The sequence below is a fragment of the Salvelinus alpinus genome, chromosome 4 (genome assembly GCF_045679555.1).
Source record: "Salvelinus alpinus chromosome 4, SLU_Salpinus.1, whole genome shotgun sequence".
Taxonomy (NCBI): domain Eukaryota; kingdom Metazoa; phylum Chordata; class Actinopteri; order Salmoniformes; family Salmonidae; genus Salvelinus; species Salvelinus alpinus.
The window spans coordinates 30,321,786-30,393,874 of NC_092089.1; the positions used below are offsets into that span (position 1 = coordinate 30,321,786).

General features: G+C 42.3%; 2 protein-coding genes and 2 long non-coding RNA genes across 5 annotated transcripts; 2 read left to right on the forward strand and 2 right to left on the reverse strand.

Moving 5' to 3' along the window:
* Positions 1–7,258: 7,258 nt before the first annotated feature.
* LOC139572307 (sugar transporter SWEET1-like) lies at positions 7,259–16,257 on the reverse strand. Its single transcript, XM_071394992.1, has 6 exons — positions 16,060–16,257; positions 15,558–15,635; positions 15,317–15,440; positions 13,021–13,182; positions 10,042–10,161; positions 7,259–8,182 (listed from the first exon to the last, which is right to left on the reverse strand). Exons 1-6 carry the CDS (start codon positions 16,125–16,127, stop codon positions 8,075–8,077), a joined length of 660 nt encoding a protein of 219 aa, XP_071251093.1. The 5' UTR covers positions 16,128–16,257; the 3' UTR covers positions 7,259–8,074.
* Positions 16,258–31,337: 15,080 nt separating this feature from the next.
* LOC139572311 (B-type lectin plumieribetin-like) lies at positions 31,338–46,864 on the reverse strand. Of its 2 annotated transcripts, none has more exons than XM_071394996.1 (4): positions 46,764–46,864; positions 45,857–45,949; positions 45,410–45,503; positions 31,338–32,506 (listed from the first exon to the last, which is right to left on the reverse strand). In XM_071394996.1, exons 3-4 carry the CDS (start codon positions 45,497–45,499, stop codon positions 32,261–32,263), a joined length of 336 nt encoding a protein of 111 aa, XP_071251097.1. In that variant the 5' UTR covers positions 45,500–45,503; positions 45,857–45,949; positions 46,764–46,864; the 3' UTR covers positions 31,338–32,260. The 2 variants fall into 2 exon arrangements, with proteins under 2 accessions (XP_071251097.1, XP_071251099.1); XM_071394998.1 differs by having other exon boundaries at positions 45,834–45,949.
* A 168-nt stretch (positions 46,865–47,032) lies between these two features.
* Positions 47,033–48,032, forward strand: LOC139572316 (uncharacterized). The gene is made up of 2 exons (XR_011674379.1): positions 47,033–47,287; positions 47,543–48,032. It is a non-coding gene; the product is annotated as an uncharacterized lncRNA (long non-coding RNA).
* An 18,796-nt stretch (positions 48,033–66,828) lies between these two features.
* Positions 66,829–67,425, forward strand: LOC139572315 (uncharacterized). Its single transcript, XR_011674378.1, has 3 exons — positions 66,829–66,979; positions 67,132–67,224; positions 67,319–67,425. It is a non-coding gene; the product is annotated as an uncharacterized lncRNA (long non-coding RNA).
* The last annotated feature ends 4,664 nt before the right edge of the window (positions 67,426–72,089 follow it).

Sequence of the window (72,089 nt, forward strand, 5' to 3'; positions counted from 1 at the left end):
TCTATTCTACTGTATTTTAGTCATACTCCCCTAAAAGTAATGCTTTACCCATCTCATATGTATATACTGTATTCTATTCTACTGTATTTTAGTCATACTCCCTTAAAAGTAATGCTTTACTCATCTCATATGTATATACTGTATTCTATTCTACTGTATTTTAGTCATACTCCCTTAAAAGTAATGCTTTACTCATCTCATATGTATATACTGTATTCTATTCTACTGTATTTTAGTCATACTCCCTTAAAAGTAATGCTTTACTCATCTCATATGTATATACTGTATTATATTCTACTGTATTTTAGTCATACTCCCTTAAAAGTAATGCTTTACTCATCTCATATGTATATACTGTATTCTATTCTACTGTATTTTAGTCATACTCCCTTAAAAGTAATGCTTTACTCATCTCATATGTATATACTGTATTCTATTCTACTGTATTTTAGTCATACTCCCTTAAAAGTAATGCTCATCTCATATGTATATACTGTATTCTATTCTACTGTATTATAGTCATACTCCCTTAAAAGTAATGCTTTACCCATCTCATATGTATATACTGTATTCTATTCTACTGTATTTTAGTCATACTCCCTTAAAAGTAATGCTCATCTCATATGTATATACTGTATTCTATTCTACTGTATTTTAGTCATACTCCCTGAAAAGTAATGCTTTACCCATCTCATATGTATATACTGTATTCTATTCTACTGTATTTTAGTCAATGCCACTCATTCTAATATTTATATATTTCTTAATTCCATTCTTTTACTTTCAGATGTGTGTATTGTAGTGAATTGTTAGACACTACTTCACTGTTGGAGCTAGGAACACAAGCATTTCACTACACCCACAATAATATACACTCCCTCAAAATTGTCAGAATTAAATGAAGATAACTCAAGAAATCTGTCATTAATTTAGACGTTTTTGCAGAGATCTAATGGCCTAAACTCACCAAAGGCGACCGTGCGAGGCGTGTGTGTGATTTATTTTAGAATGTATTGTTTTGAATTATAATGACCCAACGGAAGCCAGTGCCTCGCTCAATAAGAACGTGTCTCTATTTCTGCCTTCTATCACTGGTGCTGTAGTCACACAAAACAACACATATTTTGTCATTATTCACTTTTTTTTAGCTCATTTGAATTGGAAGAGATAGCTAAGGGTTGAGGCTTTACCATACATGCTACATTAGACCAATTCATCCACTTATGGAAACACAACATTGCTATCAGCAAAGATGATCGGAGACATGGACTATCTTGCTAGAATAAAGTCACTGCTCTGCCCGTCCTTTCTGCCCGCCCACTTCTGGTGAGTTTTTCACTTTAGTTGAGCATTTTGACATCTAACTAAGATGTTTGGTGCAGTATTTCTCAAGTGAAGAAATGTGCATAAAAACGAGTCGTCTATCGTTGAATGACAACACATCGTTGAAGAATCCCTACTGTTGACCAATGATGAGGAAGGGGTGCAGACTTCGGCTCCAGATCTTCAGTTTGCCGAGAGAAAAAAATGTGTGCGCAAACAGCCAAAAAAAACCTTAGCGAAGACCAAAAGGAAGAAAGACATAATATATGAACAAACTGTTCCGCACAAGAAGCCTTCAGATCCCTCATCTCTTCCTCCCTCCCTCCCAGAGTAGAGCCCTAGTGTTTATACTGAGATGTCCTCTTCTATTTCCCGTTGAATCAAAACCAGACCATCTAGTAGTCACACCTGTAGGCTGCCTCTCACTCCCTGTGGCAAAGCTATGTCTGTCTCCCTGTGGCATAGCTATCTCTCTCTCCCTGTGGCATAGCTATCTCTCTCTCCCTGTGGCATAGCTATGTCTCTCTCCCTGTGGCATAGCTGTCTCTCTCTCCCTGTGGCATAGCTAGGTCTCTCTCCCTGTGGCATAGCTATCTCTCTCCCTGTGGCATAGCTATCTCTCTCTCCCTGTGGCATAGCTATCTCTCTCTCCCTGTGGCATAGCTATCTCTCTCTCCCTGTGGCATAGCTAGGTCTCTCTCCCTGTGGCATAGCTATCTCTCTCCCTGTGGCATAGCTAGGTCTCTCTCCCTGTGGCAAAGCTATGTCTGTCTCCCTGTGGCATAGCTATGTCTCTCTCCCTGTGACATAGCTAGGTCTCTCTCCCTGTGGCATAGCTATCTCTCTCCCTGTGGCATAGCTATCTCTCTCTCCCTGTGGCATAGCTATCTCTCTCTCCCTGTGGCATAGCTAGGTCTCTTTCCCTGTGGCATAGCTATCTCTCTCCCTGTGGCATAGCTAGGTCTCTCTCCCTGTGGCAAAGCTATGTCTGTCTCCCTGTGGCATAGCTATGTCTCTCTCCCTGTGACATAGCTAGGTCTCTCTCCCTGTGGCATAGCTATCTCTCTCTCCCTGTGGCATAGCTAGGTCTCTATCCCTGTGGCATAGCTATCTCTCTCCCTGTGGCATAGCTATCTCTCTCTCCCTGTGGCATAGCTATCTCTCTCCCTGTGGCATAGCTATCTCTCTCCCTGTGGCATAGCTATCTCTCTCTCCCTGTGGCATAGCTAGGTCTCTCTCCCTGTGGCATAGCTATCTCTCTCCCTGTGGCATAGCTAGGTCTCTCTCCCTGTGGCATAGCTATCTCTCTCCCTGTAGCATATATATCTCTCTCTCCCTGTAGCATATATATCTCTCTCTCCCTGTGGCATAGCTATCTCTCTCTCCCTGTGGCATAGGTACATCTTTGTCCCTGTGGCATAGCAATGTCTGTCTCCCTGTGGAAAAGCTATGTCTGTCTCCCTGTGGCATAGCTATGTCTCTCTCCCTGTGACATAGCTAGGTCTCTCTCCCTGTGGCATAGCTATCTCTCTCCCTGTGGCATAGCTATCTCTCTCTCCCTGTGGCATAGCTATCTCTCTCTCCCTGTGGCATAGCTAGGTCTCTTTCCCTGTGGCATAGCTATCTCTCTCCCTGTGGCATAGCTAGGTCTCTCTCCCTGTGGCAAAGCTATGTCTGTCTCCCTGTGGCATAGCTATGTCTCTCTCCCTGTGACATAGCTAGGTCTCTCTCCCTGTGGCATAGCTATCTCTCTCTCCCTGTGGCATAGCTAGGTCTCTATCCCTGTGGCATAGCTATCTCTCTCCCTGTGGCATAGCTATCTCTCTCTCCCTGTGGCATAGCTATCTCTCTCCCTGTGGCATAGCTATCTCTCTCCCTGTGGCATAGCTATCTCTCTCTCCCTGTGGCATAGCTAGGTCTCTCTCCCTGTGGCATAGCTATCTCTCTCCCTGTGGCATAGCTAGGTCTCTCTCCCTGTGGCATAGCTATCTCTCTCCCTGTAGCATATATATCTCTCTCTCCCTGTAGCATATATATCTCTCTCTCCCTGTGGCATAGCTATCTCTCTCTCCCTGTGGCATAGGTACATCTTTGTCCCTGTGGCATAGCAATGTCTCTCACCCTGTGGCATAGATATCTCTCTCTCCCTGTGGCATAGCTAGGTCTCTCTCCCTGTGTTATAGCTAGGTCTCTCTCCCTGTGGCATAGCTAGGTCTTTCCCCTGTGGCATAGCTAGGTCTCTCTCCCTGTGGCATAGCTAGGTGTCTGTCCCTGTGGCATAGCTATCTCTCTCTCCCTGTGGCATAGCTATGTCTCTCTCCCTGAGGCATAGCTATGTCTTTCCCCTGTGGCATAGCTAGGTCACTCTCCCTGTGGCATAGGTAGGTCTCTCTCCCTGTGGCATAGCTATGTCTCTCTCCCTGAGGCATAGCTAGGTCTCTCTCCCTGTGGCATAGCTAGGTCTCTCTCCCTGTGGCATAGCTAGGTCTCTGTCCCTGTGGCATAGCTATCTCCCTGTGGCATAGCTATCTCTCTCTCCCTGTGGCATAGCTATGTCTCTCTCCCTGTGGCATAGCTAGGTCTCTGTCCCTGTGGCATAGCTATCTCTCTCTCCCTGTGGCATAGCTATGTCTCTCTCCCTGTGGCATAGCTAGGTCTCTCTCCCTGTGGCATAGCTAGGTCTCTGTCCCTGTGGCATAGCTATCTCCCTGTGGCATAGCTATCTCTCTCTCCCTGTGGCATAGCTATGTCTCTCTCCCTGTGGCATAGCTAGGTCTCTGTCCCTGTGGCATAGCTATCTCTCTCTCCCTGTGGCATAGCTATGTCTCTCTCCCTGTGGCATAGCTATCTCTCTCTCCCTGTGGCATAGCTATGTCTCTCTCCCTGTGGCATAGCTAGGTCTCTGTCCCTGTGGCATAGCTATCTCTCTCTCCCTGTGGCATAGCTAGGTCTCTGTCCCTGTGGCATAGCTATCTCTCTCTCCCTGTGGCATAGCTATGTCTCTCTCCCTGTGGCATAGCTATGTCTCTCTATCCTTTTCCTTGATCCTTCCATTCTCTCTTACATCTTCTGTTACACTCTGTCAATCTCTGCTGTTCCCTTGACCCTATTCCTCCCTCTTTCCTCACATCCCCCCCCCCCCCACCTCCCCCCTCTTTTCCCCCACTCCCACTCTCTTGGTGTTGTGTCTGTGTGTTCTCAGTAGGGAGGCTGGATCTTTTGAGTACAGGAAGAGAAGCTGGCACACACATACACACACGCTGAGAAACCCAAAACACAGCCGTTCCCACAGCTGCCCAATCAGGCAGTGTTGGCTAGGAAAACACACTTACTCATGCGCACACACATCAACACATTCTCATTGCAGAACAATCACACTGCCTTGTCTCACTCACACAAACTCATTCCCAGTATCGCCCAATCACGCAAGGTCTCACACACTGCTTTCCACACAAACAAACCTAAGGGTAACCTCATTAACCCTAAAACACAAACAAACCCCACATAACTACAAGAGCAGGGGTGTATTTATTAGTCGGATTCCGTTGCGAAACTGTTTACCGTTTACTCTAGGAAGCAAACGAGGAGGGACCTACCTGAATTTGTCCAATAGAAACTTACTTTTAGAGTAAATGGTTTCTGTTGCTAAACGCTTTGCAACTGACTAATTAATACACCACTGGTGTTCCACATGGTCAAGTGCAGTGCTCTCACCTCGTTCAATATGTCTGCATATTCAGCCAATCAAATTGTACCTATTCATGTTAGCAGTAGGCCTATGTGGATACTCCTTTTCCACACAAGGAAAAACACTGGATGTTAGACAGTATAAAACATTTATTCAATCAGTCTGAAGAACCAGCAAAGCCCCAACTCCCTTATTTCCAGAGTGATAATATCACATTAAAATAGCATATGTAGAATTCCCTATACACAATGCAATGCATCAACAACAACAAAAAGAGCACAGACAACATACTTACAGTATATTTAGTTTGGACAAACGTAAACCAATAAAAACAACAAAAAAACATTTTGCACACAAAGACATACGACCCAAATACAACCAATAAAAACATTGTATGAAACACAATAAGAATGGAATTCATAGTCTTCCCTCAGTTCATGGATTTAGAGACCAAGTACCGATTATGTAGAGTACATGTCAGGTCTGCTTAGAGTAGGGTAAGGGTTAGGGTTAGGGTTAGAGTAGGGTAAGGGTTAGAGTTAGGGTTAGAATAGGGTAAGGGTTAGGGTTAGGGTAAGGGTTAGGGTTAGGGTTAGAGTAGGGTAAGGGCTGCAAAATTACAGAAACTTTCAATACATTCCCTGGTTCTCCAGAAATCCTGGTTGGAGGGCTCCAGATTTCCTTCTTATTCCCTTCAGATTCTGTGAATCCGCCAACCGGGATGTCTGGAGTTTTGCAACCCTAGTAGGGATGTACAACTGAGGGCTCTACACCCCAGCTACAACTAGTACTACTAGGACCACACAGTCCTGCTTCATCTCTCCGTGGTACTTAACTGACCCATTCATATAAGTGATTGACTAGCGAGTCTAGACCGTAGACGTCTGGTTATCCTAGACGTCTGGTTATCCAGGTATTCAGTGCTTTCAGAAAGTATTATCAGCCTTATTCTAAAATTGATTAATTAAATAATAATCCTCATCAAGCTTACACAATATCCCATGATGTCAGAGTGAAAACAGGTTTATATAAATTTTTGCAAATCTATAAAAAAACAGAAATACCTTATATACATAAGTATTCAGACCCTTTGCGATGAGACTCGAAATTGAGCTCAGGTGCATCCTGTTTCCAATGATCATCCTTGAGATGTTTCTACAACTTGACTGAAGTCCACCTACGGTAAATTCAATTGATTGGACATGATTTGGAAAGGCACACACCTGTCTATATAAGGTCCCACAGTTGACAGTGCATGTCAGAGCAAAAACCAAGCCATGAGGTCGAAGGAATTGTCCGTAGAGCTCCGAGACAGGATTGTGTCGAGGAAAAGATATGGGGAAGGGTACCAAAACATTTCTGTAGTGTTGAAGGTCCCCAATAACACAGTGACCTCCATCATTCTTAAATGGAAGAAGTTTGGAACCACCAAGACTCTTCCTAGAGCTGGCCACCCGGCCAAACTGAGCAATCTGGAGAGAAGGGCCTTGGTCAGGGAGGTGACCAAGAACACTGACAGAGTTCCTCTGTGAAGATGGGAGAACCTTCCAGAAGAACAACCTTTTTTCAGAACTCCACCTATCAGGCCTTTATGGTAGAGTAGCTAGACGGAAGCCACTCCTCAGTAAAAGGTACATGACAGCCCGCTTGGTTTGCCAAAAGGCACCCAAAGGACTATCAGATCATGAGAAACAAGATTCTCTGTTCTGATAAAACCAAGACTGAACTCTTTGGCCTGAATGCCAAGCATCATGTCTGGATGAAACCTGACACCATCCCTACGGTGAAGCATGGTGGTGGCAGCATCATGCTGTGGGGATGTTTTTCAGCGGCAGGGACTGGGAGACTAGTCAGGATTGAGGGTAAGATGAACTGAGCAAAGTACAGAGAGATCCTTGATGAAGTCCTGAGCGCTCTGGTGCAGGTTCTCAGTCTGAGGCAAAGGTTCACCTTCCAACAGGATAATGACCCTAAGCACACAGCCAAGACAATGCAGGAGTGGCTTCGGGAGAAGTCTCTGGACTTGAACACGATCTAACATCTCCGGAGAGACCTTAAAAATAGCTGTGCGGCAACGTTCCCATCCAACCTGACAGAGTTTGAGAAGATCTGCAGAGAAGAATGGGAGAAACTCCCCAAATACAGGTGTGACAAGCTTGTAGCGTCCTACCCAAGAAGACTCGAGGCTGTAATCGCTGCCAAAGGTGCTTCAACAAAGTACTGAGTAAAGGGTCTGAATACCTGAAATGTGATATTTCCATTTATTTTAATTTTATAAATGTACAAAAAAATTAAAAAATAAACCTCTCTTTGCTTTGTCATTCTGGGGTATTGTGTGTAGATTGATGAGGAAAAGAAACAATTTAATACATTTTAGTGTAAGGCTGTAACGTAACAAAATGTGGAAAAACTCAAGGGGTCTGAAAACTTTCCAAATGCACTGTACATCAGTCTAGTTAAAAGAGAAGGATAACAACCCAGCAGATACTGTGGCTACCAGGAACAGTTGTTCACCCCTAGTTCACAGGGTACCATAGTGATGAGGACAGACAAGTCAACTATAAAGGTGAGGGGGTCTCAAACCCCACTAGAGGCGGGATCATCCTGCCCTGTTAGTTAGAGCGATTCAACCAATAGCAGCGCATTGATGCTGAGCAAAAAACCTCCCACTGGGTAAAAGAGACTACTGTGATTGACAGGGCAGGACTGTCCCGCACATGGTTGAGTTCTCAGGTGGCACTAATGATGTCCCAGACTAGGACAGAAGGCACTAAAAGGAAGTGGTGGAGGGAGAAAGATGAGGAAGATGCCCCTAACCACTGATACAGGGTCAGATATTTATTCATCCCCCATTGCTAGGGTACTCTGATCCTAGATCTGTGATTAGGGACAGCTTCTACCTTGAGAGGAGAAAGTCTTCTTAAACCCTTGGTGGTTAGGAGTGATCATGAATCATTTACAATATGAGTAACAATATCAGTGATTGACAGCCTGACCATGATAGGGTCAAGAAGCCTGTTATCTCTCTCCCTTGTAACCATTGGTGTGCGAGTCTCCAGCCACTTAGATTTCGATGAGCTTATAGGATTGCACGCCTTGATTGACAGATGCAAATCTCCAGAACAGGAAAAACCGGATGAGACTGGTCACAATGCCTGGCGTGTTTGGAACCTGGAACACACAAACAAACACACAGAGGTTAAAGCCTGGCGGGTAGGAGCGTTGGGCCAGTAACTGAAAGGTTGCTGGTTCGAATCCCCGAGCTGACAAGGTAAAAATCTGTCATTCTGCCCCTAAGCAAGGCAGTTAACCCCCTGTTCCCCGGGCGCCGAAGACCTGGATGTCGATTAAGGCAGTTCTCCGCACCGCTCTGATTCAGAGGGGTTGGCTTAAATGCGGAAGACACATTTCAGTTGTACAACTGAATAGGTATCCCCCTTTCCCTAAAGGTAATTTACAATCATTTAACAGTCCCTACCATGTCTCACATACAGTCTATTCAGACCCCTTGACTTTTTCCACATTTTGTTACTTTACAGCCTCATTCTAAAATTGATTAAATACATTTTTTTCTCTTCAATCTACACACAATACCCCATAATGACAAAGCAAGAACTAGATTAAAAAAACAAAAAAACAAATACCTTACTTACGTAAGTATTCAGACCCTTTGCTATGAGACAGAAAGAAATTAAGCTCAGGTGCATCCTGTTTCCATTGATCATCCTTGAGATGTTTCTACAACTTGATTGTTGTCAACCTGTGGTAAATTCAATTGATTGGACATGATTTGGAAAGGCACACACCTGTCTATATAAGGTCCCACAGTTGACAGTGCATGTCAGTGCAAAAACCAAGCCATGGGGTTGAAGGAATTGTCCGTAGAGCTCCGAGACAGGATTGTGTCGAGGCACAAATCTGGGAAGGGTACCAAAACATTTATGCAGCATTGAAGGTCCCCAAGAACACAGTGGCCTCCATCATTCTTAAATGGAAGAATTTTGGAACCACCAAGACTCTTCCTAGAGTTGGCCACCAGGCCAAAATGAGCAATCGGGGGAGAAGAGCCTTGGTCAGGGAGGTGACCAAGAACCCGATGGTCATTCTGACAGAGCTCCAGAGTTCCTCTGTGGAGATGGGAGAATCTTCCAGAAGGATAACCATCTCTGCAGCACTCTACCAAATCAGGGTTTTATGGTATCGTGGCCAGATGGAAGCCACTCCTCAGTAAAAGGCACATGACAGCCTGCTTGGAGTTTGCCAAAATGCACCTAAAGACTCAGACCATGAGAAACAAGATTCTCTACTCAGATGAAACCAAGATTGAACTATTTGGCCTGAATGCCAAGCGTCACGTCTGGTGGAAACCTAGCACCATCCCTATGGTGAAACATTGTGGTGGCAGCATCATGCTGTGAGGATGTTTTCAGCGGCAGGGACTGGGAGACTAGTCAGGTTCGAGGGAAAGATGAACGTAGCAAAGTACACAGAGATCCTTGATAAAAATCTGCTCCAGAGCGCTCAGGACCTTCTAAGGACAACAACCCTGCCAAGACAATGCAGAAGTGGCTTCGGGACAAGTCACTGAATGTCCTTGAGTGGCCCAGCCTGAGCCCAGACTTGAACCCGATCAAACATCTCTGGAGAGACCTGAAAATAGCTGTGCAGCGACATTCCCCATCCAACCTGACAGAGCTGATCTGCAGAGAAGAATGAGAGAAACTCCTCAGATACAGGTGTGCCAAGCTTGTAGTGTCATACCCAAGAAGACCCGAGGCTGTAATCGCTGCCAAAGTACAGAGTAAAGGGTCTGAATACTTATGTAAATGTGATATTTTAGTTGTGTATTTTTTATAAATTAATACAGTTGCAAAAATTTCTATAAAACTTGTTTTTGCTTTGTCATTATGGGGTATTCTATGTAGATTGATGAGGGGAAAACATAATTTTATACATTTCAAAATAAGGCTGTAACGTGGAAAAAGTCAAGGGGTCTGAATAGTTTCCGAATGTACTGTATACACACACACCATGATATAGTAGTCTTGCAGCTGTAGTCCATAGAGCGTCCAGGATGTTGAGGTGAGGAAGGTAGCTACAGTCAAAGAGAAGGACAAACGCTCCACACTACCAGTACGCACTATCTCCATCTGACAGAGACGAGAGGGGGAGAGAGAGGAGAGAGGAGAGGGGCGAGAGAGGGAAAGGGGTAGAGAGAGAGGGAGAGGGGGAGAGAGAGAGAGGGAGAGAGGGAGAGGGGGAGAGAGGGAGAGGAGGGGGAGAGAGAGAGGAGAGGGGGTGATGAATTGACACAGTTCCAACGTATCCAGAAAGAGTAGAAGGGATAAAACACAAACCCTGAACAACAGGAAGAAAAGATGAGAGAAAGGCAGGAAATAGACACAGGATGATATGAGGAGACAGACAGAGGGAGAATGAGACAAACAGGAAGGTGGAGGGCAGGGCTGTACAATTCATCCAATTCACATCAAAATCGCAATATTGACATGTGCAATATCCATATAGGAAGACATCCATATTGCAATATTTAGAAACGCCACGTGTAACATCCGTTTTTATAGTTCACTCAGTTTGTCTCTCTTCCTCTCCCTTCTTGCAGCTGCTTCCCACACACCAAGCCCTGCCCCGTCACTCAAGCAGCACACTTCCTATTCCCTCCCAGGCCCACCCATGGCTGAGCCCCTGCCCAGTCATGTGAAATCCAGATTAGGGCCTAATGAATTTATTTCAATTCGCTGATTTCCTTATATGAACTGTAACTCAGTTGTTGCATATTGAGTTTAGATTTTTGTTCAGTATATATCGCAATATTTGCACTAGAGGTCGGCCGATTATGATTTTTCAACGCCGATACCGTTTATTGGAGGACCAAAAAAGCCGATATCGATTAATCAGACGATTTTTATTTATTTATTTGTAATAATGACAATTACAACAATACTGAATGAAGACTTACTTTAACTTAATATATTACATCAATAAAATCAATTTAGCCTCAAATAAATTATGAAACATGTTCAATTTGGTTTAAATAATGCAAAAACAAAGTGTTGGAGAAGAAAGTAAAAGTGCAATATGTGCCATGTAAAAAAGCTAACGTTTAAGTTCCTTGCTCAGAACATGAGAACATATGAAAGCTGGTGGTTCCTTTTAACATGAGTCTTCAATATTCCCAGGTAAGAAGTTTTAGGTTGTAGTTATTATAGGACTATTTCTCTCTATACGATTTGTATTTCATATACCTTTGACTATTGGATGTTCTTATAGGCACTTTAGTATTGCCAGTGTAACAGTATAGCTTCCGTCTCTCTCCTCGCTCCTACCTGGGCTCGAACCAGGAACACATCGACAACAGCCACCCTCGAAGCAGCGTTACCCATGCAGAGCAAGGGGAACAACTACTCCAAGTCTCAGAGCGAATGACGTTTGAAACGCTATTAGCGCGCACCCCGCTAACTAGCTAGCCATTTCACATCGGTTACACCAGCCTAATCTCAGGAGTTGATAGGCTTGAAGTCATAAACAGCAGAGCTGCTGGCAAAACGCACGAAAGTGCTGTTTGAATGAATTCTTACGAGCGTGCTGGTGCCTACCATTGCTCAGTCAGACTACTCTATCAAATCATAGACTTAATTATAACATAATAACAGAAATACGAGCCTTAGGTCATTAATATGGTCGAATCCGGAAACTATCATCTCGAAAACAAAAAGTTTATTATTTCAGTGAAGTACGGAACCGTTCCGTATTTTATCTAACGGGTGGCATCCATAAGTCTAAATATTCCTGTTACATTGCACAACCTTCAATGTTACATAATTACGTAAAATTCTGGCAAATTAGTTCACAATGAGCCAGGCGGCCCAAACTGTTGCATATACTCTGACTCTGCGTGCAATGAACGCAAGAGAAGTGACACAATTTCACCTGGTTAATATTGCCTGTTAACCTGGATTTCTTTTAGCTAAATATGCAGGTTTAAAAATATATACTTGTGTATTGATTTTAAGAAAGGCATTGATGTTTATGGTTAGGTACACGTTGGAGCAACGACAGTCCTTTTTCGCGAATGCGCACTGCATCGATTATATGCAACGCAAGACACGCTAGATAAACTAGTAGTATCATCAACCATGTGTAGATATAACTAGTGATTATGATTGATTGATTAATTGTTTTTTATAAGATAAGTTTAATGGTAGCTAGCAACTTACCTTGGCTTCTTACTGCATTCGCGTAACAGGCGTGCTCCTCGTGAGGCAGGTGGTTAGAGCGTTGGACTAGTTAACCGTAAGGTTGCAAGATTGAATCGCTGAGCTGACAAGGTAAAAGTCTGTCGTTCTTCCCCTGAATAAGGCAGTTAACCCACCGTTCCTAGGCCGTCATTGAATATAAGAATGTGTTCTTAACTGACTTGCCTAGTTAAATAAAGGTGTAAAAAAATTAATAAATACAATTATTATTATTTTTTTTATCGCCAAAATCGGCATCCAAAATTACCGATTTCCGATTGTTATGAAAACTTGAAATCGGCCCTAATTAATCGGCCATTCCGATGAATCGGTCGACCTCTAATTTGCACCCCCCAAAAAATAAGCACAATTCGACTTTTTGCCCATATCATGCGGCGGAGGAATAAACAGTAACACAGAGGCAACAGAGGGAAAGAGAGGAGTCAAAGGGCAAGGGGAGAGAGAGTGATTAGAGGTGGTCATGTTCTGAAGATGGAATCTTATTGGCCTGTTGTTGGTCTACCGTACATATTTATGAGAGTATGTGAGGAATCTGAGTATAGTGGGTATCAGGGTGGTAGGTATCAGAACATTGGAAAAATAGGTCTGTTTGCCAGGCTAGTGAGTGTATGTTATCTGAACGTTGTATTAAAGTTGTATAAAAGTTTTCACCAGTGCGTGGAAGAATGTGTCCAATGCGTGGACATAGGGTGCTTATTGTATAAACACTGTGTCAGAAAAGGTTTGCATATTTACCAGGTCAGCGAGTGGACTCAGGTACATGCTGATAGTGAACAGGCTGCAGGTGAGACCTAGCTGGGCCAGCTGAGACTCTCCCTGAGGCAGGAGAACACTGAAGTACAGCCAGCCTCCACAGACCACTCCTCCTGCTAGTAACGTCTGAGAGGTCACTCGCCTCTGGAACGAACACACACACAAGTTTACTAGTTTTAAACATTTTGGCACACACCCTAAAACTAGGCTTCAAGCAGTGAACCAGTGGGCAGATATACTAAAAGTGTACTTCAAACCCTAACGGAAAAATACAAACAATGAACTAAAGCAAACAAACCTGGAATATCTACAGAAAAACATCATTATGATATCTACCAGACCATCTCGAAGACAAACGAATGCACTCCTGGGGGATTCAGGTCTGGCCGTATCTATGCGATAAGTAACTATAAAACACTGTGGTCAGCTAACCTTGTCATTGGTGTAATGGCAGTAGGAGAGACTATAAAACACTGTGGTGAGCTCACCTTGTCATTGGTGTAGTGGCAGTAGGAGAGACTATAAAACACTGTGGTCAGCTCACCTTGTCATTGGTGTAATGGCATTAGGAGAGACTATAAAACACTGTGGTGAGCTCACCTTGTCATTGGTGTAGTGGCAGTAGGAGAGACTATAAAACACTGTGGTCAGCTCACCTTGTCATTGGTGTAGTGGCATTAGGAGAGACTATAAAACACTGTGGTCAGCTCACCTTGTCATTGGTGTAGTGGCAGTAGGAGAGACTATAAAACACTGTGGTCAGCTCACCTTGTCATTGGTGTAATGGCATTAGGAGAGACTATAAAACACTGTGGTGAGCTCACCTTGTCATTGGTGTAGTGGCAGTAGGAGAGACTATAAAACACTGTGGTCAGCTCACCTTGTCATTGGTGTAGTGGCATTAGGAGAGACTATAAAACACTGTGGTCAGCTCACCTTGTCATTGGTGTAGTGGCAGTAGGAGAGACTATAAAACACTGTGGTCAGCTCACCTTGTCATTGGTGTAGTGGCAGTAGGAGAGACTATAAAACACTGTGGTCAGCTCACCTTGTCATTGGTGTAGTGGCAGTAGGAGAGACTATAAAACACTGTGGTCAGCTCACCTTGTCATTGGTGTAGTGGCAGTAGGAGAGACTATAAAACACGGTGGTCAGCTCACCTTGTCATTGGTGTAGTGGCAGTAGGAGAGACTATAAAACACTGTGGTCAGCTCACCTTGTCATTGGTGTAGTGGCAGTAGGAGAGACTATAAAACACTGTGGTCAGCTCACCTTGTCATTGGTGTAGTGGCATTAGGAGAGACTATAAAACACTGTGGTCAGCTCACCTTGTCATTGGTGTAGTGGCAGTAGGAGAGACTATAAAACACTGTGGTCAGCTCACCTTGTCATTGGTGTAGTGGCATTAGGAGAGACTATAAAACACTGTGGTCAGCTAACCTTGTCATTGGTGTGATGGCAGTAGGAGAGACTATAAAACACTGTGGTCAGCTCACCTTGTCATTGGTGTAGTGGCAGTAGGAGATACTATAAAACACTGTGGTCAGCTCACCTTGTCATTGGTGTAGTGGCATTAGGAGAGACTATAAAACACTGTGGTCAGCTCACCTTGTCATTGGTGTAGTGGCAGTAGGAGAGACTATAAACACTGTGGTCAGCTCACCTTGTCATTGGTGTAGTGGCAGTAGGAGAGACTATAAAACACTGTGGTCAGCTCACCTTGTCATTGGTGTAGTGGCAGTAGGAGAGACTATAAAACACTGTGGTCAGCTCACCTTGTCATTGGTGTAGTGGCAGTAGGAGAGACTAAAAACACTGTGGTCAGCTCACCTTGTCATTGGTGTAATGGCAGTAGGAGAGACTATAAAACACTGTGGTCAGCTCACCTTGTCATTGGTGTAGTGGCATTAGGAGAGACTATAAAACACTGTGGTCAGCTCACCTTGTCATTGGTGTAGTGGCAGTAGGAGAGACTATAAAACACTGTGGTCAGCTCACCTTGTCATTGGTGTAGTGGCAGTAGGAGAGACTATAAAACACTGTGGTCAGCTCACCTTGTCATTGGTGTAGTGGCAGTAGGAGAGACTATAAAACACGGTGGTCAGCTCACCTTGTCATTGGTGTAGTGGCAGTAGGAGAGACTATAAAACACTGTGGTCAGCTCACCTTGTCATTGGTGTAGTGGCAGTAGGAGAGACTATAAAACACTGTGGTCAGCTCACCTTGTCATTGGTGTAGTGGCAGTAGGAGAGACTATAAAACACTGTGGTCAGCTCACCTTGTCATTAGTGTAGTGGCAGTAGGAGAGGATGTAGAGGGACTGTAGACAGGCTCCTATGGTGTTAACCAGGACCAGAGTCCCATCCGTCTTCAGTATCCCATAATACAGCCAGCCCAGGTTACTATAGAGACAGACAAGACATTAGCTCAGTGGGCTAACACAGTATGACTTATGCAGATGACCCAGGTTTGATCAGTGGTCACTGGCACGTTGCCTAGGCACCACACACACAGCTTACTTGAGGCATGTGGTGAGGAAGGGGAGGAACTGGACGTTATCTGCACTTTTGGAAGCTCTCATCTTCTTCAGGTCCGTCCTGACAGAGGATCACACACACACACACACACACACACACACACACACACACACACACACACACACACACACACACACACACACAAATCTAGCATAAGAAAAAGGAAGGAACTGAACTAAAACATGATTTTATTATCACCTGTCCTGAGTATTCTATTTACACAAGCCTCGGGCATTGAACGAATAACTAAGCAAATATTTGATTAACTCATATCTGTGAGATAAGGGTGGACCAACACCTAGCTAGCTAACCAACACCTAGCTAGCTATGTTTCCGCAGTTTAATGCAATTCAAACAAGCAAATTAGAACAGAATTTGGTCTCTGCCCAAGTTTGCGATGTTGGCAATAAAGAACAGTTATCTAGCTAACGTTAGCTACTTAGCCAGATAGTTTCTCTGAAAAGCAGAAAGCTGTCAAACTTACAGTCCAGTCGAGAACATCCCGACTGTAAATACGATGCACGCCCATGATAGAAACTGCAAAAACTCCATAGATCGGAAAACGGAATATGTGATGCACTACCTAGATAGCTAGGTATGTGTCTAAATTGTGAGTAATTTCGCTATGAATATCAAATCAGCTATCGTGCAAATTGTTGACATCTGCATCAGCGACTCAACGTTGACGTCGTTCTAAACTACACAGTATTTCCGTGTTTGTAATTAGGGGCGTATTCATTACGCCAATTCTGTTGCAAAACGTTTCTTTTACGGAAGCAAGCAGAACGAAACGGGGAGAGACCTAACTTCATGTGTCCAATAGAAACTCTCGTTTTGCTCTGTTTGCTTTTGTTTGGTTCTTTAACGGTAAACGGTTTCCTTAATGAATACGCCACAGTATGCTGAAAGAATTCTGCACTCTGATTGGCAGATAAGGATGAGAGGATGGATAGGTTTCCACCAATGATATGATGGTCAATATGACGATGGATGATTTCGCTCGTAATCCAGCAAGGACTTTAGGTACAGGTACCCCCCCAAAGAAGATGGTCCATTTGCTACTTTTGTTTGATTACCTGCCATCGGAGTATTTAGAAATATATGGCTCAAACAATCAATTAATCAAATGTATTTGATAAAGTCCATTTTACAACAGCAGTTACCTGTCAAATGTTTATTTATTTTTTATTTAACCTTTATTTAACTAGGCAATTCAGTTCTAACGAGCCTCTACCCCGGGTCCGGGATCACCCCCCACCCCCCCACACACTGATTAGCATAGCTAGCATAGCTTCACAAGTAGATAGTAGCATCTAAATATCATTAAATCACAAGTCCAAGACACCAGATGAAAGATACAGATCTTGTGAATAAAGCCACCATTTCAGATTTTTAAAATGTTTTACAGGGAAGACAAAATATGTAAATCTATTAGCTAAACACGTTAGCAAAATACACCACTTTTCTAACTCCATCAGTTTCTTACTACATCAGGTGCTATCACCAATTCGGCTAAACTAAGATATTGATAGCCACTAACCAAGAAAAAACCTCTTCAGATGACAGTCTGATAACATATTTATGGTATAGGATAGGTTTTGTTAGAAAAAAGTGCATATTTCAGGTAGAAATCACAGTTTACAATTGCACCGACCATCACAAGACGACTAGAATTACTATAGAGAGCAACGTGTATGACCAATTTACTCTTAATAAAACATTTCATAAGAATAGACAAAGCATAGCAATGGAAAGACCCAGATCTTGTGATTCCAGACAATATTTCAGATTTTCTAAGCGTTTTACAGCGAAAACACAATAAATCGATAAGTTAGCATACCACATGTGAAAACGTTACCAGAGCATCGATTCCAGCCAAAGAGAGCTATAACGTAATCACCGCCAAAATATATTAATTTTTTCACTAACCTTCTCAGAATTCTTCCGATGACACTCCTGTAACATCATTTTACAACATACATATACAGTTTGTTCGAAAATGTGCATATTTAGCCATACAAAACCGTGGTTACACAATGAAAATACTAGGAAATCAAGCCTCAAAATGTCTGACGTCATCTTTCAGAGTGATCTAGTTTAATTGAAAGCTAATCATATACTTGACTAAAAAATACAGGGTTGACAGGAATCGAAAGACAAATTAGTTCTTAATGCAATCGCTGATTTACATTTTTTAAATTATCCTTACTTTTCAATACAGGTTGCGCCAAGCGAAGCTATAGCAAACAAGATGGCGACATAAACGTTTAACATTTATCGACAGAAACACGATTTATCATCATAAATTGTTCTTACTGTGAGCTGTTCTTCCATCAGAATCTTGGGCAAAGAATCCTTTCTTGGGTCTAATCTTCTTTTGGTCGATAGATGTCCTCTGTCCTTCGAAATATCCACTAACGATCGAACGGGACCCCGAAACGTGTCCAAAGTTTCAGAGTGCACGACAAAGAAATTCCTCAAAATCGCACTAAACGGATATAAATTGCTATAAAACGGTTCAAATTAACTACATTATGATGTTTTTAACAACTATAACGACTAAAAACATGACCGGAGAAATATCACTCTCTAAACAACGATTTTGCGCATGACGCATGCAGGAAGAGAGCGGTACTTCTACGTTTTCGTGTTTTATAGTGGCTCTGATTGCGCAATCGAATCCATTCAAAACGTGATGACTACTGACACCCAGAGGAAGACGTAGGCAGTGTCGGTTTCTCCATAGCATCTACTGGCACCTTAAAACCGATCCCAGATCAGGGGTAAAAATTTCTGAAATCTGACTCCCTGTCAGGAAAAGTGATGTAGAAGTAGTTCTGTACCACTCAGAGACAAAATTCCAACGGCTATAGAAACTAGAAAGTGTTTTCTATCCAATAATAACAATAATATGCATATTGTACGATCAAGAATTGAGCACGAGGCAGTTTAATTTGGAGACCAAAAAATGCTAATGCGGAACAGCACCCCCTATAGTTGCAAGAAGTTAAGAACAAATTCTTATTTACATTGACGGCCTAGGAACACTGGGTTAACTGCCTTGTTCAAGGGCAGAATGACAGATTTTTACCTTGTCAGCTCGGATTCTGTATCTGTGCTCCATAATAGCTGTATATAACTCCCATCCTTAGCAAATAATATCCTAATGACATATTCCTCTATGGGACAGACAACAAGACGACAGTCAGAATACTGGGATGTCTAGTAGTGTAGTCTGGGCATCACACAGCATGAAGTTTCCAACCCAGAGACATGCTGGGTTGGAATGAATGACATCCTCTTCTGTATCATCACTGAGATCTAATATAAATACCCAAATATAGCCTGGAATGTTGTAAACAGTGTAACTTTATACCACATACACCCTCTTCACAATATGCACCTTTATGTTATGTAGGATAATAATGAGCAATAGGGTTTTGTACATTGTGAGGGGGAACTCATCTCAGTCACTACAGTGTGAAGTGGAATTGCTCCTAATTCACGTTTTGCCTGTGTAATAAACATTTCCAGGTGAACAAAAAGGAGAGCAGTTGTAGATGAAGTCAATCAAAAATCAACCCTGTTAATTACACGTTGCAAGAGGGAGACACCACCCAGCATTGAAGCAGAGAAAATGTCTAACTGGCCTCTTGGAGACAGAACCTTTATATCTTAATCAGACAGCACCAAATGTTCTGGAAACAGCAGCCTGAGAGGCTTGTAGGAAGTCAAAACAAAAAGGCAACGACCTTGTCAGCTGCTACAGAATCACACAGTGTTCAGAACGTCATCAATACAATACAACAGTGAATAATCAGCGTGTCCTCAGTCCTTGTACTTGGACCTCCATTCTTTCGTCAATCACTGTCAACTGATATGGGAATAATCCATAACATTCATTATCAGGTCTAATGACCATCAACCCACACTAGCATTTCGCTACACCTGCAAAAACATCTGCTAAATATGTGTACGTGACCAATAAAATTTGATTTGATCAACTCACACTAATGACGTCAACCCGCACTAGTGACCGTCAACCCACACTAATGACCGTCAACCCACACTAGTGACCATCAACCCACACTAGTTACCGTCAACCCACACTAGTGACCATCAACCCACACTAGTGACCATCAACCCACACTAGTGACCATCAACTCACACTAGTGACCATCAACCCACACTAGTGACCGTCAACCCACACTAGTGACCATCAACCCACACTAGTGACCGTCAACCCACACTAGTGACCATCAACCCACACTAGTGACCGTCAACCCACACTAGTGACCGTCAACCCACACTAGTGACCGTCAACCCACACTAGTGACCATCAACCCACACTAATGACGTCAACCCGCACTAGTGACCGTCAACCCACACTAATGACCGTCAACCCACACTAGTGACCATCAACCCACACTAGTTACCGTCAACCCACACTAGTGACCATCAACCCACACTAGTGACCGTCAACCCACACTAGTGACCATCAACCCACACTAGTGACCGTCAACCCACACTAGTGACCGTCAACCCACACTAGTGACCGTCAACCCACACTAGTGACCATCAACCCACACTAGTGACCGTCAACCCACACTAGTGACCGTCAGCCCACACTAGTGACCATCAACCCACACTAGTGACCATCAACCCACACTAGTGACCATCAACCCACACTAGTGACCGTCAACCCACACTAGTGACCGTCAGCCCACACTAGTGACCATCAACCCACACTAGTGACCGTCAACCCACACTAGTGACCGTCAGCCCACACTAGTGACCATCAACCCACACTAGTGACCATCAACCCACACTAGTGACCATCAACCCACACTAGTGACCATCAACCCACACTAGTGACCATCAACCCACACTAATGACCATCACCCCACACTAGTGACCATCAACCCACACTAGTGACCATCAACCCACACTAGTGACCATCAACCCACACTAATGACCATCACCCCACACTAGTGACCGTCAGCCCACACTAGTGACCATCAACCCACACTAGTGACCATCAGCCCACACTAGTGACCATCAACCCACACTAGTGACCATCAGCCCACACTAGTGACCATCAGCCCACACTAGTGACCATCACCCACACCTTGAGTTTCACAAGCAGAACAGTGGAAATGAAGTGTAATAAAGAAACTCCAAAGATGCTAAACATTGTGTCTAAACTGAATATTAGTTACAGTTACTTTAGTTACAGTACCTTCAGAAAGTATTCACACCCCTTGACTTTTTCTACATGTTGTTATGTTACAGCCTGCATTTACATTAGATTTATTAGAGATGTTGTGTCACTGATCTACACACAATACCCTATGTCAAACATATATTTAGTTTGTATAATCATTTCAAAATTATGTCACGTTCGTTTGTAGAGAAGGACCAAGGCACAGCATGATTACAGTTCCACATAATTTATTAAAGTGAAACTATAAAACAAAACACAAACAGTGACTACAGAGGTGCTACATACACTAACTCAAAATACAAAATTCAATATCCCACAAAACACAGGTGGAAAAAAGGCTACCTAAATATGATCCCCAATTAGAGACAACGATTACCAGCTGCCTCTAATTGGGAACCATATCAAGCACACCAACATAGAAATTTGAAAACTAGAACACCACATAGAAATCATAGACTAGAACACCCCAGTCACGCCCTGACCTACTATACCATAAAGAAACTACGGCTCTCTATGGTCAGGGCGTGACAAATTAATACAAAATGAAAAGCTGAAATGTCTTGAGTCAATAAGTATTCAACCCGTTTGTTATGGCAAGCCTCAATAAATTCAGGAGTAAAAATGTGCTTAACAAATCACATAATCAGTTGCATTGACTCATTCTGTGTTCAATAATAGTGGTTAACATAATTGTTTTATGACTAACCCACACATACAATTATCTGTAATGTCCCTCAATCGAGTAGTGAATTTTATGCACAGATTCAACCACAAAGACCAGGGAGTTTTTTCAATTTCTCGCAAAGAAGGGCACCGATTGGTAAGAAGACGCTGAATATCCCCTTGAGCATGGTTAAGTTATTAATTCGGTTTTGAATGGTGTATCAATACACGCAGTCACTACAAAGATATAGGCCTCCTTCCTAACTCAGTTGCCAGAGAGAAAGGAAACTGCTCAGGAATTTCACCATAAGGCCAATGGTGATTTTAAAACAGTTACAAAGTGTAATTGCTGTGATAGTAGAAAACTGAGGATGGATCAACAACATCGTAGTTACTCCGCAATACTAACCTAAATGACAGAGTGAAAATTTGGAAGCTTGTACAGAATATTCCAAAACATGCATCCTGTTTTCAACAAGGCAATAAAGTAATACTGCAAAACATTTTTGCAAATAAATTAACTTTTTGTCCTGAATACAAAGCATTATATTTGGGGAAAATCCAACACAACACATCACTGAGTACCACTCTTCATATTTTCAAGCATGGTGGTGGCTGCATCATGTTATGGGCATGCTTGTCATTGGCAAGGACTAGAGAGTTTTTTTAAATAAAAAGAAACGGAAGGCAGCTAAGCACAGACAAAATCCTAGAGGAAAACCTGGTTCAGTCTTCCTTGCAACAGACACTGGGAGACAAATTCACCTTTCAGCAGGACAATAACTTAAAACACAAGGACAAATTTACACTGGAGTTGCTAGGACAACATTGAATTTTCCTGAGTGGCCTAGTTACAGTTTTGACATAAATTGTCTTGAAAATCTATCTCAAGATCAACAACCAACTTGACATAGCTTGAAGGATTTTTAAATAATAATGGGTAAATATTGCACAATCCAGGTGTGCAAAGCTCTTAGAGACTTACCCAGAAAGACTCACAACTGTAATCGCTGCCAACTGTGTTTCTCACATGTATTGTCTCAGGGGGTTGAATACTTATGTAATCAAGGTATTAGTGTTTTATTTTTCAACATTGTAATAAATGTTAGAATTTTTCTTCTACTTTGATATTACAGAGTATGTTGTGTAGCTCGTTGACCAAAAATGACAATTAAATCCACTTTAATCCCACTTTGTAACCCAACAAAATGTGGAAAAAGTCAAGGACTGTTTCTGCATCTGAAATGTCCCCATTACAGTCTTCTTTTATGAAGGAAGAGTTTATTTCCAAAATGCTATATCCACCAACTCTTCTGCCTTTTCATCACAAATGATTGCTTATGGGTACCATCATCTGTGTGTAAAATATAACTGTTCTCAGATTTTTTATTAATAGATTTTAGATGTGTATGAAAATGAGTTTTTTGCTAAATGCTATATATGCATTGTTTAGCTGGAATGGAATGTTAGCATCCTGTATATTTGACTGTGCTATGTGGTTGTCTCATCTAGCTATTTTAAGATAAATGCACTTACTGTAAGCCGCTCTGGATAAGAGCATCTGCTAAATGACAAAAATGTAAATGTAAATGTTTTACATACAGATCTCATATTACTGTATTTAATTATATATATATATACATACACTACCGTTCAAAAGTTTGGGGTCACTTAGAAATGTCCATGTTTTTGAAAGAAAAGCACTCCCTTCACAGAACAGCGCAAACTGAATCTAACCAGAATAGAAAGAGGAGTGGGAGGCCCCGGTGCACAACTGAGCAAGAGGACAAGTACATTAGAGTGTCTAGTTTGAGAAACAGAGACCTCACAAGTCCCACAAAACACCAGTCTCAACGTCAACAGTGAAGAGGCGACTCTGGGATGCTGGCCTTCTAGGCAGAGTTGCAAAGAAAAAGCCATATCTCAGACTGGCCAATATAAAGAAAAGATTAAGATAGGCAAAAGAACACAGACACTGGACAGAGGAACTCTGCCTAGAAGGCCAGCATCCCAGAGTCGCCTCTTCACTGTTGACATTGAGACTAGGGTTTTGCAGGTACTATTTAATGAAGCTGCCAGTTGAGGACTTGTGAGGTGTTTGTTTCTCAAACTAGACACTCTAATGTACTTGTCCTGTTGCTCAGTTGTGCACCGGGGCCTCCCACTCCTCTTTCTATTCTGGTTAGAGACAGTTTGCTCTGTTCTGTGAAGGGAGTAGCACATAGCATTGTACGAGATCTTCAGTTTCTTGGCAATTTCTCACATGGAATAGCCTTCTTTTCTCAGAACAAGAATAGATTGATGAGTTTCAGAAGAAAGTACTTTGTTTCTGGCCATTTTGAGCCTGTAATCTAACCCACAAATGCTGATGCGCCAGATACTCAACTAGTCTAAAGAAGGCCAATTTTATTGCATATTTAATCAGGACAACAGTTTTCAGCTGGGCTAACATAATTGCAAAAGTGTTTTCTAATGATAAATTAGCATTTTAAAATGATAAACTTGGATTAGCTAACACAACATGCCATTGGAACACAGGAGTGATGGTTGCTGATAATGGGCCTCTGTACACCTATGTAGGTATTCCATAATAAATCAGCCGATTCCAGCTACAATAGTAATTTACAACATTAACAATGTCTACACTTTCTGATCAATTTGATGTTATTTTAATGGACACATTTTTTTGCTTTTCTTTCAAAAACAAGGACATTTCTAAGTGACCCCAAGCTTTTGAACGCTAGTGCATATTAAACAAAAAAATATATTGACTCAAGACATAAAAATGTACTTATTTGTTACATTTGACTGTGTTAAAACTAGCAGTACTACTTATTTCTCTGAGAGTGAGGCGGATATATACAGTTGAAGTCGGAAGTTTACATACACTTAGGTTGGAGTCATGAAAACTAGTTTTTCAACCACTCTGCAAATTTCTTGTTAACAAACTATAGTTTTGGCAAGACGGTTAGGACATCTACTTTGTGCATGACACAAGTAATTTTTCCAACAATTGTTTAAAGACAGATTATTTCACTTATAATTCACTGTATCACAATTCCAGTGGGTCAGAAGTTTATATACACTAAGTTGACTGTGCCTTTAAACAGCTTGGAAAATTCCAGAAAATTATGTCATGGCTTCAGAAGCTTCTGATGGGCTAATTGACATCATTTGAGTCAATTGGAGGTGTACCTGTAGATGTATCTCAAGGCCTACCTTCAAACTCAGTGCCTCTTTGCTTGACATCATGGAGAAATCAAAATAAATCAGCAATTACCTCAGATTTTTTGTTGTTGTTGACCTCCACAAGTCTGGTTCATCCTTGGGAGCAATTTCCAAACACCTGAAGGTACCAAGTTCATCTGTACAAACAATAGTACGCAAGTATAAACACCATGGGACCACGCAGCCGTCATACCGCTCAGGAAGGAGACGCGTTCTGTCTCCTAGAGATGAACGTACTTTGGTGCGAAAAGTGCAAATCAATGCCAGAATAACAGCAAAGGACCTTGTGAAGATGCTGGAGGAAACAGGTACAAAATTATCTATTCCACAGTAAAACGAGTCCTATATCGACATAATCTGAAAGGCCGCTCAGCAAGGAAGAAGCCACTGCTCCAAAACCGCCATAAAAAAGACAGATTACGGTTTGCAACTGCATATGGGGACAAAGATCGTACTTTTTGGAGAAATGTCCTCTGGTCTGAAGAAACAAAAATAGAACTGTTTGGCCATAATGACCATCATTATGTTTGGAGGAAAAAGGGGGAGGCTTGCAAGCCGAAGACCACCATCCCAACCGTGAAGCACGGGGGTGGCAGCATCATGGTGTGGGGGTGCTTCGCTGCAGGAGGGACTGGTGCACTTCACAAAACAGATGGCATGATGAGGATGGAAATTATGTGGATATATTGAAGCAACATCTCAAGACATCAGTCAGGAAGTTAAAGCTTGGTCACAAATGGGTCTTCCAAATGGACAATGACCCCAAGCATACTTCCAAAGTTGTGGCAAAATGGCTTAAGGACAACAAAGTCAAGGTATTGGAGTGGCCATCACAAAGCCCTGACCTCAATCCCATAGAAAATGTGTGGGCAGAACTGAAAAAGTGTGTGGGAGCAAGGAGGCCTACATCCTGACTCAGTTATACCTGCTCTGTCAGGAGGAATGGGCCAAAATTCAACCAACTTGTTGTGGGAAGCTTGTGGAAGGCTACCCGAAACGTTTGACACAAATTAAACAATTTAAAGGCAATGCTACCAAATACTAATTTAGTGTATGTAAACTTCTGACCCGCTAGGAATGTGATGAAATAAATAAAAGCATAAATAAATCATTCTCTCTATTATTATTCTGACATTTCACATTCTTAAAATAAAGTGGTGATCCTAACTGACCTAAGACAGGGAATTTTTACTAGGATTAAATGTCAGGAATTGTTCAAAACTGAGTTTAAATGTATTTGGCTAAGGTGTATGTAAACTTCCGACTTAAACTGTAGCATTTTGCAAAAAAAGAATAATATTTGTCTCTATGAAATTAAACCATCAAGTGATAGATTTTAAACAAATACATGTCTGTCATTGAACAACCCCATGCCGTGACCAGATAGTGAAAAACACAAACTTTTTCATAATTTCTTTTAACAATAAAAGCAAATTTACCAACATTTCTGAAAATTGATATATAGCATTTTGGAAATAAAATATTCAAATATTATGTTGAAGATGACAGATTTGGGTAATTCCTCTGTTTGCACTGTAAAGCTTGTGTAAGCCTCGGTTGGTACATATAAAGAGGAATGGGCCAAAATTCACCCAACTTATTGTGGGAAGCTTGTGAAAGTCTACCCAAAACGATTGACCCAAGTTGTACTATTTAAAGGCAATGTTACCAAATACTAATTGAGTACATGTAAACTTCTGACCCACTGGAAATGAGATGAAAGAAATAAAATCTGAAATAAATCATTCTCTCTACTATTATTCTGACATTTTACATTCTTAAAATAAAGTGGTGATCCTAACTGACCTAAGACAGGGAATTGTTACTAGGATTAAATGTCAGGGATCGTGAAAAACGGAGTTTAAATGTATTTGGCAAAAATGTACTCAAACTTCTGACTTCAACTGTATGTCTAATGCGAAGTCAGGGGTACACACAAATCTAAAAGTAAAAGAATGGAATTAAGAAATATATAAATATTAGGACAAGCAATGTCGGAGAGGCATTGACTAAAATACAGTAGAATATAATACAGTATACACATGAAATGAGTAAAGCAGTATGTAAACATTATTAAAGTGACTAGGGCAGCAGCCTCTAAGGTATCCTGCTAGTGATGGTTATTTAACAGTCTTATTGCTTGGGGGTAGAAGCTGTTTTTCAGTCTCTCGGTCCCAGCTTTGATGCACCTGTACTGACGTCGCCTTCTGGATGGTAGCCGGGTGAACAGGCAGTGGCTTGGTTGGTTGATGTCCTCAATTAACTTTTTGCCCTTCCTGTGACATCGGGTGCTGTAGGTGTCCTGGAGGGCAGGCAGTGTGCGTTCGGCAGACCGCATCACTCTCTGGAGAGCCCTGCGGTTGCGGGCGGTGCAGTTGCCGTACCAGGCGGTGATACAGTACGACGGGCTGCTCTCAATTGTGCATCTGTTAAAGTTTGTGAGGGTCTTAGGGGCCAAGCTGAATTTCTTCAGTCACCTGAGGTTAAAGAGGCGGTGTTGTGCCGTCTTCACCACAACTGTCTGTGTGGGTGGACCATTTCAGATTGTCAGTGATGTGTACGTCAAGGAACTTGAAGCTTTTCAGCTTCACTGCGGTCCCGTCGATGTGGATAGGGGCGTGCTCCCTCTGCTGTTTCCTGAAGTCCACGATCAGCTCCTTCGTTTTGTTGCCCTTAAGGGAGAGGTTATTTTCCTGGCACCACTCCGTCAGGGCCCTCACCTCCTCCCTGTAGGCTGTCTCGTCATTGTTGGTAATCAGGCCTTCTACTGTTGTGTTGTGATTAATGTTGTTGTATGTCCAGTCCAAAAACGACCTCCAGTCGTTTGGTGTCTTTAGATCAGGGCTTTTAGGGGGAAGGGACTAAGGGAATGATCTCAATGTTATTTGACAAGACCCTTCTGACGTGTTTACATGCATCATGTTTCATGTTATCACCCAACAATGACTGGGTGAGAACTGCATGGAATGGTTATCCTCTATGTCTATATGTAATATGTAATATGTACTATATTTACATAAGTATTCAGAACCTTTGCTATGAGACTCGAAATTGAGCTCAGGTGCATCATGTTTCCATTGATCATCCTTGAGATGTTTCTACAACTTGATTGGAGTCCACCTGTGGCAAATTCAATTGATTTGACATGATTTGGAAAGGCACACACCTGTCTATACAAGGTCCCACAGTTGACAGTGCGTGTCAGAGCAAAAACCAAGCCATGAGGTCGAAGGAATTGTCCGTAGAGCTCCGAGACAAAATAGTGTTGAGGCACAGATGTGGGGAAGGGTACCAAAACATTCATGCAGCATTGAAGGTCCCCAAGAACACAGTGGCCTTCATCATTCTTAAATGGAAGAAGTTTGGAACCACCAAGACTCTTCCTCTTTGGCCGCCCGGCCAAACTGAGCAATCAGGGAAGAAGGCCCTTGGTCAGGGAGGTGACCAAGAACCTGATGGTCACTCTGACAGAGCTCCAGAGTTCCTCTGTGGAGATGGGAGAATCTTCCAGAGGACAACCATCTCTGCAGCACTACACCAATCAGGCCTTTATGGTAGAGTGGCCAGACGGAAGCCACTCCTCAGTAAAAGGCACATGACAGCAATTTGGAGTTTGCCAAAAGGCACCTAAAGGACTCTCAGACCATAATAAACTAAATTCGCTAGCCTGATGAAACCAAGATTGAACTCTGTCCTGAATGCCAAGCATCACGTCTGGAGGAAACCTGGCACCATCCCTACGGTGAAGCATGGTGGTGGCAGAATCATGCTGTGGGGATGTTTTTCAGCGGCAGGGACTGGGAGACTAGGCAGGATCGAGGGAAAGATGAACGGAGCAAAGTACAGAGAGATTCTTAATGAAACCTGCTCCAGAGCACTCAGGACCTCAGACTGGGGAGAAGGTTCACCTTCCAACAGGACAACGACTCTAAGCATACAGCCCAACAACTCTAAGCATACAGCCCGACAACGCAGGAATGGCTTCGGGACAAGTCTCTGAATGTCCTTGAGTGGCCCAGCCTGGGCCCGGACTTGAACTTGGCTGTCATGCAGTCAATTAATTCTTGGTCTGTGAGCAAGGAGGGGTTAAAACGGCAACTGTAATTCTGTTTTGGTAAAGCAAGATTGAGGCACAAGATAATTGGACTGTGGTCACTTATTAAGATGCTATGTAATTTCGAATTGAGCACATTGGGTATCAATTTGGAATCTATTAGGAAGTAGTCGATTGTAGAATAATACTTGGGAACATGAGAGTAGAATGAGTAGTCTGTCTGTGGGATGTTGCAGTTACCAGATGTCCACTAGATTCCTGGATTTGATTAGATTATTTAGAACCTTTTGGTGGAGTACGTGTAGACAGTCTGTCAAGATACAGATCAATGTAACAATTAAAATCGCCTCTGATTATTAGGTTAGTGGTACTAAGATCTGGGAGTAAATCAAAAACATTACGAAAGAAATGTGGGTCATCAATATTTGGGCCATAAACGTTCAATAGGGTGACAGGGAAATAGTTCATTTTCCCTGATACTATGATATACTTACCGTGTGGGTCTGTAGACAAGGACGAGAGTTGAAAAGGGATGTTTTTACAAAAGTGAATATCAACACCTCTAGCCTTGGAAGAGAAGGGTGATTGATAAACTTGAGAAATCCAGTTGGATCTCAGATGCCGCTGCACCGTGGCTTTTATGTGCGTTTCTTGCAGGAAAATGATGTCAGCACCAAGTGATTTCAATTGCTTAAATACCATACCCCTTTTGCGCGTGTGCCTGAGACCGTGCACATTCCAGGATACTAATATGACACCTTTAACATCTGACTGATTACCATGATAATTTCCTGGCATTTCCAAGAACATTTCAAATGAACATGTTCGAATTAAAATAAACAGAACACAGTAACAGACCCCAGAGAAACCCGCCCTCCCGAATGCTTCCCCAAATTAAGCACTGTTTTCCCCATCTCACGTAAATGAAGACCGCCGGTCATGATGGCTAGAACAGACCAATGCTACGCTAGCATGCCAACAACAGTTAGACTTTACTAACAGCCCTCTCCGCGGTTGTTGGAAAACAAATTAATATGTTAGCGTTCATGAATAAACATAAAATCCACTGTTTGCTCAGTCAATATCCCAGAATTTTGTGGCGAGGGATTTCAGTCTTTCAGGCGGTTTGCTGTAGTTTTGATTTGTAGCTTGCAGCCTCTTTGGGCTTGGTGAAGACTCTTGGCATGCCTTTGTGATGAACATTTAGCTTTGCTGGAAAACGCAAGCTCTATTTCACCTCCGCCTCTCTCATGGTCTGCATCACATCTCGGAATGCGCGCTGTTGCTCCATCACCTCCATGGTGTAGTCTGAGAAGATGAGAACCTTTTGGCCTTTGTATTCCATAGCTCGCTGTCATCCAAGTCATAGAATGAGTTCCTTTTCCTGAAAGTGATGTACCCTTGCGATTATGATGCGTGGCTTGGCACCTGGTGAGGGCTTCGTCTGTAGAGAGTGGTATGCACAGTCAATGATGAGGGGCTTTGGGAAGTTGTTGTCGCCCAGCAGCTTGGAAATGAGCTTAGACACAAACTCTGTGGGTTTCCCTTGCTCTTCGTCTGCCAAAATCCCCACGAGTTTGATGTTCAACCTGCGACTCCTGCCCTCTAAATTGAGAACCTTTGCTCGTTCTTCACTCAGGTGTTTTCCAGGCCTCCGATCCGGGTGTCATGATCAGACAGGGCCTCATCGGCTGTGTCCATGCAGCCCTTCAGTTCAGCCTGTGCTGTCTTGAGACTCAAACATTGTTTCGAGCCTGTTCAACGATCGTTGATAGTTTATTACAGACTCTTTCATTTGTTGACACATGGCCGTGGCAGAATCTTGTTGCTGGGTAGCTGTAGAGTTGTAGTCATCAGTACTCAAAATGGTGCTAGCTGCTGCTTGTTGGGCCTGGGTCTTTGTAAACTTTGCATTAGATGTTCTGTTGGTTTCCGTCGTCATATTTCACTTTTTCACTATTAGTTAGTGCCTGTGTTATATACTAAACAACGTGTATATATTTTTGGCGGCAAACTTGGAAATGAAAATGTAAAAATGTAAGATTTCCAAATTCTTGGAGATGAGATCTGAAAATTCTACTCCATACTCATGTGCACCAGCGCCCTCAGTGAGAAGGAGTTTGAGAGCTGTTACCTCTACTACCTGGACCGCCACTGGCTACAACACCCACACAGTAAGAGATATTCACTTTCACCACTGGCACTGTTTGTGATGGTTTAGATTATGACATGTTAAACTGATTGAGAGATTTCTCTCTCCATCAGGTCAGACAGAGGAAGGGAAGAAAGATGAGGATGATCTTCCTCAGCAACAGAAACCCTTCTGTACTGGAGAGACTGTGTGCCTTCCTGTAACATCGACACATGGACACACAGCCTCCCACTCACACACACACCCATAATCATGAACAATCAATACACACACTGATACAGACATCCACTAACTGACAAACACAGACACAACCTCACACACAGCTGTAACGTTATAATCCATGTATATGTGTGTATCCCTCCATTTATTTGCATGATACAATATTTCTGAGGTCTCATGTATCATTTTATGTGAGCCAAAAAAGCTACAATCTCCACGATGAAAAGTTAGTAGTGATGTTTATTGTCTACAGAAAATATTGAGAATCAGCACAGTCACAATGCACAGAATTATAACACAAACCACTACTTTAAAAGTCAATATATTCTTTATTTGACCAAATCAAAGGGTTACAATTCTCAATTTAGAGGGCAGGAGTTGTAGGCTGAACATCAAACTCGTGGGGATTTTGGAGGAGGTCCTGCCATCCAGGACCTCTATATCAGGCGGTGTCAGAGGAAGGCCCTAATAATTGTCAAAGACTCCAGCAACCCTAGTCATAGACTGTTCTCTCTGGTACCGCAGGGCAAGTCTAGGTCCAAGAGGCTTCTAAACAGCTTCTACCTCCAAGCCATAAGACTCCTGAACACCTAATCAAATGGCTACTCAGACTATTTGCATTGCTCCCCCCCTTTTACACCGCTGCTACTCTGTTGTTATCATCTATGCATAGTCACTTTAATAACTCTACCTACATGTACATATTACCTCAACTAACCGGTGCCCCCGCACATTGACTCTGTACCGGCACCCCCCTGTATATAGTCTTGCTATTGGTATTTTACTGCTGCTCTTTAATTACTTGTTACTTTTATTTCTTATTCTTATCCGTATTTTTTTTAACTGCATTGTTGGTTAGGGGCTCGTAACTACACCTGTTGTTTTCGGCGCATGTGACTAATAACATTTGATTTTGATTTGAAAAAGCCTCTAGGCTTTTGAATAGACATTTTAGTGGTGTAGACAGGTATGATAAAGTGAAGATGTTACTCTGCCTCATTACTAGTGTCTCCATGAGAGCACCAGACCACATTTCTGGGACTGTAGAGCATCAGGGCAGCTTCGTCAGTGAGGGTGAGGTGACCTCTTTGTGCATTGTTGGGCCGGTCGGTGTTACAGTAGACAGGTATGAGGATGCAATGATGTTATGATGTCCAGATCACCACTCGTTCTCCGTAGAGCTCCAGGGTACCTTCGTCAGTGAGGGTGAGGTGACCTCTTTCTGTATTGTTGTGACGGCCGGTGTTACTTGCCCAAATGGGATGGTCCTGTGTGGTGTAGATGACCAGGTTGCCATCCTGTTGGAGGATGAGCCTCTGAGCATCTTTGTTCTCAGTGTTTGATGCCCAGACAACCCGACCCCAACCGTAGAGCACAAAGTTGCCATCGGTCTGCAAAGAGAAAATTAATTAGCATATAAACATGTTAGACAAAGATGACCTCTGTTCAGGATGCCTCTGTCCTGTACTTGTCACGCCCTGGCCTTAGTTATCTTTGTTTTCTTTATTATTTTAGTTAGGTCAGGGTGTGTCATGGGGGATGTATGTGTTTTGTATTGTCTAGGGGTTTTGTATGTTTATGGGGCAGTGTCTAGTCTAGGTGTATGTATGTCTATGGTTGCCTAGATTGGTTCTCAATTAGAGACAGCTGTCTATCGTTGTCTCTGATTGGGAACCATATTTAGGCAGCCGTATTCATTAGGTAGTTCGTGGGTGATTGTCTATGTCTATGTTGCATGTATGCACATTGTTTATATAGCTTCACGTTTGTCGGTTTGTTGTTTTGTTTAGTTTGTAAAGTGTTCTTCGTCTTCGTTAACCTTTTCTCAATACAGGGGGTGCTGTTTCCACTTTGGAAAATATCGTCTCCAAATTAAACTGCCTCATACTCAATTCTTGCTCGTACAATATGCATATTATTATTACTATTGGATAGAAAACAATCTCTAGTTTCTAAAACCGTTTGAATTATGTCTGTGGGTGAACCAGAACTCTTTCTACAGCGAAAATCATGACAGGACATGCAAAGGTCTGAAAACTAGGCTCTGTTCTGAGATCAGTTTAAAACTCTGTATGTGCCCTATGGGTCGAAATGAACTGCACCCGCCTTCCCCTGGATGTTAGTAACCAATGAGAAGTGGAATGGAGTCTCTACGTATTTCTCAGAGTTTATAAAACGCCATGGAGTGACATGTACGTTCTTTTGGACGCTCGTCAAGGCGCAAGAGAGGACATCAGAATGGCATGCTCAAAAGCTCTCGTTATCGGGCTAAGATATATCCGTCTGTGATTTAATTCGATATAGGTGTTAGAAACATCATAACGAAGTTATTTTAAACCGATTTATATCAGTTTATGCGAGTATATTGCTATTTTCGGAATTTTCGTAGTATTGCGCTTTGAGGATTTGGACATGTGTGTGCCACGTAGCTATTGTTAGCTGCAAGTTCCGAAGTTGAAGAGGACGTTTTACAACAAAGCAACGATTCTTTTGGACAAAGGACACCTTGCCCAAGATACTGATGGAAGCTCGTCCAAAAGTAAGAGCTATTTATGATTTTATTCTGTATTTATGTGGAAAAATGTAAACGCATTTGTCGGCCATTGTTGCGGCACTAGTCTGGCTGTAACGCACACTGTATGTCTAGTAACGTTAATTTTAAAAATCTAACTCAGCGGTTGCATTAATAACTAATGCATCTTTCATTAGCTGTCCAACCTGTATTTTTTTTGTCAATCTAATCGATAAATAATCGTAAACTTAGGTGCCTTTCCAAGATGGCGCCGACCAGAATGCATGCCATGTTTTGACAGATTACATTGCATAACCACGATTTGTGATGCTAAATATGCACATTTTCGAACAAACTCTATATGCATTGTGTAATATGATGTTACAGGACTGTCATCTGAAGAATTCTGAGAAGGTTAGTGAAAAAATTAATATATTTTGGTGGTGATAACATTATAGCTCTTTTTGCCTTGAATCAATGCTGGGGTGATGTTAGCTCATGTGGTATGCTAATATAACGATATATTGTGTTTTCGCTGTAAAACACTTAGAAAATCTGAAATATTGTCTGGATTCACAAGATCTGTGTCTTTCAATTGCTGTACGCTGTGTATTTTTAAGAAATGTTTTATGATGAGTAATTAGGTAATACACGTTGCTCTCTGTAGTTATTCTAGTCGCTTTGGTGAGTTTTGTGATAGTGGCTGCAATGGTAAACTATGATTTATACCTGAAAAATGCACATTTTTCTAAAAAAACATATGCTATACCATAAATATGTTATCAGACTGTCATCTTATGAAGTTGTTTCTTGGTTAGTGGCTATATATATCTTTATTTAGTCGAATTAGTGATAGCTACTTATGGAGTAAAAAACTGGTGGAGTAAAAAAAGTGGTGTCTTTTGCTAACGTGGTTAGCTAATAGATTTACATATTGTGTCTTCCCTGTAAAACATTTTAAAAATCAGAAATGATGGCTGGATTCACAAGAAGTGTATCTTTCATCTGGTGTCTTGGACTTGTGATTTAATGATATTTAGATGCTAGTATTTACTTGTGACGCTATGCTAGGCTATGCTAGTCAGCTTTTTTACTGTGGGGGGTGCTCCCGGATCCGGGTTTGGGAGGAACTAGAAGTTAATTAAATATGTATTCATTTCACGCTGCGCCTTGGTCCTCCTCTCTTCCACCATACGACGATCGTGACAGTACTGCTGTGCATTCCTTTCATCCACTTTTAAATGATTACTTATAAAATAAATAATAAAGTTATAGGGTGAAAAATATTTCCCAATTTATTTTTCAATATTCGCAGCAAGTGTTCGTCAGCTAAATCAAAATATTAGGGGTGTGCATTTATTCCATTCAAAACGATTCGATACGTATCTAGATACTTGGTCTGCGATATGATACAGGAATGATACGTTTTCATTTGAAACAATTCAGTGCGATTCGGTTTGATTAGAGAATGAATCAATGCGATGTGGTTTGATGCGATGTAAATCGATGCACTAAGCTTTGTTTCATTTTCCATTCTAAATTAAAATCTGCAGTTCGTAACATATCAGTCGAATTGTATAATGGACATCCACAAATGGATACACACTTTAGGAAACGTAACATATCAGTGGCGACCCGTCATTGAAGGCAGGTGGGGCAGAGCCTGTTTTACATGTTATTTTGGCATTAATACGTGTCACATATCAGTTTGCAAACAATGTAAAAAAAATAAAAAATAAATCTGCATAAGAACATGGTCTCTTTTTTGCTTTCTTGAGTAAGGCAGCTCCAAAATGCAGGTGTTTCAGCATAGCTCAGTGCTTTCTGTGGTGTTGTGTAAAAAATACAGAGCTTAGGGGTTGGTAATGTTCTCTAGTTGCGCCGTGATTGGCTCAGTGTTCTGTCACTCATGGGGACACCACATCACCGCAAAATATACAGGGAAACCTCAAATTCAAGTCCCATGGGTGCTGCCATAGAGTTACATTAGAAGTGCCCATCCAAGAAGGCTCAAGGTCATTGGCCACAGATAAATTATGTTAAATCACGTGAAATCTACCGTAGATTTGATTGGACTGATCATGTCAACATCATACTTTCAAAATTTTACCTAGCAAGCTAGACAAGCAGTCATCATCATGAATCACGGTGACAGTCTGCTGGCAAATCCTTTTCAATCATATTCATATTGTCATATGAAGAGAAATTATAGATAAAATGTATTGCTGCTCATCGGCCATTGGACATAAACATTACACAACAAGTTGGAAATTGCAAATTCAACAATGAGTGGTTTGGAAGGAATCAGTGGCTAACTGCAAGCGTTGCAAAGCAATCACTAGCCTGCTATTCAGTGGAGGTGGTGTGTAGTCCAAGTCTGGGTTTAAGGGTCCCGATTCCAAACTTAAAAGGATAAACATTCAACACCATGGGCCAGAAAAGTTTGAATACATTGGCCATGCTGTCAATCCAGCATGCCTTCTGCCGCGTTCAAAACAACTGGAAACTTGGAACTTGAAAATCTCAGACTTTAATGAGTTCAAGACAACTGGGAACTCTGAAAAAAACAAGCTCCGACTGGGAAAATCCATTTTTGAACGGTCATTCAACTCGGAATTTAAAGTTGTGAACTCGGGCCTCTTTCTAGAGCTCCGACCTGAAGATCACTGACGTCATGATTCAACCTTGTTTTTTTCCGAGTTCCCAATTGTCTTCAAAGCACCATAAATCCAGAAAATGACAAAGTTTTATGAAGAATTTGCCCACAAGGCCCGGCGCGCCACCTTCCTGTTCAAGTGAGCACGGCACAACAAGGGGAGTCCAAAAAAGTATTGTTTGCTGCTCATAAATTATGTAATATGACAGGGAGATATGTATACTGTAGCTAAGAAAGTACTACTTGGTGTATTTTGTGTAGTAAGCTGTTAGTAGCTCATGTGCCTCACCCTAATAATTTGGTCCCTTCCCCCCCACTGTTCTGACTTGGTGGTGCACATGTAGCCTATAGCCTGTTTTAGAGTAATGTAATCATTGAATATTGTAAGAGCTTTCATTGTCTGCTTATATGCCCCCTTTATCCTATGGTACTGACTTGGTGTACAGGGCTAATACTATAAGAACGGCCCATGTTCTGAATTCTGTCGCTGTACATTTCAAAAGTGCTGAACAAATAGCTATATTGACTGCGTCCGTTCTAGATCGCTCAATAATGTCGTAATCGAAATTACAGATTGCCTCTTATCTGCTCGTTGTCCCCTTATGCCATAGTTTGTACATCTCAATTATCAGTAGAAACCACATTTGTTTAAGCAAGTCAGCTATATCAGCTGTTTTTTTAAAGAGCAGTAAATGAGGATGAATTAACAGTGTTGCTGCCAGACAAGGCTCCACTGATAGCCAGGTGTAGCAGTGGCAATGATTTACTCCATTGTGCTGAAAATAAATCTCTGCTGCTGGGACAGCTTTATGTAGGCCTTAACAGTTTGTGGGCACCGTTTGTCACCGTTATAGTGCAATTTGTGTATTGCTTAGTGTTATGTATTGGCTTTGCTGTCATGCATCTAAAACATTTTTTTTTGTTCACCCACCAAGATTTACATGCTAAAATCGCCACTGCATATCCATACTAAATGCAGTGTCTCGGATTTACTTACAGAATAATACGAAATGCTCGGAGACCACATTGAGTGGGGTGGTAGATGCCTAGTCTCCATTATTGCTCAGCTCAGGTGCCTATATAGACATACATCATTTACACGCACGCACACACACAGAACCCAAGCACTGCGTGTCCCTAGGCACTCTCATTTGTTGACTTGTGTAATCGAAAAAACCTTGGTTTCATGCATGTTAACATCAGAAGCCTCCTCCCTAAGTTTGTTTTACTTACTGCTTTAGCACACTCCGCCAACCCTGATGTCCTTGCCGTGTCTGAATCCTGGCTTAGGAAGGCCACCAAAAATTCTGAGATTTCCATACCCAAATACAACATTTTCCGTCAAGTTAGAACTGCCAAAGGGGGAGGAGTTGCAATCTACTGCAGAGATAGCTTGCAAAGTTCTGTCATACTTTCCAGGTCTATGCCCAAACAGTTCGAGCTTCTAATTTTTTTAATTAATCTCTCCAGAAATAAGTCTCTCACTGTTGCCGCCTGTTATAGACCCCCTTCAGCTCCCAGCTGTGCCCTGGACACCATATATGAATTGACTTTTCCTCATCTATCTTCAGAGTTCGTTCTGTTAGGTGACCTAAACTGGGATATGCTTAACACCCCGGCAGTCCTACAATCTAAGCTAGATGCCATCAATCTCACACAAATTATCAAGGAACCCACCAGGTACAACCCTAAATCCGTAAACATGGGCACCCTCATAGATATTATCCTGACCAACTTGCCCCCCAAATACACCTCTGCTGTTTTCAATCAGGATCTCAGCGATCACTGCCTCATTGCCTGCATCCGCTATGGGTCCGCGGTCAAACGATCACCCCTCATCACTGTCAAACGCTCCCTAAAACACTTCTGCGAGCAGGCCTTTCTAATCGACCTGGCCCGGGAATCCTGGAAGGATATTGACCTCATCCCGTCAGTCGAGGATGCCTGGTCGTTCTTTAAAAGTAATTTCCTCACCATCTTAAATAAGCATGCCCCTTTCAAAAAATGTAGAACTAAGAACAGATGTAGCCTTTGGTTCACTACAGACCTGACTGCCCTTGACCAGCACAAAAACATCCTGTGGCGGACTGCAATAGCATCGAATAGTCCCCGCGATATGCAACTGTTCAGGGAAGTCAGGAACCAATACACGCAGTCAGTCAGGAAAGCAAAGGCTAGCTTTTCAAACAGAAATTTTCATCCTGTAGCTCTAACTCCAAAAACATTTGGGACACTGTAAAGTCCATGGAAAACAAGAGCACCTCCTCCCAGCTGCCCATTGCACTGAGGCTAGGTAACACGGTCACCACCGATAAATCCATGATAATCGAAAATGTCAATAAGCATTTCACTATGGCTGGCCATGCTTTCCTCCTGGCTACCCCAACCCTGGCCAACAGCTCCGCACCCCCCGCAGCTACTTGCCCGAGCCTTCCCAGCTTCTCCTTCACCCAAATCCAGATAGCAGATGTTCTGAAAGAGCTGCTAAACCTGGACCCTTACAAATCAGCTGGGCTAGACAATCTGGACCCTGTATTTCTAAAATTATCCGCCGCCATTGTTGCAACCCCTATTACCAGTCTGTTATACCTCTCTTTCGTATCGTCCGAGATCCCTAAAGATTGGGATGCTGGCGCAGGCATCCCCCTCTTCAAAGGGGGTGACACTCTAGACCCAAACTGTTACAGACCTATATCCATCCTGCCCTGCCTTTCTAAAGTCTTCGAAAGCCAAGTTAATAAACAGATCACTGACCATTTCGAATCCCACCGTACCTTCTCTGAGGTGCAATCCGGTTTCAGAGCTGGTCATGGGTGCACCTCAGCCCCGCTCAAGGTCCTAAACGATATCATAATCGATGAAAGACAGCACTGTGCAGCCGTCTTCATTGACCTGGCCAAGGCTTTCGACTCTGTCAATCACCGTATTCTTATCGGCAGACTCAATAGCCTTGGTTTCTCAAATGACTGCCTCGCCTGATTCACCAACTACTTCGCAGATAGAGTTCAGTGTGTCAAATCGGAGGGCCTGTTGTCCGGACCTCTGGCAGTCTCTATGGGGGTACCACAAGGTTCAATTCTCGGGCCGACTCTTTTCTCTGTATATATCAACGATGTCGCTCTTGCTGCAGGTGATTCCCTGATCCACCTCTACGCAGACGACACCATTCTGTATACTTCTGGCCCTTCTTTGGACACTGTGTTAACTAACCTCCAAACGAGCTTCAATGACATACAACACTCCTTCCGTGGCCTCCAACTGCTCTTAAACGCTAGTAAAACCAAATGCATGCTTTTCAACCGTTCGCTGCCCGTACCTGCCCGCCAGTCCAGCATCACTACTCTGGATGGTTCTGACCTAGAATATGTGGACAATTACAAATACCTAAGTGTCTGGCTAGATTATAAACTCTCCTTCCAGATTTATATCAAACATCTCCAATACAACATAATATTTAGAATCGGCATGCTATTTCGCATCAAAGCCTGCTTCACTCACGCCGCCAAACTTACCCTAGTAAAACTGACTATCCTACTGATCCTCGACTTCGGCGATGTCATCTACAAAATAGCTTCCAATACTCTACTCAGCAAACTGGATGCAGTCTATCACAGTGCCATCCGTTTTGTTACCAAAGCCCCTTATACCACCCACCACTGCGACCTGTATGCTCTAGTCGGCTGGCCCTCGCTACATATTCGTCGCCAGACCCACTGGCTCCAGGTCATCTATAAGTCTATGCTAGGTAAAGCTCCACCTTATCTCAGCTCACTGGTCACGATAACAACACCCACCCGTAGCACGCGCTCCAGTAGGTATATCTCACTGGTCATCCCCAAAGCCAACACCCCTATTTGGCCGCCTTTCCTTCCAGTTCTCTGCTGCCAGTGACTGGAACGAATTGCAAAAATCGCTGAAGCTGGAGAATTTTATTTCCCTCACTAATTTTAAACATCAGCTATCTGAGCAGCTAACCGATCACTGCAGCTGTACATGGTCCATCTGTAAATAGCCCACCCAATCTACCTACCTCATCCCCATATTGTTTTTATTTACTTTTCTGCTCTTTTGCACACCAGTATTTCTACTTGCACATCATCATCTGCTTATCTATCACTCCAGTGTTAATCTACTAAATTGTAATTACTTCACTACTATGGCCTATTTTTTTGCCTTGCCTCCTTATGCCATTTGCACACAATGTATATAGACTTTTTTTCTATTGTGTTATTGACTGTATGCTTGTTTATTCCATGTGTAACTCTGTGTTGTTGTTTGTGTTGCACTGCTTTGCTTTATCTTGGCCAGGTCGCAGTTGTAAATGAGAACTTGTTCTCAACTAGCTTACCTGGTTAAATAAAGGTGAAATAAAAATAAATAAATAAAAAATCTAGCTCATGATCTCAATCAGCAGCAGATATTCATTTAGAATGGGAAATTAATGTGTTTATGCAACAAATGTTAGTGCATCGAATCATATCGCATCGAACTGAATCTCATCAATTCGTTCTCTAATCAATCCGTATCGTTTCAAACTAAAACAGAATTTATGTGTCATATCGGAGCCCATGTATCTAGATAGGCCTACGTAATGGAATCGTCTTAAACGGGAAAGATGCACATCCCTAATATACACTGATTGTTTAAAGAAAAACTACCAAAACTATTTCTGATCGTGAACCTGGACAATAAAAATAAAATATATTGTAAGTCCATTCAGCAGGTAATTCTATGAGAAAGCTGTCCATTCCTGGTGCTTTTTCTCTACGCTAATGTTTTAAAAGCATCTAATATTTCTTTTTTGGTGGTCTTTGTTTTTAGTGATTTATTTTTCGTCTGCTGATAATTACTTCAGGGTTGTTGAGTCTAAGAAGGCTATAGGATTTGTCCAACTGTTTTAATTCTGATGTATATCAATTTCCATAAAGCTTTTAAAATTGTCATTAATTGCGTTGTTGTTTCTAATTAACATTCATTTGCATCTTTATCTTTTACAATTATAACTGGTTTAGCGTTTATTCATTTTGTGAGATATTTACCAGGCTTATTTGCCATTAAGCAGTATGCTTTATTTGAGTTGACTCTCTTCAAAAGTAAAAGATCGTTTTCCTGCTTAAATTCAGAAATGTTATTTTCTTCTTTACCTTGTAAAGATTTTTTATGGGCTATTTCTAAGATTGTGATTTATTTTTCTTTCATTTTAAAATCAGATGTAACTTTTTGCAGAGTTTGAGATTATCATTCCCCTAATGTTTTTTACATTTTATTTAACTAGGCAAGTCAGTTAAGAACACATTCTTATTTACAATGACAGCCTAGAAACAGTTGGTTAACTGCCTTGTTCAGGGGCAGAACGACAGATTTTTACCTTGACAGCTAGGGGATTCGATCTAGCAACCTTTCGGTTACTGGCCCAACGCTTTAACCACTGTGTAACGATCTTCGTTGGGAGAAAGAGAGGAGGACCAAAGCGCAGCGTGGTAAGTGTTCATTATGAATTTTAATAGAACAAAACTGAACACTGAAAATACAAAACAATAAAGAGAACGAACTAAACCGAAACAGTTCCGTGTGGAACACACAGACACGGAAGACAACCACCCACAAAACACAACAGAAAACAGGCTCCCTAAATATGGTTCCCAATCAGACACAATGACAAACACCTGCCTCTGATTGAGAACCATATCAGGCCAAACGAAAAACACAACATAGAAACACAAACATAGATAACCCACCCAACTCATGCCCTGACCATACTAAAACAAAGAAATAACAAAAGAACTAAGGTCAGAACGTGACACACTGGGCTACTTGCCGCGCCAATGTACACCTGAAAGGCATACCAAATTATATCAGCGGTTGGCTTTTCTAAGTCCTCTATGTCTACATTTGTAATGGTAAAGGTTTTAATTAGGTATTTAATACATTTCGGATCCAGAAGATGCCCGCTGATGATTCTCCAACTACTGTTTCTAAGTGTATTTTTCTGTTGGTGTAATTAATCAGAATGATCAATATCACGCCATCACAATTTGTTTTATCCAGTAAATTGTTGAATGCATTTTTGGAGAGAAAGAAATGTAGTCAATTCTTGAATAGCTTTTCTTACTTAGAGAAAAAACAGACGCCTCGAGATCTTCAGTTTTGAGATCTTTAGTTTCTTGGCAATTTCTCACGTGGAATAGCCTTCATTTCTCAGAACAATAATAGACTGACGAGTTTCAGAAGAAAGTTCTTTGTTTCTGGCCATTTTGAGCCTGTAATCGAACCCACAAATGCTGATGCTCCAGATACTCAACTAGTCTAAAGAAGGCCAGTTTTATTGCTTCTTGAATCAGAACAACAGTTTTCAGCTGTAATAGCATAATTGAAAAAGGGTTTTCTGATGATCAATTAGCCTTTTCAAATGATAAACCTGGATTAGCTAACACAACGTGCCATTGGAACACAGGAGTGATGGTTGCTGATAATGGGCCTTTGTACGCCTACGTAGATATTCCATGAAAAAATCTGTTGTTTCCAGCTACAATAGTCATTTACAACATTAACAATGTCTACACTGTATTTCTGATCAATTTGATGTTATTTTAATGGACAAGAAATGTGCTTATCTTTCAAAAACAATGACATTTCTAAGTGACCCCAAACTTTTGAACGGTAGTGTGTGTATGTGTATATATATAGTAGAGAATAAAGATCATGCTTCGAGATGAAGGTTCAGCTGAGGAGAGCTGAAGGCACCAGAGTTATAGCCTCTCACTTTGCCGGAAATTCACACACACGGTCTAATTTTAATTTAGTTTTGTCAATGTTAGACTGTTGTAATGTTTTTAACTTTGAATGGTTGTTCAATAAACTTTATTACTGTTAACTGTGTAATTGACTTTGTACAGTCTAATATGTCTGTTGTAGGCTATGCAATACAATAATGTCAAGTTTATTAGTGCTGTTTCATGGCGGTACAAAATGCATCCATCCACTGACAGTCAAAGTAATAAAAAAGAAGAAGAATCTGATCCTATGTAAAGCATTAAAGCATCCAGGCTGTATCTCAACTGGCCATGTTTGAGAGTACCAGAGGGCAGTGCACAAATGGCAAAAAAAGGTTGAATAAAAAAAATATATAAAAAATTACTTTAAAATTATTAACTTTTCAAACATTGGAAATCTGTAAGTCTCTTTGCAATAAACAACGTGGGACAGTGCAGGAACAGACCAATGACAGGTACCAATGGACAGACCAATGACAGGTACCAATGGACAGACCAATGACAGGTACCAATGGACAGACCAATGACAGGCACCAATGGACAGACCAATGACAGGTACCAATGGACAGACCAATGACAGGCACCAATGACAGGTACCAATGGACAGACCAATGACAGGTACCAATGGACAGACCAATGACAGGTACCAATGGACAGACCAATGACAGGCACCAATGGACAGACCAATGACAGGTACCAATGGACAGACCAATGACAGGCACCAATGACAGGTACCAATGGACAGACCAATGACAGGTACCAATGGACAGACCAATGACAGGTACCAATGGACAGACCAATGACAGGCACCAATGGACAGACCAATGACAGGCACCAATGGACAGACCAATGACAGGTACCAATGGACAGACCAATGACAGGCACCAATGGACAGACCAATGACAGGTACCAATGGACAGACCAATGACAGGCACCAATGGACAGACCAATGACAGGCACCAATGGACAGACCAATGACAGGCACCAATGGACAGACCAATGACAGGCACCAATGGGTATTTCCTAATATCGATGGTCTGATCAATGGCAGATACCGACAGGCGTTTCCTGATATCAAGGAACGCCCCGAATTGTGGTCTACAATTAGACCCTATTGCACAGAAGTGCAAGATCAAATGAGGATCATACCAACAGTGTCATTGCATTTTGGTACACCAGAAGTACATTAATTTACAATGGAATGCTGCCTTTGCCTTGCAGCATTGAGTTACAGAGGCAGTTGCAGTGCTTTATTTGTGGTGTATATGTGTATGCGTCAAACTGTATGCGAACACGGCTTGACGTTAATGGTACCAGAAGGTGTATGTTGAACTTTTGTTGCACACATCCAAATGATGCTGCTTATCATTTTGCGCAAAAAACTGTCGGTGTGATCAAGGCGTTTAAGAACAGGCCACCTACGTTGCGTTGGCAGCGCGCGAAGCTGGGCAGCATGCAAAGCTGGGCACTTTGTGCAGTTTGAGTAGGTTACTGATATTCCCTGGGGTTTTTCAGCATGCAAATTGACTTGTAGGTCAATGACTGTCAACTAAGATACATGCTTAGTTCCACACTGAGGAGTGGACGCACCAGCTGTTGCATAAGATGAGGAGTTTTCGGAAGGTAGAAAGAAAGTAATATGAGCAGAAATTGTCCGTGAAGCAGCTATTCGTAAAGGTTTGAATCGATTTTCTGACCAATGCATTCTACATTTGGATCGGTTTTGGGTCCGCGGACCGCTGCAGTTATATCTTAATAAATATTGGGACCACTGCATAGGCCTATCGGTCACGTCTTGATCAGACCAACAGGAGTACAACTCTATCACACCTATAGCATTGTTGCGCAAATAGTACGCAGCGTCATCTGGATATGTGTGCTACAAAAGTTCAACATTCACCTTCTGCTACCATTAATATCAAGCGTCTACACATACAGTTTGATGCATACATGTGATAAATCCAACATATGCAACATAATTTCCAATGGAACGCTGCGTTTGCCTTGCAGCATTGCGTAGAGGCAGTTGCAGTGCATTCTGTGTGTTGCATATGTTGGATTTATCGAATTTATGCATCAAACGGTATGTGTAGACGGCTTGACGTTAATGGTAGCAGAAGGTGAATGTTGAACTTTTGTTGCACACATATCCATTAAACATTTTTGAAATATATAATTAAAGTTTGACTACAGAATTTATTACATAGCATTGATTTAATGATACTGTCGGTCTGATCACGGCGTGAATCGTTACATCCCTACAAAATATAATTTTCTAAGATAAAAAAAAGTTGCAGACCAGATATCTAATGTTAATATAATTGAAATGTAAGTGTTTCACTAACTATTGTACCTGAAAGATAGCTTTAAATTGTCCATTGTTGGAGAGGAGGTAGTCCCCTTTCAGCAGAATCCTCTCGGTGCTCATGTAGTTCATACTCATGATTCTGAAAGAGAGGATTTATATTGTTTATTTGCTGCAGTTTATTATAGTGGCAAAGTCGGCCTCTATAGTAAACACCCACACAAACAGGAAGGAGCAAAACACATTTAGACAAAAAAGGAATTAAAAGAAAGAGAGAGAGAGAGAGAGAGAAAATGTGCTTAAACTAGCCTTTTTATAATGAGAATTGATCATTTCAGTTCTAAATGACAAATGTAAAAAACAACTAAATAATACACAAAAGTAATGGAAATGCATCTCATTAAGACCTAATTTAACTGTGGCCGTCCCCTGTACATAAATGAAAAAACACACATGTTAAAGTAAGAGTTACCTCAAGTTCTTTAAGGAACTTACAAGTATTTAGGAGCAGTAGATTGTAGAGGTGAATTGCAGGTTCAGTGGCAGGTTGCAGTTGTGCGGTGATGAAGCAGCTCTGGCCTTATATCCCTGCTCAGGTGAAGGGGGTGGAGTAATAAGGACGAGGAAATGGGTGGTGTCCACTGTACATTAAATTTGACCAAGTGCGACTGAAATGTACATGATAGTTACAATGACAGTGGTGGAAAAGTACCCAAATGTCATACTTGAGTAAAAGGAAAGATACCTTAATAAAAAATGGCTAAAGTAAAAGTCACCCAGTAAAATCCTATTTGAGTAAAAACAAATATATGTATATATATATATATATATATATATATATTTGGTCTTAAATATACTTAAGTATCAAAAGTAAATGTAATTGCTCAAATATACTTAAGTATCAAAAGTAAAAGTTGAATAATTGAATAATTTCAAATTCCTTATATTAAGCAAACCAGACTGCACCATTTTCTAGTTTTTTTTAAATATTTACAGATAGCCAGGGGCACGCTCAAACACTAAGACATAATTTACAAACAAAGCTAGGGTTTAGTGAGTCCGCTAGATCAGAGGCAGTAGAAATGACCAGGGATGATTGTTACGGAGTCTAGTTGATAGGTAATCGACTAGACGGACTATTCCCCGGACTCCGTGTGTAAGGATTTGTACAATGCTTAACAGGGCTATTGAACTTGACATTGGTGTCTATCTTTATTCCTCTATCCAACATATCATACTGAAACATGGTATCAGAAGTGGCTCGAAAACCACACGTTTGTTATTTTTGTAGCTAAGTACAGTATAGGCGCAGTTACGTTCCATTTGCGAACACACACCGTTTCCTACTGCTAGTCACAACACTGATCAACTCGTTAGCTGGCAAGCTAGCATCACTACCTACCTTGATGGCTGAAGGCAAAGAGATCTCCTATTCCATCGCTATGGCAGCAAACATTCCACCACCAAATCCCATGGTTCTCACAGGGGATTTTCACCTTGGTGGATGCCCGAGATGCATTCCTTCAATGCAAGCTGGACGAAGAAAGCAGCTTCATGACTACCTTCTCAGTGGCGCCTGAGATATACCAACGCAAGCAGCACGAATTACTGGCTGGGCTCAAGGGCATTTAACCCATCGCCGATGATGTCCTGATCGTAAGCTGTGGTTGTGGTGACACAGACGAAGAAGCAGAACGCTACCACGATGTGAAGCTCCTGGCACTGATGGACATATTCCAGAAGCACAATCAACACCTCTAGTCAGGTGTTGAAAACAAGTGTGAGCTATACACTATGGTGCAATGCATCAGATTATTGTTTAGTAAAAACATTTTTTCCTGCAATGTTTCCTTATTCTCAAAGTGTCACTTTCTCCTCAACGTGCCAAGGCATTACTTCAGGACTCAGGAGTGAGGAAAGGACTTGGTAAGAAAGGGCCTTAAACCTACCCTTTCTGGAACAGACGCTTAAAACGAGCGTGTGTTAATTGATAGAATGCTTCAGATTGTTTATTCAATGTGTCAATGTTTGAAGAATAGGTATGACTCCCACTCACAATGGTTCTCTGGAAAGTTTATACTCAACAACCCTCTATGAAAGTCTCATTAGAATGCTGTGATAAGTTAAAGGAGGATGTTTCTCAATTATCTCCCACATTTCTTTGTTGTTCCATAATATCAGGTAGTTGTCACGAATCCCGCCGAAGATGGTGCCTCTTCCCGTTCGGGCGGCGCTCGGCGGTCGTCGTCTCCGGCCTACTAGCTGCCACCGATCCCCTTTTCTGTTTCATTTAGTTTTGTCTGATTTCTTGCACCTGTTTTGTGTTTAGGTTTATTGTGGGCTATTTAAACCCAGTTGGCCCGCCGACTTTTGTGCGGGCTTGTTTTTCTGTTTGTGGTGTTTCGTTATTTCTTGTGGTGTCTGTTCCGATTAGATTTAGTCCTGTTTGTTTTGGACTGTGACTTGACGCGCCCTTGTGTGTGTGGCGTAGCCATCTCGCTGTTATTTTTGGAATATTAAATCCACTTCCTTCTGAACTACCCTGCTCTCTGCGCCTGACTCCTTCAATCACCACTTTTGGAACTGTGACAGTAGTAATCATTACCATGGAATAACAGGAGACGAGTAGGCTGCCAGTATGTTGCAATAAACTTTAGTGAATTTTTAACAGAACAGTGTTTCTGAAGAATTTATGTGTTATTCCCTACCCATCTTAAAGCACCAATCCGCAGTTGAAACAATAACCAACATCTTCCCCGGCCATGTTTTGGTAAAAAGCTGGGATGGGCTCGAGAAATGTAACCACTCTTAAATTCATAGAAAGAGCTATGGATGCACTATGGATGCAAGGACTGACCATCCATGATATCAAAATGATAAGTTATAGTGTTTATTTACTTTCCCTTTGTTTACAAACATTGGAGTAAAAACAAGCTTTTATTTTGTGTTCTGATGATTGGGTATGACAGTTGTAAAATGGAGCTGGAGAAGAAGGCAGACGTTTTACGTGCCCCCAACCAATTGTGTTTTTTGTTCGTTTATAACTTGTTTTTTTACTTATATTGTACATAATGTTGCCGCTACCGTGTCTTATGACCGAAAAAACTTCTGGACATCAGGACTGTGATTACTCACCATGGACTGGCAGAATCCTTTTTTTCCTTTAACGAGTCTGACGAGCCTGAGGCGAACGATATACTGCTTTCTTGGGAACAGGCCCAGATCCCCTTGATTTGCGTGAAGAAGAGGAGGAGAAAAAGGGAACGGAGAGCGGGCTGCCTTCTGAGAATTCGTAGGCGATCGAATAAACCTCCACTTCCTTCCATTCTGCTAGCAAACGTGCAATCTTTGGACAATAAATTAGATGACCTACGTGGAAAATTAAACTACCAACGGGACATTCAAAACTGTAATATCTTATGCTGTAATAGCTTATGCTTCACGGCTGAACGACGACACTATCAACATACAGCTGACTGGTTATATGCTGCACCGGCAGGATAGAACAGCGGCGTCTGGTAAGACAAGGGGTAGCAGACTATGTATTTTTGTAAATAACAGCTGGTGCAAGTCTTGAGCTATTGTTCGCCTGAGGTAGAGTATCTCATGATAAGCTGTAGACCACACTATCTACCTAGAGAGTTTTCATCTGTATTTTTCGTAGCTGTTTACATACCACCACAGTCAGAGGCTGGCACTAAAGCAAACAAGAAAACACTCACCCAGAGGCGGTGCTCCTAGTAGCCAGAGACTTTACTGCAGGGAAACTTAAATCCGTTTTGCCAAATTTCTATCAGCATGTTAAATGTGCAATCAGAGGAAAAAAACTCTGGACCACCTTTACTCCACACACAGAGACGCATACAAAGCTCTCCCTCACCCTCCATTTGGCAAATCTGACCATGATTCTATCCTCCTGATTCCTGCTTACAAGCAAAAATTATAGCAAGAAGCACCAGTGACTAGATCAATAAAAAAGTGGTCAGATGAAGCAGATGCTAAGCTACAGGACTGTTTTGCTAGCACAGACTGGAATATGTTCCGGGATTCCTCCGATGGCATTGAGGAGTACACCACATCAGTCATTGGCTTCATCAATAAGTGCATTGATGACGTTGTTCTTACAGTGACCGTACGTACATACCCAAACCAGAAGCCATGGATTACAGGCAACATCCGCACTGAGCTAAAGGCTAGAGATGCCGCTTTCAAGGAGCGGGACTCTAACCCGGAAGCTTATAAGAAATCCCGCTATGCCCTCAGACGAACCATCAAACAGGCAAAGCATCAATACAGGACTAAGATTGAGTCGTACTACACCGGCTCTGATGCTCGTCAGATGTGGCAGGGCTTGCAAACCATTATAGACTACAAAGGGAAGCACAGCCGAGAGCTGCCCAGTGACACGAGCCTACCAGACGAGCTAAACTACTTCTACGCTTCAAGGCAAATAATACTGAAACATGAGTGAGAGCACCAGCTGTTCTGGAAGACTGTGTGATCACTCTCTCCGCAGCCGATGTAAGACCTTTAAACAGGTCAACACGTCTGTAGCAATGAAGTGCTTTGAAAGGCTGGTCATGGCTCACATCAACACCATTATCCCAGAAATCCTAGAACCCCTCCAATTTGTATACCGCCCCAACAGATCCACAGATGATGCAATCTCTATTGCACTCCACACTGCCCTTTCCCACCTGGACAAAAGGAACACCTATGTGAGAATGCTATTCATTGACTACAGCTCAGCGTTCAACACCATAGTGCCCTCAAAGCTCATCAATAAGCTAAGGACCCTGGGAATTAACACCTCCCTCTGCAACTGGATCCTGGACTTCCTATCGGGCCGCCCCCAGGTGGTAAGGGTAGGTAACAACACATCCGCCACGCTATCCTCAACACAGGTCCCCCTCAGGTGTGCGTGCTCAGTCCCCTCCTGTACTCCTTGTTCACTCATGACTGCATGGCCAGGCATGACTCCAACACCATCATTAAGTTTGCAGATGACACAACAGTGGTAAGCCTGATCACCGACAACGACGAGACAGCCTATAGGGAGGAGGTCACAGACCTGACCGTGTGGTGCCGGGACATCAACCTCTCCCTCAACGTGATCAAGACAAAGGAGATGATTGTGGACTACAGGAAAAAGAGAACCGAGCACACCCCCATTCTCATCAACGAGGCTGCAGTGGAGCATGTTGAGAGCTTCAAGTTCCTTGGTGTCCACATCACCAACAAACTAACATGGTCCAAGCACACCAAGACAGTTGTGAAGAGGGCACGACAAAACATTTTCCCCCTCAGGAGACTGAAAAGATTTGGCATGGGTCCCCAGATCCTCAAAGGTTCTACAGCTGCACCATCGAGAGCATCCTGACTGGTTGCATCTGTCGTGTCTTTGCTATCATTAAATTGAAGACTTATAGTTTTTATCAAAGATTCCTGTAATTAGGGATTACGCGATCACTTGAGTAATAACGTAACTAATTACCTATGAATTCGAGGGCACCAGGGAAAGTAGTCAGATTACAAAGTTATAATTTCCCAATATAACCTTTCAGATGTTTTCATATTTATTTTTATTTTTACCTCACGTTAGTCTCATTCCAAACGTCGTAAATTGTTGATTATCTGCACAAACCCAGTCTTCACTATGAGTCATCCATACATCAATTGTCTTAAATCATTTATTTATTACTAACTAATTCATTCACAGAAATGCATAAACAAACAAACAAACTTAAAAATAGTTACATGAAATGATGGGAGAAATATGCCCTAGTGGGCTGAACCGGCATGTCGGCTTGTTAGACAAAGGGAAAATGGCGTTCGACTAAGAATTCACTACAGAGTCCATAATTATAACAATTGACATGCTAATCCTTACACATGAACGCTCACTCATTCGGGAACAACTGCAATCAATATATATATATTTACGCTCGGTGTGTGTCGTCTTGATCATTGGAGAGAAGTTAGTTTCTGTTGGAGTGAAGTTAGTTTCTGTTGGAGATCCTTCTGTCTCGGTTATTGTGGATAGTTCAGAGTGACATTCGTTATAGAATGGATGTTTCGGCGTTTGTCTTTCTTCGCGTTCAATGATACCGAATTCCTAGCTGCAGACTAGTAGTCAATATCAAAACTTGTTCTTATTCGTCTAAGAGTTTAACCACGTGGTATGGTTAAAGATTCAGCAATGGTACTTAACCTTCGTTCTCCTCCTCTGAAGAAAACATGGTCTAATGGTAATTTCTCAGAGTTTACTTTTATTCAGATAGCAGGAAGGGGCTGTCCTTGGATGTCTGACCCAACTGGCTCAGGGGTGGGTCCTCGGGTTTAGTTCAAATCAAAAAGGGATTTGTATTTTTCTTCATTAAACAGTCCAAAATCATATTACACAATTATACAAACAGTATCATACTCACTCATTCATTTTATACAACAAACAGATGTAAACCTCATATCTGAGGTTATTATATAAACAGCGGTATGGTAATGTAGTCCCACAGTCTCTCTCTCATGAGTTTCCCACATGGGGACAAACGGGCATGTTAATAGCTGGACTCTCCACCGATCTTTTATACTTTTGCAGGAATATGAAATATGTTCGTACCTCAAGTTCTGTGAGGTGGAAGAGAATTCCTTTGTCCTGAAAGTTTACCCTCTCTCTTAATACTGTTTGGCCATGAGGAGATTCTCAGGAATTTACGACATCTCTCTGTGATCACAGCATGGGTTGAAGGAGGAAAGGGAGAGGCAGGGAGAGGGGGATGGGGTTTGCAATACCCAAGCAGGCAACGTCATGACACATCACTGCCTGGTATTGCAACTGCTCGGCCTCCGAACGCAAGGCACTACAAAGTGTAGTGTGAACGGCCCAGTACATCACTGGGGCCAAGCTTCCTGCCATCCAGGACCTCTATACCAGGCGGTGTCAGAGGAAGGCCCTAAAAATGGTCAAAGACTCCAGCCACCCTAGTCATAGACTTTTCTCTCTGCTACCGCACGGTAAGCAGTACCAGAGTGCCAAGTCTAGGTCCAAGAAGCTGTTGGAGCAAATCATTAAGGAGAGCTGAGCATTAAATATAAATAGGTCTAGTTGCCAGGCTGAAGTAGCAAGGACATGCACATTAAGAGAAGATGGCACCCAGGCCATATGACACCCAGGCTATACTCTATTTTTGAAAGAGTACATTAACCAAGACCATACGTACATTTATGACAGCTGGACATACTATGGTCAGCAGGATACAGGAAGAAACTGATAACTAACACGTAAAACATAAACATGCAATGCATATATTATTTTTAGAACGTGAAAAGGGTTCTGTCATCGTTATAACCTAACCAAAAGCAGATATGAGCGTTAGTGGGCGTGAACAAGCAAGCTCTGAGATGAAAAGATAATCATAGAGAAAAGTCAAGGGAAGTTATTTTCATATAGAGGGAGGGGACTCTATACGTTATGCAAAGACAGAATCCTATAAAGGCAGGACTCTGTAATATGAGAATTTAGTCTCTTTCCATGGAGGGGCTCGGCGCTGTTATAGTGTCCTTCCATGGAAGGGCTCAGCTTTGCTACTTTGTATTAAAGTCTATATTGAATTCACAAGTTCTTGTAAGAGTATTATATTTCTGAGACGATTCTCCACGACAAAGCTTCTAAACAGCTTCTACCCTCAAGCCATAAGACTATGTCACGTTCCTGACCTTATTTCCTTTGTTTTGTCTTTGTTTAGTTGGTCAGGACGTGAGCTGGGTGGGCATTCTATGTTATGTGTTTCTATGTTGGGTTCATTTTCAATTAGCCTGATATGGTTCTCAATCAGGGGCAGGTGTTTTACGTTTCCTCTGATTGAGAACCATATTAAGGTAGGTTGTTCTCACTGTTTGTTGGTGGGTGATTGTTCCTGTGTCAGTGTTTGTGCCACACGGGACTGTTTCGTTCGTTCGTTCGTGTGTTCCTTCCTGTTCGTGCGTTCTTGTTTTATGTTCTCAAGTACAGGTCTGTTCACGTCGTTTTGTTATTTTGTATTTTGTCAAGTGTTCTTCGTGTTCGTCTTTCACAAATAAATATACTATGAATACATACCACGCTGCATATTGGTCCGATCCTTGCTCATCCTCAGACGAGGAGGAGGACGAGCGTTACAGACTACTGAACATCTAATCAAATGGCTTCCCAGACTATTTGCAGTGACCCACCCTCCCCTCTTTACACCACTGCTACTCTCTCTTGTCATCTATGCATAGTCACTTTAATAACTCTACCTACATGTATATACTACCTCAACTAACCGGTGCCCCCGCACATTGACTCTGTATCGGTACCCCACTGTATATAGTCTCGCTATTGTTATTTCACTGCTGCTCTTTAATTACTAGTTACTTTTATCTCTTAGTCTTATCTGTATTTTTTAAAACTGCATTGTTGGTTAGGGCTTCGTAAGTAAGCATTTCACTGTAAGGTCTACACCTGTTGTATTCGGCACATGTGACTAATAACATTTGATTTTATTTAATTGATGCAATGCATCAGATTGGTTATTCAATGTGTCAATGTTGAAGAATAGGCATGACATCCGCTCACAATGGTTCTCTGGAAACACGTTACTCACTACCCTTCAATGGAAGTCTCATTAGCATGCTGTGACAGTTAAAGGAGGATGTTTCTCAGTATTCGCCCACATTTCTTTATCATTCCATAACATCAGGTAGTAATCATTACCATGGAATAACAGAAGACGAATAGGCTGCCAGTATGTTGCAATAAACTTTAGTAAACTATTAATAGAACTGTGACATGGGGCTGGACCCAGGCGCAGAGAAGAGACCAGACGAGGAGTCAGTGGTTTAGGATAAACTAAAATACTTTACTGAGAAACAGTAACGTCACAGTAACACTGGGAAAACAACACTAGGGCTAGACCACTCACTCAGGAGACAAACGCACACGGCAAACGAATCAAGCTTCTGCAAATGGAAACAGAAAACACACCTCTCTTAAAAGGGAAATCATAATTGGTGATAGAACACACCTGAGTGTCATTACTCTCTCTAGGACGGTCTCTGCCCTCTGGTGACAGGTGGAACCATGACAAGAACAGTGTTTCTGAAGAATGTATGTGTTATTCCCCAACAATCTCCCCATCAATCCACAGTTGAAACAATAACCAAGATTCTTCCCCGCCCCTGTTTTGGTAAAAAGCTGAGGGATGGGTTTGGGAAAATGTAACCACTCTTAAGTTCATAGACAGAGCTATGGATGCAAGGACTGACCATCCAGGATATAAAAATGATAGTTTATAGTGTTTGTTTACTTTTACTTTGTTGACAAATATTGGAGTAAAAACAAGCTTATATTTTGTGTTCTGATGATTGACGCATTTACAAGTTATATTCTTCAAGAATCAATGGGAACATCATCATGTCATTAATTTATAAGTCGAAAAATGGATGTAGCAACTGCAGATTGCCCTATTTAAGTACTAGTCCTAGTTGAAGTAGAAAAGTTAAATGTGTGTGCTTGCTAGTCTTGAAGTATTTATGGTTGTGAAAAAGTAGAAGTGGTAACGACAGCAGTAGTAATGGTAATGGTAGTAGTAGGGTTTTCATAGGGTTAGTTATAGGGACCTATTTTTGGTTGGTTTCTAGGTATGGAGTTATTATAGTGGGTTATAGTGGCTTGCAGTTGACATACGTCTCCTCCTGGCGGGCATGTTGGAAGACCACCACATGAATTCTTCCAACAACAGCTAAGTGGCTACCCCAAGCTGCATGATAAAAGTGCCTAAAACTAGTTGATTCTTCACTACGGCCATTGTCTGTGCAGTGCTTGTAGTCTAGCTATTAGCATGTATCTCTTAGATAGGCAGCACGTCAGTTTCAGATTTTGGGGAAACTATTTTTTCACCGTGAAAATGTGCCTTTATAATAAAGCATTGAATGTATCTATCATCGTATTTGCAGACTAATGTAAGCCGACTATTCCTAATGTGAGGAGTAGATTGGATAGTCATTAAGGCTGTTAATGAGCGCATAGGCCTATAGGCTATATCAGAGACATGTCTTTCTTTTGCACGGGAAAAATGTGGCCTTTGATAAACACTTCATGCAATTCTACTACACTTTACATGACTGGAGACTTTAGCAGAATCTTTTTTAATATGACCATTCACAGATTTGCTTAGGCCTACTCTGCTGACACAGACAACAGATCAATACAAACGTCCTTGTCTTGAATGCAACCATGTAATCTAGGCCTACGAAAAGGGAATACACAAATTGTACAATATGAGGTCCATCTAGCCTGGAGGAGGACATTATTGGCCCAATGATAATTTGTTGAACTTTATTCATAAGAGGATGAAAATGTATGAACATTACAGTATAGAACCAAGGCCTCAATGGGATATACCCATGTGAGAATGCTGTTCATCGATTACAGCTCAGCATTTAACACCATAGTACCCTCCAAACTCGTCATCAAGCTCGAGACCCTGGGTCTCGACCCCGCCCTGTGCAACTGGGTCCTGGACTTCCTGACGGGCCGCCCCCAGGTGGTGAGGGTAGGTAACAACATCTCCACCCCGCTGATCCTCAACACTGGGGCCCCACAAGGGTGCGTTCTGAGCCCTCTCCTGTACTCTGTTCACCCACGACTGCGTGGCCATGCACGCCTCCAACTGAATCATCAAGTTTGCGGATGACACTACAGTGGTAGGCTTGATTACCAACAACGACGAGACGGCCTACAGGGAGGAGGTGAGGGCCCTCGGAGTGTGGTGTCAGGAAAATAACCTCACACTCAACGTCAACAAAACAAAGGAGATGATTGTGGACTTCAGGAAACAGCAGAGGGAGCACCCCCCTATCCACATCGACGGGTCAGTAGTGGAGAAGGTGGAAAGTTTTAAGTTCCTCGGTGTACACATCACGGACAAACTGAATTGGTCCACCCACACAGACAGCGTTGTGAAGAAGGCGCAGCAGCGCCTCTTCAACCTCAGGAGGCTGAAGAAATTCGGCTTGTCACCAAAAGCACTCACAAACTTCTACAGATGCACAATCGAGAGCATCCTGTCGGGCTGTATCACCGCCTGGTACGGCAACTGCTCCGCCCACAACCGTAAGGCTCTCCAGAGGGTAGTGAGGTCTGCAGAACGCATCACCAGGGGCAAACTACCTGCCCTCCAGGACACCTACACCACCCGATGTCACAGGAAGGCCATAAAGATCATCAAGGACAACAACCACCCAAGCCACTGCCTGTTCACCCCGCTATCATCCAGAAGGCGAGGTCAGTACAGGTGCATCAAAGCAGGGACCGAGAGACTGAAAAACAGCTTCTATCTCAAGGCCATCAGACTGTTAAACAGCCACCACTAACATTTAGCGGCCGCTGCCAACATACTGACTCAACTCCAGCCACTTTAAAAATGGGAATTGATGGAAATTATGTAAAAATGTACCACTAGCCACTTTAAACAATGCCACTTAATACAATGTTTACATACCCTACATTACCCATCTCATATGTATATACTGTACTCTATATCATCTACTGCATCTTGCCATCTTTATGTAATACATGTACCACTAGCCACTTTAAACTATGCCACTTTATGTTTACATACCCTACAGTACTCATCTCATATGTATATACCGTACTCTATACCATCTACTGCATCTGCCATGCCGTTCTGTACCACCACTCATTCATATATCTTTATGTACATATTCTTTATCCCTTTACACTTGTGTGTGTGTGTAAGGTAGTAGTTGTGGAATTGTTAGGTTAGATTACTGTTGGTTATTACTGCATTGTCGGAACTAGAAGCACAAGCATTTCGCTACACTCGCATTAACATCTGCTAACCATGTGTATGTGACTAATAAAATTTGATTTGATTTGATTTGATTTGGATAGGATAACCTGCTGTGTTAACTGTTGGTTGTTCCAGCCCAACAATAGATTTCATCTTCATATGACACTAAAACGCCTGAATTAAACACAACCAAACAGTCAAGAGCACTGATGGTATAGGTGACCTGAAGAAGTGATATTCTAACATCAGGAGTGCTTTTCATTTGTTTATGTACTGTAGGTTGACCAGCTGACCTCTATCAAGACACCCATGTCGACTGGATTCCCACTGTGAAGATGAGCAATAAGCAGCAGCATCAGTTTCTACTTCTACTATTTAGTCCTTTTCCAGATATGAAAGGAGACATCCCTGATTTACACAAGATGGTTGTCATATGCTCACTCCCACGCCCTCCTTTTGGCAAATCTGACCGCGACTCCATTTTGCTCCCTTCCAATAAGCTGAAACTCAAACAGGAAGAACCCGTGCTAAGGACTATTCAATGCTGCTCTGACCAATCGGAATCCACGCTTCAAGATTGTTTTCATCATGCGGACTGGGATAGGTTCCGGTTAGCTTCCGAGAACAATATTGACAAATACACTGAGACGGTGACTGAGTTTATCAGGAAGTGTATAGGAAACATGGTACCCACTGAGACTATTTAAACCTACCCTAACCAGAAACCGTGGATAGATGGCAGCATTTGCGCAAAACTGAAAGCGTGAACCACGGCATTTAACCATGGCAAGGTGACTGGGAATATATGGCAGAATACAAACAGAGTAGTCATTCCCTCCGCAAGGCAATCAAACAGGCAAAACGTCAGTATAGAGACAAAGTGGAGTCGCAATTCAACGGCTCAGACACGTGACGTGTGGCAGGGTCTACAGTCAATCACGTACTACAAAAGGAAAACCAGCCACGTCGCGGACAATGACGTCTTGCTTCCGGACAAGCTAAACGTGTTCTTTGCACGCTTTGAGGATAACACAGTGCCACCGCCGTAGCCCGCTACCAAGGACTGTGGATTCTCCTTCCCTGTGGCCGACGTGAGTAAGTGTTAAAAGTGTTAACCCTCGGATGTCTGGCAACCCAGAGGGCATCCCTAGCCGCGTCCTCAGATCATGCACAGACCAGCTGGCTTGTGTGTTAACAGACATATTCAATCTCTCCCTATCCCAGTCTGCTGTCCCCACATGCTTCAAGATGTCCCCCACTGTTCCTGTACCCAAAAAAGCAAAGGTAACTGAACTGACTATTGCCCCGTAGCACTCACTTCTGTTATCATGAAGTGCTTTGAGAGACTAGTCAAGGATCATATCACCTCCACCTTACCTGTCACCCTAGACCCACTTCAATTTGCTTACCTCCCCATTAGGTCCACAGACGATGCAATCGCCATCACACTGCACACTGCCCTATCCCATCTGGACAAGAGAAATACTTATGTAAGAATGCTGTTCATTGACTAAAGCTCAGCCTTTAACACCATAGTACCCTCCAAGCTCATCATTAAGCTCGAGGCCCTGGGTCTGAACCCCGCCCTGTGCAATTGGGTCCTGGACCTCCTGACGGGCCACCCCCAGGTAGTGAAGGTAGGAAACAACACCTCCACTTCGCTGATCCTCAACACTGGGGCCCCACAAGGGTGCATGCTCAGCCCCCTCCTGTACTCCCTGTTCACCCATGATTGCATGTCCAAGCACGCCTCCAACTCAATCATCAAGTTTGCAGACGACACAACAGTAGTAGGCTTGATTGCCAACAACGATGAGACAGCCTACAGGGAGGAGGTGAGGGCTCTGGGAGTGTGGTGGCAGGAAGGCCAAAAAGATCATCAAGGACAACAACCACCTGAGCCACTGCCTGTTCACCCCGCTATCACCCAGAAGGCGAAGTCAGTACAGGTGCATCAAAGCTGGGACCGAGAGGCTGAAAACAGCTTCTATCTCAAGGCCATCAGACTGCTAAACAGCCATCACTAGCACAGAGGCTGCTGCCTATATACACAGATATCAAATCAAATGTATTTATATAGCCCTTCTTACATCAGCTGATATCTCAAAGTGTGAAATCATTGGCCACTTTAATAAATGGAACACTAGTCACTTTAATAATGTCACTTTAATAATGTTTACATACAGTTGAAGTCGGAAGTTTACATACACTTAGGCCAACCTAACCTAAGTCATTAAAACTTGTTTTTCAACCACTCCACAAATTTCTTGTTAACAAACTATAGTTTTGGCAAGTCGATTAGGACATCTACTTTGTGCATGACACAAGTAATTTTCCAACAATTGTTTACAGACAGATGATTTCACTTATCTGTATCACAATTCCAGTGGGTCAGAAGTTTACATACACTAAGTTGACTGTGCCTTTAAACAGCTTGGAAAATTCCAGAAAATGATGTCATGGCTTTAGAAGTTTCTGATAGGCTAATTGACATAATTTGAGTCCATTTGAGGTGTACCTGTGGATGTATTTCAAGGCCTACCTTCAAACTCAGTGCCTCTTTGCTTGACATCATGGGAAAATCAAAAGAAATCAGCCAAGACCTCAGAAAAAGAATTGTAGACATCCACAAGCCTGGTTCATTCTTGGGAGCAATTTCCAAATGCCTGAAGGTACCACGTTCATCTGTACAAACAATAGTACGCAAGTAAAACACCATGAGAACACGCAGCCGTCATACCGCTCAGGAAGGCGACGCATTCTGTCTCCTAGAGATGAACGTACTTTGGTCCGAAAAGTGCAAATCAATCCCAGAACAACAGCAAAGGACCTTGTGAAGATGCTGGAGGAAACCGGTACAAAGTATCTATATCCACAGTAAAACGAGTCCTATATCGACATAACCTGAAAGGTCGCTCAACAAGGAAGAAGCCACTGCTCCAAAACTGCCATAAAAAAGCCAGACTACGGTTTGTAACTGCACATGAAGACAAAGATTGTACTTTTTGGAGAAATGTCCTCTGGTCTGATGAAACAAAAATAGAACTGTTTGGCCATAATGACCATCTTTATGTTTGGAGGAAAAAGGGGGAGGCTTGCAAGCCAAAGAACACCATCCCAACCATGAAGCACAGGGGTGGCAGCATCATGTTGTGGGGGTGCTTTGCTGCAGGAGGGACTGGTGCACTTCACAAAATAGATGGCATCATGAGGGGGGAAATTATGTGGATATATTGAAGCAACATCTCAAGACATCAGTCAGGAAGTTAAAGCTTGGTCGCAAATGGGTCTTCCAAATGGACAATGACCCCAAGCAAACTTCCAAAGTTGTGGCAAAATGGCTTAAGGACAACAATGTCAAGGTATTGGAGTGGCCATCACAAAGCCCTGACCTCAATCCTATGGAAAATTTGTGGGCAGAACTGAAAAAGCGTGTGCAAGCAAGGAGGCCTACAAACCTGACTCGGTTACACCAGCTCTGTCAGGAGGAATGGGCCAAAATTCACCCAACTTATTGTGGGAAGCTTGTGGAAGGCTATCCGAAACGTTTGACCCAAGTGAAACAATTGAAAGGCAATGCTACCAAATACTAATTGAGTGTATGCAATCTTCTGACCCACTGGGAATGTGATGAAAGAAATAAAAGCTGAAATAAATCATTCTCTCTACTATTATTCTGACATTTTACATTCTTAAAATAAAGTGGTGGTCCTAACTGACCTAAGACAGGGAATTTTTACTAGGATTAAATGTCAGTAATTGTGAAAAACTGAGTTTTAATGTATTTGGCTAAGGTATATGTAAATTTCCGACTTCAACTGTATCTTGCATTACTCATCTCGTATATACTGTATTCTACTGTCTATGCCGCTCTGTCATTGCTCGTCCATATATTTATCTATTCTTAATTCCATTCCTTTACTAAGATTTGTGTGTACTGGGTATATGTTGTGAAATTGTTAGATATTACTTGTTAGATATTGCTACACTGTCAGAACTAGATGCACAATATCATCTGCTAAACACATGTATGTGACCAATAAAGCTTGATTTGATTTGCTGCGCTTTGGTCAATCTAAATGATTCTGTTGTGCCATTTGAGTAGAAAGCACCTTTACCTTGTCATAATGACAAAAGTGTCCCCTTAAATCGTATGAATATATCAAATGTAATTTGGAACAACATGTAAAAAACTATAGTTTATGATATTGTATACACACTGTACTTTAATAATAGGCTATATTGTTGTATGTGTGAATTGAAAAGTATCTCTGCTTTGCCTTGCCCCATTGGCTAAAATGTATTTCTTATAGCCCAACTATTGTCTTTCATTCTTTTACAAATTAAACACCCTTAGCATAGACAATGTAATTGTTGTGGTAGTCTTAGGCTAACTATCACAGTGGCACCTCCAAGAGCCACTCAGACCTTGTGGGAAGACCCAGAAAAGTACAATTATTTCCATGACAGAACTAAAAAGCTATTTTGGACAGATCAATGTAGACATTTTCAAATATATGGAACTTAAAAGTTTTATATCACTAAATTTTGATCGGAAATCTTTTGGACATCAGGGTAATGTTGAGGGATTCCTAAAACCTTGCAGAGAGCCTATCTAACTGACAAGTATAGCTACAGTAAAAAAGGCCATGCATGTGCACGTGACTTTCCCTACAGTCCAATAGGGGTGATTTCTCCACTTCTCAGCTGTCCATCACAGCCTCCTGGTTTCCACCAATCAGCATGACCGAATTCACACTTGGACTCTGGCCGCTTCTATTCTAGGTCAGAGTGGTTATTGTTGTAGGCATATGAAGAAGCAAGTTCGGCTGCCAACCAAGTTATCAGTGTGTTTAAATCTAGAAGTGTTGTGCTACATCTGCAATGTAAATTTGGCCTTTGTATTGTCATGATTGTTTATGCTGACGATGGGAGTAATACTTTGTGACTGAGACTGATTGTGTTACATCTGTAACGTGTTGGTGCTGCCATTAGCTTATACCTGATACTGATTGTGTTACATCTGTAACGTGTTGGTGCTGCCATTAGCTTATACCTGATACTGATTGTGTTACATCTGTAACGTGTTGGTGCTGCCATTAGCTTATACCTGATACTGATTGTGTTACATCTGTAACGTGTTGGTGCTGCCATTAGCTTATACCTGATACTGATTGTGTTACATCTGTAACGTGTTGGTGCTGCCATTAGCTTATACCTCATACTGGCATTGTTTACCTGTTGTCAAAGCATGTCATCCTCCAAGTACATAATTTGGCCTGAATGCCAAGCGTCAAATCTGGAGGAAATCTGGCACCGTCCCTACGGTGAAGCATGGTGGTGGCAGCATCATGTGGGGATGTTTTTCAGTGGTAGGGACTAGGAGACCAGTCAGGTTCAAGGGAAAGATGAATGGAGCAAAGTACAGAGAGATCATTGATGAAAACCTTCTCCAGAGCACTCAGGACCTCAGATTGCAGTGAAGGTTCACCTTCCAACAGTACTACGACCCTAAGCACACAGCCAAGACAACGCTGGAGTGGCTTTGGTACAATTCTCTGAATGTCCTTGAGTGGCCCAGCCAGAGCCCGGCATTGAACCCAATCTAACATCTCTGGAGAGACCTGAAAATAGCTGTGCAGCGACGCTCCACATCCAACCTGACAGAGCTTGAAAGGATTTGCAGAGAAGAATGGGAGAAACTCCCTAAATACAGATGTGCCAAGCTTGTAGCGTCATAGCCAAGAAGACTTGAGGCTGTAATCGCTGCCAAAGGTGCTTCAACAAAGTACTGAGTAAAGGGTCTGAATACTTACAATACCAGTCAAAAGTTTGGACACACCAACTCATTCAAGTGTTTTTCTGTATTTTTACTATTTTCTACATTGTAGAATAGTAGTGACGACATCAAAGCAACCTGGGACACATCTGGATAATCTCAATTGCATTGCCTTGATTCCCTGCATTACATCCTCTCTCCTCGCCTCCTTCTCAAAACCCATTGGATGAGATGGTCAGAGGGGAGAGACCTCTAAACATCTCATTTAATGGGTTTTGAGAAGGAGGAGAGGAGAGAGGATGTGAGGAATTAATTAAATGCAACTGAGATTATCCAGATGCCTGAATACAGAATCACAAAAAATTGTACGACTGGGACCTTACTCATAACTATCCGTGGGCTAGAGAATTGTCTATTTTTTGTGAAACTGATTTGCAGTATATATTCAGGTCCAAATTACCCAAATCAGGGACAGGTTTTTTTGATCCACAAGGCAAAATGTGCAGTTAAACCTAAACTTATCAAAGATAAACTACACCCCTGAACCATATGTCCACCTGGACCTAACAAAAAGCCAAATATCAGTTTGTGCACCACTCAGATCCGGAACCCTCCCTCTGGCTATAGAGACAGGTAGGTTTAACAGAGTGCCTGAAGAGGAGATCATTTAAATACAACATGTAAAGTGTTGGTCCCATGTTTCATGAGCTGAAATAAAAGATCACAGAGATTTTCCATATGGAGAAAAAACACATTTCTCAAAAGTTTTGTGCAGAAATTTGTTTACGCCCCTGTTAGTGAACATTTTGGCATTTTCCTTTGCCAAGATAATCCATCCACCTGACAGGTGTGTGATATCAAGAAGCTGATTAAACAGGGTGATCATTACACAGGTGCACGTTGTGCTTTGGACAATAAAAGGCCACTCTAAAATGTGCAGTTTTGTCAAACAACACAATGCCAAATATATAAAAAGTTTTGAGGGATCTTGCAATTGCCATGTTGACTGCAGGAATGTCCACCAGAGCTGTTACCAGAGAATTGAATGTTAATTTCTCTACCATAAGCTGCCTTCAACGTTGTTTTAGAGAATTTGGCAGTACGTCCAACTGGCCTACCAACAGCAGACCATGTGTAACCACACCAGCCCAGGACCTCTACATCTGGCTTCTTCACTTGTGGGATCGTCTGAGACCAGCCACCCAGACAGCTGATGAAACTGAGGAGTATTTCTGTTTGTAATAAAGCCCTTTTGTGGGGAAAAATCTATCTTATTGTCTGGGCCTGGCTCCCCAGTGGGCAGGCATGTATTGTTGTCTCTACCATCTTGCCCTTTGTGCTGTTGTCTGTGCCAAGTAATGTTTGTACCATGTTTTGTTCTGCTACCATGTTGTGTTGCTACCATGCTGTTGTCATGTGTTGCTGCCATGCTATGTTGTTATCTTAGGTCTCTCTTTATGTAGTGTTGTGGTGTCTCTCTTGTCGTGATGTGTGTTTTGTCTTATATTTTTATTTTATTTATTTTTATTTTTTATCCCAGCCCCCTGTCCCCGCAGGAGGCCTTTTGCCTTTTGCCTTTTGGTAGGCCGTCATTGTAAATAAGAATTTGTTCTTAACTGACGTGCCTAGTTAAATAAAGGTTAAATTAAATAAATAAATAAATAAAATGGCACCCAATGGGGTGGGCCTATGCCCTCCCAGGCCCACCCAGGGCTGCGCCACCCCTGCCCAGTCATGTGAAATCCATAGATTAGAGCCTAATGAAAGTATTTTTATTGACTGATTTCCTTATATGAACTGGTACTCAGGAAAATCTTTGAAATTGTTGCATGTTGGCATTTATATTTTTGTTCAGTATACTTTATTGTTCACAACCCAACCCCGAGACACACACACTCCCCGAGGGACTGGAAGCAAGGGTCAGTCGCAGTGCAACGCCCCTGGAGCGATTTATAAGGGGTTACATGCCTTGCTCAGGGGCACAATGGCAGGCGATGGAATCAGCAACCCTCCGGGATGGTAGAAAGTAGTAGCATTCGGGTTCTGTATAAACAGGAGAGGAAGTACTCAACTACCAAGAAGGAGCTTCTTTCTGTGGTAGTGTTTCTTCAACATTTCAGACACTTCCTGCTGGGGAGGACATTTCTGCTGAAAACTGATCACAGCTCACTGAGGTGGATGAATAAGTTTAGCCAACCTGAAGGACAGTTAGTTAGATGGATAGAGAATCTGAATCAGTTTGACTATGATATCGTCCACAGGCCAGGGAGACTGCACAGTAATGCACATGGCACACTGACACACACAGACAGAGAGTGTAGACCATGGTTACCCAATCAGCTCCAAGTGATTTATAATTGAAGAAATCTGTTCCCAGGTATTCCCACACATAATGGAGAGAAACGTGATCATATACAAATGTAAGAAAGGTTTCAAATTATTGTGTTTTAGTCAAACATTATACTGTGTGTGCTTCTTGAGGTATATTTTCAGTCTACAAATGAATGGTAATTATGGCCCCGTGACCATCCGCTCAAGAAAAAAATCAGCCTGTGGCTGGATCTAGTTGATGATCCCTGGTGTAGACACAGCCGACTCACAGGAGTTTACTGTCAATCTGAGAGCCTTAGTCAACAAGCCTCAGGGTGGCACTATTGAGCCTGTAGTCAGAGCTCAATCAAGCCAGTCAAACCCCCATAAATGCAGCTTTCCTTTTGAAAGCACATGATAGAGACCCAATGGATAGCTGTAGACTTAATGGGTCTTTTACAGAGACTGGATGAGGCAACACAAACAGTATAGTTACTGTACTAGGTGGTGCACTCTCAGAAAAAAGAGTGCTATGTAAAACCCTTTATCCCTGTAGGAGAACCCTCTGAAAAAAGGTTCCAGATAGAACCCTTTTAGGTAAGATAAACCCCTTTTTGTCTACAAATAGCAACCTTTCAAGGGTTATATTTGGAACCAGATGTTCTATGTGGAATCAAAACGGGTTTGATGTGATCCGAAAATAGTTCTATCTGGAACTTTTTTTCAGAGGGTTCTCCAACAGGGACAAATGGTTCTACATAGCACTCTTTTTTTCTGAGAGTGTAAGAGGCATACACCATACCTAATCAGGAAGCAGAAATATTGGCCAAGAAACTGGTTGAGGGATTTGTGTTGAAGCTAAGCGTTCATCGCTCAATCCATTGTCACCAGTGGAGACATTTTGAATTTACTCTTTTCAGAGAGATAACGGTTAAACACTTAATAAAGCCAGAACCACTCCATACAACCGTCAATCAAATGAACAGGACTCATCACTCTGATCAATACGATGTCACTTTATGTTGTTGACCAATAAAACATTTGAATGAGATTCACCCATAAAATCGGATGGCATGCAGGAGTAGTATTACATTTTCCACTGGGTTCACACCATACAATTTATTTTATTTAATCCTTCAGAGACACCTTCCCAGTGAGAGCACTTTGGGTCCGCAACCATGCAGGTGCACTCCAGGAATTGGCCAGCAGAGACAGGGGGCAGGGCGACAGGGCCTGGGCTCGCTGCAGCAGGGGGGGGGGGGGGGATGTGCCCAGGTCTCTCTCGGGCCTTGTGTCCAGGTCTCTCTCGGGCCTTGTGTCCAGGTCTCTCTCGGGCCTTGTGTCCAGGTCTCTCGAGTCCAGGTCTTCCCTTAAAACAAGACTAACCTGGTTAAATATTGGTTAACCTGGGAGCAAGGAGCACAAGACCTGGGCTAAATACTATGTCAGGTAACATGCAGTAATCACACCTAAACCTGGGCTAAATAATATGTTTTGGATCATACAGTATACACACCTTAACCTGTCCATGTCTAAAATGTGTTAGTCGTACTGTAACACACACACTGACTGTCTGTTACCGTGTCCAGGTGAAGACGTTTAACGAGGGCTGTGTGATGGTGAGGCAGCCAGCTCTGGAGCTGATATCTCACCTGAAGAGAGCCGACTACAGCAAGCCCACCCTGCGCTACCTACTCTGTATCCTACCCTACCTAATACACCTGATCACACCTCAATGTACCTTTACACATTTAATTTACACACAGTCATCCCCGTACCTCTCTATGACCAGTGTTGTCTACCTGTGTTGTGTTGAATTATGTTGGTGTTGACCTTGACTGGTTGTGTAGATGGGGTGAAGGGCAGTGGGAAGACCATGTCTCTCTGTCATACTGTCCACTACTGCTCCACACAGGGATGGCTAGTACTACACATACCAGATGGTGAGTAACACACACACACCCCAACATGGCATACACACAGACACACAAAATAATGATGATAATAATGATTGTGATAATAATCTCCTCTCTATAGCCCACCTGTGGGTGAAGAACTGTAAGGAACTGCTGCCCTCCTCCTACCACGCTTCCCGCTTTGACCAGCCAATTCATGCCTCCAACTGGCTACACACCTACAGATCCACCAATGAAAACTATCTCTCCAAGGTAGCTCCTCCTCCTCAGCTAGATAGTGGGCGCCAGGTACATGTTGCCTGCAGGAACAGATCTTGGATCAGCTTTCCCTCCCCTAATCCTAACATAAGAAGTAAGATATGTATGTAAACTTGAGGTGTGCTGTATGTGTGACTAGTGTATCTCTCCTTGTGTTGTTGTTTTAGATCAAGTTGAGGCAGCGGTACGTGTGGACTAAGAGGGAGAGCACTGAGGAGGGTCGGCCACTAGGGGAGCTGGTGGACATGGTGAGTCCAGTGTTAACGTGCCCTTTATTAGTCTGGGCTCCAGTCTTGCAACGTGATTGGTTCAGTGCACTTCTCTTCTAAGAACCCCATACCACGTGTAAGGGAAAATGTTAAAGTCTGAAGAGAGAGCCTGGAATTGTACACAGTATGCATCTTCTCTCACTCGATCTTGGTTAGTGCAGGTGACTGTGACCAATTGGCAGAATGCCCAGAATATGTTCTGGAAGTTAAGATAGGAGACATTGCTCAGTTTCTTGGGAAGTTTCTTGGGAAACTGAGCCAGCGCGATAACAGCCAGTCACCTGCAGGAACCAACCCTATGAACCATGCCTATGTAGCTTTTTGTGTAGCAGGCTGCGGGACAGAGGGGTGTGAAACACTGCATTTCCTTTTGCAACTCCCACATTGCCACACGAAACAGACCATTTTACTTACCCATAGAAGTAGTTACTATACCCCACATTACCTGACATCATTACTTACCCATATAAGTAGTTACTATACCCCACATTACCTGACATCATTACTTACCCATAGAAGTAGTTACTATACCCCACATTACCTGACATCATCACTTACCCATAGAAGTAGTTACTATACCCCACATTACCTGACATCGTTACTTACCCATAGAAGTAGTTACTATACCCCACATTACCTGACATCGTTACTTACCCATAGAAGTAGTTACTATACCCCACATTACCTGACATCGTTACTTACCCATAGAAGTAGTTACTATACCCCACATTACCTGACATCGTTACTTACCCATAGAAGTAGTTACTATACCCCACATTACCTGACATCATTACTTACCCATAGAAGTAGTTACTATACCCCACATTACCTGACATCATTACTTACCCATAGAAGTAGTTACTATACCCCACATTACCTGACATCATTACTTACCCATAGAAGTAGTTACTATACCCCACATTACCTGACATCATTACTTACCCATAGAAGTAGTTACTATACCCCACATTACCTGACATTGTTACTTACCCATAGAAGTAGTTACTATACCCCACATTACCTGACATCATTATTTACCCATAGAAGTAGTTACTATACCCCACATTACCTGACTTCATTACTTACCCATAGAAGTAGTTACTTTACCCCACATTACCTGACATCATTACTTACCCATAGAAGTAGTTACTATACCCCACATTACCTGACATCATTACTTACCCATAGAAGTAGTTACTATACCCCACATTACCTGACATTGTTACTTACCCATAGAAGTAGTTACTATACCCCACATTACCTGACATCATTATTTACCCATAGAAGTAGTTACTATACCCCACATTACCTGACTTCATTACTTACCCATAGAAGTAGTTACTTTACCCCACATTACCTGACATCATTACTTACCCATAGAAGTAGTTACTATACCCCACATTACCTGACATCATTACTTACCCATAGAAGTAGTTACTTTACCCCACATTACCTGACATCATTACTTACCCATAGAAGTAGTTACTATACCCCACATTACCTGACTTCATTACTTACCCATAGAAGTAGTTACTTTACCCGATCATAGGGATGGTTAACTCTGGAAATTCCTTCTGTTTCTTTCCACCCCATGTACAGTATGGAACAGTCGTCAGAGTTCCCTACAAATAGATGTATTGGTGCCTTTTGGGCATTTCAGTGTTTATTGAGGACCTCTTTGCTGAGGAATGTGATTGATTTCATGAGTGTGTTGTATTTTATTGTGTTCTCTTTGTATATTTATTTTCTGGTGTATTTCCTATGTGTCATTTGTTGTGTAATTGTGAGATGCAGGGCTCCCTTGCAAAAGAGACCTTGGTCTCAATGGGACTCCCTGTTAAAATAAAGGTCAAAAATAAATATTTGATTGTCATTTACACCAACACCCCTACAGTATATGGGTCTCTCTCTGTCGCTCCTCCGTGTGGAGGGGTGGTCATCGCCACTCTGTCTCAGACGGTGTCTCTACGCTCCAAGCCTTCCTGCACCAGGAGCTGCCTGGGGCCATGATTAAATCCTGATTAATGTTGTTGTTGATGTTGATGTCCAGTCCCAGTCTAAACTCCAGCTCTTTGGAGTCTTTAGATCTGGGCTATTAGGGTTAAGGGAAGGGACTAAGGTAATGACCTGTAGACACAGCCGACCTGTAGACCTGTGACCTGTAGACACAGCCGACCTGTAGACCTGTGACCTGTAGACACAGCCGACCTGTAGACCTGTAGACACAGCCGACCTGTAGACCTGTGACCTGTAGACACAGCCGACCTGTAGACCTGTGACCTGTAGACACAGCCGACCTGTAGACCTGTGACCTGTAGACACAGCCGACCTGTAGACCTGTGACCTGTAGACACAGCCGACCTGTAGACCTGTGACCTGTAGACACAGCCGACCTGTAGACCTGTGACCTGTAGACACAGCCGACCTGTAGACCTGTGACCTGTAGACCTGTGACCTGTAGACACAGCCGACCTGTAGACCTGTGACCTGTAGACCTGTGACCTGTAGACACAGCCGACCTGTAGACCTGTGACCTGTAGACACAGCCGACCCACAGGAGTTTACTGTCAATCTGAGAGCCATCGTCAACAAGCCTCAGGGTGTCGCTATTGAGCCTGCAGTCAGAGCTCAAACAAGCCAGTTAGTTCAAACAAATGCAGCTTTCCTTTTGGAAGCACAGGATAGAGACCCAGTGGTCTCCCAGTTAAAGACATTGAAAAAAAGAGGGTAGAGCAGAGCGCCGTGTTGAAATGCAAACTGAGACGAATTTCAAGCCATTCAAACAAGTGTGGGGAGGCATTACATGTGAAGAATGTGGTGTTATGTCTTGACAGTGGTGATTGTAACATGTAAATATTGGTAGGGCAAAAATAAGATATGTATTATTGTCACATACACAAAACGAATATGCGTCAAAACCACTACACCAAAAATTGAATGCACCAATGCCAGAAATGAGTTTTGAGCCACACAAACGTTCTAACATTTGGGTTATGATCAGTTTATAGGCTAGTTACTTCCCCTATATTTAGCTCTTAGTACACTAAGAGGACTTTAGCATTTACTTTTAAAGAGTAAAGTGTATTTTACGTTCAGAATCAAATTCAGCATCGATCTGACATCAACAAAGATACGTCCTAACTAGCTAACGTTAGCTACCTCAGTACAGCTGCTAGCCACTGCTTCCATCCAAACAACTCTGGATGAATCTTCTATTTTTTTGCCATGTCCTTTTGAAATGTTGAGTGGCTGATGAGCACCAAGAGTTTTATCTCTGTATTTCTTCATTATGCAAAGTTTGAAAAGGAATTGCTAGGAGATAGTCGACATGATTAGAGAGAGAGAGAGAGATCCTGGAGGGCCACAGTGTTTGCTCTAAAGATGACACCCCCAGGTATGAGAATAATGAATATGTGTGGCTTAGTGAATACCAGAAGAGGTTGTCAGCTTACTTTTAAATTGCAAAAACAACGGTCAGATGTGCTGTATGAAGTACTGGAGTACAGTGGAATGGGCCTTATTATTCCATCGTACACTATAACCTTACTTATACTAAAACCTTACTTTGGGGTTGTATCAGAGCACAACAGGAAACGGGGTGGAAACTGGGTGATCTGAGAAAAAGAAACCAGTGTTGCCTAGGTTACCCTTCAGAATAAAATGCCTTCCTCACTGACTAAGGTCACACAGAGAAAAGGGAATGGAGAGAGTTTGTGTGTGTTGTGTGTGGAGGAAAATGGTAAACTGTGGGCTCCAAGGGATGTTGATGTGTCAACTGAAAGGGAACTGGAAACTGTCAGGACTGAAAGCTAGTCAAAGACACAGAGACATATACAACACAAATGGACGTAAACACTGAGATGCCCTGTGCACCTACAAGAGAAAGTGTCAAGCACCTGAGTCAATTGCAGCAGGTCAGGGGGTGGACCCCAAAGAACTGTTAGGAGCACTGAACTATATATTAACGGTTAGGAACCCCGCTTGGCTAGAGGGTTTGGGTTTTAACACTGGTAACCATATACATTCAGAAAGCATTGACAAAGATTTTCATAACTAACCCACACTAGGTTATTGTTCTATCTGTGTGGTCACTGTACAATGTCTCAGTGGATTACATATATATTGTTTTAAGTTTAGTCAGTTAAATTATGTGTTTCAGTCTAAGAAGGTAATGACATAGAAATAGAATCCATGGATTATATTTACATGGGTAACGTAAGCTAATGTGTGTATACGTTTGAATATCTCTCAGCCTATCACACAGTGTTATGCAAATGAGTTGCTGTATATGATGATGCTGTCTGCGGCCAGTGTTGCCAACTTAGCGACTTTGTTGCTATATTTAGCGACTATTCAGACCCCTCT

Bases quoted from the DNA above. Each gene is read 5' to 3' on its own strand.
- LOC139572311 (XM_071394996.1), bottom strand. From the start codon at position 45,499: ATGAGTATGAACTACATGAGCACCGAGAGGATTCTGCTGAAAGGGGAC. The intron at 32,507-45,409 runs GTACAATAGTTA...TTCTCTTTGCAG, and splicing joins AATTTAAAGCTATCTTTCAG to ACCGATGGCAACTTTGTGCT.
- LOC139572307 (XM_071394992.1), bottom strand. From the start codon at position 16,127: ATGGAGTTTTTGCAGTTTCTATCATGGGCGTGCATCGTATTTACAGTC. The intron at 15,636-16,059 runs GTAAGTTTGACA...ATCCTCTGTCAG, and splicing joins GGGATGTTCTCGACTGGACT to GACGGACCTGAAGAAGATGA. The intron at 13,183-15,316 runs GTGAGCTGACCA...TGTTCGTTCCAG, and splicing joins GCCACTACACTAATGACAAG to AGGCGAGTGACCTCTCAGAC.